Genomic DNA, 72,089 nt, shown 5'->3' with positions numbered 1-72,089 from the left:
ATGGCACCCAAGCAAAGCCATCGGCTCACACTTCCTAGCACCTCAAATCAGGCAGAGCCAAACCTTGAGCTCTTTAGTATAGAGAAGAGAGCACCAAAGCTACGAAGACCCTGGAAGTAATTCTTCAGTACAAAGAAGAGAGCGCCAAAGCAATGCACAAAGCAAGACATGCTTCAAGTTTTGGAAGATGATTAGTATTCCAAAGAGGAAGCTACTATGGCTGTGTATGGCCAATCTTTAGCAGAATGCCTTTGGGATACGCCCTTAGCAAGAGGAGACTCTGTTAGCTACCCCGGTAGATCCCAAGTCTTCCAAGAAGATTAAATTAAATCCTCAAGAAAAATCCATGCTTCAAACTCGAGGGGGGGTCACTATGTATAAACTCTCTATATCACATGCATTCAAGGCTTATTTGTAAAATCCCTTATCTATAGATTTTTCATTAATAAAATGTACCCTTTTTCTATACAAATATGTAATTTTTTTTGAAAATCATTTTAAATACTCCCTTATGTAAGTTAAATTTTATAAATTTTAGAAATTAAAAATATCCTTCTGTTGAACTCACATGATAGGGTTACATAAGATGAGTGACCCCCATGAGGCTTCAAAGGATAGAGACCTAGGAAAAACCAGAGGAGAACATTGCTAGTATATTGCTTACAACACCTCCCAGAAGCTCCTTCGAAGCCTTCTCCCCTATCCACAACATGACAGACTTGCAGCAATCCCCAAAATGACATATGACCAGTCTGCCTACAGTAGGAATAGACTCCAGCAAGGAGCCGGAACATGCCCTCATAGTCTTGATGAAATATTTTGCTAAGCAGAGAAAGGTACAAATGCAGCTAGAAAAGCAAGTGCGGGAACTAACAGAAGATAAGAATTGGGACATGAATATATGCTTAAGCAGTCGGAAATGCAGAAGAAGTTCCATGCCACTCAGTTGGAACTTGAGGCAATCCAAAAAGAATATGCCCAATATAGAGATGTGCAGGATGAGCAAATCTCAAAGCTCGCTGCCCAAGTGAGAGTATAGAAGGAATGCATGCCAACTGTAACAAATTGGCTAGAGGAAATGAAAGTAGATTTTTTTTTGCAATTAGATCGAATGGGTGCAGCCCACACAGACTTAAATATTGAGATTATTATACTAAAGGAATAGACCCATGCATTGGAAGAAGTTGAACAACAGCTCAAGGACATGGCAGAAGAGGTAGAAGTTTTCCTCAGCTCCTTTGAAATCACAGATATGAAGAATCAGCTGGTAAAGACGTCTCATGACCTATGGCCAAATATTTAAAAATCCATGTTCGTAATTGCTCAAAGACCTTATGATGCCTTTGTGTCTGCTGCATATGCATATATATCATGGAATAGGAATTAGAGACGTTTTGATCTAAAGCACATGGTGCAAAACAGAGGCAGATGTCCATGCATGATGACACATCATTGTTTGATTTGAAAGCAGAGCTTGAGCAGTAGAACCTATCAAAAGAATTGGATGCACAGCACACCACATTCATGGATGCCATGTTGAGATATCGAGCTCCACTGGTGATATGCCAGGGTGACCGTTGTGCATTTATGTCACCGACTTGTTAGCTGCAGATGCAGTTGGTACATTGCCCACGAATAATAGCTGGATGACAGCTATCTTTATCTACTCTAGTTTGTGGCTCAGTTAGTATGCCACCTTAGTTAGTTGAGTTTGGTTTGAGACCCACATATGGGGTTCTTCTATTTCTTTGTACTTGAGTTCTTTTGGCTTACACAACTAAGAAGAGAAAAATTGTTTTCAGCCTCCACCTGTGTGTGTATTCCCCCATTGTGCATATGAGAAAGCCGCAAGTGAGACTCCTTCCCTCTCTCCCACTATCTTCACATGGTATCAGAGCCTTGTTCGGTAAGGAGCTCAAGAAGCAAACCAAGTTCGTGGTGTCCTGGTAAGAGGACCAGTGTTGCTTTCCTATTTCGAGTTTGGGAGCAAATCTCTGCAAGTAGCACAGCCAGAAGTGCAAGAGTGCACTGTCTCAGATTGAGACGCCCTTCGTGGTGTGGCGAGAGGGCAGTATATGCTATGGGCAAGGGCTAAGCCCTCGGTGACTTTATTTTTCTAATTTGAGGCCATTTTGGGGCCCTTTTTGAAGGCGGAAGTTCTTCGCAGGCACTCAGAAAAAGGCCCTATTTTTGCTGTGCGACCACTGCTCGGCTGGTCGGTGAAAAGTTGCCACTGAAATTGCATTGTATGCCTGTGTGCAAAGATATTGGGAGTTGCAGAATCATGCTTGTTGCCTATTGATGCAAAATCGTCACTAGGAAGTGACTGTGTGGTCACATACCACTTTCATTAGTTTTGCAGATCTGCCCGTGTGAGGCAAAAGCTGTATTTTTCGCAGTGACAGAATATTTTGCAGTGTTCTGTAATGGCATCTGATTCTCTTTCACAGATTGTCACAGAAAAGCTTGACAAGAATAACTTCCAGGCATGGAAGTTTACAATGATGAATTTCCTTATGGGAAAAGGCTATTGGGAGTTCATTACAGGAAATGAAGAAGAACCAGTTCTTCCTAATGTTCCCAATCAACAGGAAATGTAGGCATTTAAAGGATGGCATGAGAGAGCCAGAAAAATTATGTACTGGCTGTCTATCAGTATTTCGGATTCTATGATTGTGCATATTCAGGATGCAAGTATGCCAAAGGAGGCATGGGATACTTTGGCAAAAATGTACAGCACAAATACGCAAGCCAGGAAAATGCAGCTCAAACAGGAGTTGCACATGTGTAGAGAGAAAATTTGAGCATAAATGACTATCACATGAAGGTGAAGAAAATTGCAGATGCACTTGCTTCCATTGGGTCGCCAGTGGAAGATGATGATCTAGTTTCTGTGACCTTGAATGGTCTAAGAAAGGATTATGCACAGTTCCGAACATCCATTGCCATCCGTGAAAAATTTCCTGATTTTGAAGAGTTGTTTGCTCTTCTAATTTCTGAAGAGCAGAGAAATGGGGGTGCATCTTCTTCAGGAGGAACTTCAAAAGAAATTGTCTTCTACTCAAATGCTGGAAGAGGTAGAGGCAGAGGTAGAGGAGGCCGATATGCAGGTCATGGTAGAAATCAGAATATGCACCAAACTCAAGAAAACCAGTCCTATGGAGGAGGACGTGGTAACTCTAGAGGCAGGGGGAGCCAAAGAGGCCGTGGTGGATGGCAGAGAGGCCAAAATGCAAACAACAATGTTGAATGCTACAACTGTGCTAAAATGGGTCATATGGCTAAGGACTGCTACAAAAAGCAGAATGACATTATGAATGGAAAATTGCAGCAAGGTAATTATGCATCTTCTAGTAGACAAGGTGATGACAGAAATGAGCATCTATTTATGGTGCAGCACATGACCAATTCTGTGACAAGTGCAGAAGAACGAAATGATGTGTGGTATGTTGACTCAAGTGCATCAAACCACATGACAGGTCATGCAGAGTGGATGCAGGACGCAAGGAAAATGGAAAAACCAGGATTTGTGGAGACTGGTGATGATACTACACATCCTATTGTGCAGATTGGTAAAATTCCTTTGTCTATGCAGGATGGGAAAAAGAAATACCTGTCTGATGTATTTCATGTCCTGAACATCACCAAGAACTTGGTTTCTGTTGGTCAAATGGTTGAGCAGGGCTTGTAGGTCAGATTTAATTCTCATGGATGCTTTGTTGAGGATATGAAAAATAACGGTCACTTGATAGTAAAAGGAAAGAAGAAGGGCAGGATGTTTACGTTGGATGCAGACATGCCTAAATTGAGTGCAGCAATGTTTGCACATGGGACCGATGTAGTTGTAGATATTGATATCTGGCATAAACGCATTGGTCATGTTAATATACAGCGACTTAAATCAATGCAAGCCCAAAATATTGTTGCAGGATTGCCTAAATTCAAGGTTACAGAAATGCATAAGGTTTGTGAAGCCTGTCAATTTGGAAAACAGGCAAGGAAACCATTTCCTAGGCATGTTCAAGAGAGTAAAAAGCCATTGGGATTAATCCACTCTCATGTGTGGACTACTAAAGCTGCATCTATTGGAGGCTGTCACTATTTTGTCACTTTTATTGATGACTTCAGCAAAAAAGTTTGGGTGTATTTTATGAAAAAGAAAAGTGAAGTGTTTGGGCACTTCAAAGCTTTTAAAGCTATGGTTGAAAAAGAAATAGGCCTGCAAATAAAATGCCTAAGGTCAGATGGAGGGGGAGAGTACCTCTCAAATGAGTTTGCAAGGTTCCTACAGGAGCATGGCATAAAGTAGCAATATTCATGCAGTCATACCCCACAGCAAAATGGACTTGCAGAAAGGAAAAACAGGCATATTGGAGAGGTATCTCGGGCCATGCTAAATGAGAAAGATCTACCAGATTATTATTGGGCTGAAGCAGTTGCTACAGTAGTTTACATAATGAATAGGACTCCCACTGCAGCAATACATGGCATGACGCTAGAGGAGATGTTTACTGGTAGGAAACCAGACATTTCTCATTTGAAAATTTTTGGTTGCATTGCCTATGTTCATGTGCCAAATGAGTTGAGGTCCAAGTTGGATCCAAAAGCTGAGAAGTGCGTCTTTATTGGTTATTCTCTGCAGTAGAAAGGGTATAGATGCTATAACCCTTCTACTCGTTAGTTTACAGTGAGTAGAGATGTTTTTTATGAGATGAGCAGCTGGTATAAACCAGTAAATGTGATGATTGATGTAGATGCACAAAATGGCAATGTTGCACAGAATTCAATGTAGCAGTCACAAAATATCTATGGACCTGCAGTGTCCTCTAGTAGTGGTTCACATATTTCACCATGGACAGGCAGATTGAGATCAGGAGAATCTCCTCAAAGCAATGCAGATAGTGGTACACAGGTATCACGAAAAGGAAAAGAGAAGGTAGATCAGCCCATGTTTATGTGAATGCAGGTCACTCTTATGTGGATGGTGAATCCAGTGGCTCAGAACAGAGCATTGATGATGAGTTGAGTACTCCTTCTATTGTTACACCTGGAGTAAGGAAGACCAGGGATGTTTTGAGAGCACCTGGAAGTGAACCTATTTTGCGCACGTCTACCAGAGCTAGGTATCCTATGGATAGGCTGAAATATAATGGATTTACATCCATTCACTATGCCTATATGGTCAAAGTGATACAGGAACCAGAACCCACTTCTTTTGAGCAAGCCATGGGAAATGAAAAATGGGAGAAAGCCATGGATGAAGAAATGGATGCCTTGGAAGCAAATGCTACATGGGAATTGGTGCCTTTGCCTAAAAACAAGAATGCCATTGGTTGTAAGTGGGTTTATAAGATCAAGCACAATGCAGATGGTTCTGTGAATAGATACAAGGCAAGATTAGTTGTCAAGGGGTATGCACAGACATATGGCATTGATTATGAAGAAACATTCAGTGCAGTTGCAAGGATGGTAACTGTAAGAGTAGTCATCGCTATGGCTACATCAAAGGGATGGTCTTTACATCAGATGGATGTAAAGAATGCCTTCTTGCATGGTGATTTGCAAGAAGAGGTCTTTATGGAGCAGCCAGTAGGTTATGTTCATGCTATTCATCTTGAGTTTGTTTGCAGGTTGAAGAAAGCCTTGTATGGCTTGAAGCAAGCACCTAGAGCATGGTCTGATAAGATAGGACAGTATCTTGTCACTATTGGCTTTCAGATTTCCAAGGCAGATTTCTCACTCTATGTGAGAAAAACAGAGAAAGGGATTATGCTGCTTGTCATTTATGTTGATGATTTGATCATCACAGGTGATAGTGATGAAGATATCCTTCATGTGAAAATGCTATTGAAGCAGAAGTTTGAGATGAAGGATTTGGGAGAGCTGCGTTATTTCTTGGGCATTAAGGTGATTAGATCACCAAGTGGGATACAGCTCTTGCAGAGGCAGTATGGATTGGACATGCTGTCCAAATATGGGATGACAGGCTGTAAGCCTATTTCAGTTCCTTTGGAGTAGAATGTGAAGCTGAGCACAGATGCAGGTGAGCTTCTGGAAGACCCTACTATGTACAGACGCATAGTAGGAAGTTTGATTTATATGAATATTACCAGGCCAAATTTAAGCTATGCTATTGGATTGGTAAGTCAGTTTATGCAGGCTCCAAGGAAACCGCATTTGGATGCGGCTAGACGCATACTCAGGTATGTGAAGTCCACATTGCAGTATGGACTATTTTATGAGGCTGGGGTTCAGATACAGTTGCATGGATACACTGATGCTGATTGGGCTGGTAGTACTTCTGATAGACGATCTACCAGTGGATATGTGTTCTCTTTTGGGAGTGCTACAGTCACCTGGAGCAGCAAGAAACAGCCTACAGTTGCCTTGCCGAGCACAGAGGCTGAGTACAGGGGTGCAGCAATGGCTGCATGTGAGGTAGCTTGGTTGCATAAGCTACTTTATGATATGCATCAGTCTACAGATGGGCCAGTGTCATTTATTGTGACAACATGAGCAGTATACACTTGGTAAATAACCCAATCTATCATGCTAGAACAAAGCACATTGAGGTGCATTATCACTATGTGTGGGAGAAGGTTTTACTAGGTCTTATTGATCTAGTTTATGTCAACACAGAGGATCAGGTAGCTGACATATTCACGAAGGCATTGGGCGTAGAGAAGCTGCACAAGTTCAGAGACTTGCTTGGTGTGCAAGAATTGGGATTGAGCTCGAGGGGGAGTGTTGAGATATCAAGCTCCACTCGTGATATGCCAGGGTGACCATTGTGCATTTATGTCACCGACTTGTTAGCTGCAGATGCGGTTGGTACACCACCCACGAATAATAGCTGGATGACAGCTATTCTTATCTACTCTAGTTTGTGGCTCAGTTAGTATGCCACCTTAGTTAGTTGAGTTTGGTTTGAGACCCACATATGGGGTTCTTCTATTTCTTTGTACTTGAGTTCTTTTGGCTTACACAACTAAGAAGAGGAAAACTATTTTCAGCCTCCACCTGTGTGTGTATTCCCCCATTGTGCATATGAGAAAGCCGCAAGTGAAACTCCTTCCCTCTCTCCCACTATCTTCACATGCCATGCCTTATCCCCCAGTGCAAATATTGCAGAAGAACAGACAAAATTTGAGGAGGAATCAGAACTGAACGATACCTACAAAGAAGATGCAGATGAGGTAGACCCAATTGTTGCTAAGGGAGTAGCCATAAATGTGAAATCCACCCACACTATCAAAGTTTAGCTGATGGATTACTTCTAGTGAAGAGTTCGAGTCCTCCACTTTTTTTGCAAAAATGTTTTACCACCGGCGGGTGCCAGGTGTTGAGGATGATTCCTCCACCCATGTGGACCTCAACCAAAGAGGGTTAGTAGACCTCTAGTAAAGGAGGGTAGCACTTTATACTTTTGTAACTATAGGGACATTTATAACTGTCCCTAATAGCATGTAGTAGTGGCCTTATCCACCACATCATTTTTTGGACTATGTCTGTTTTCTAACTGTTATCTGATTGAGTTTGGAATACCATTGGATGTTGTTAAAAGCGGGTCATCACCTCCTTCACGGGGGTTGTTATTGCTATTTGCTGTAATACAAACTATGCGTAATATTTCTACTCTATAAACAATTATCTTGGCTATTTGTATGCTTTACACTATCTCTTTCTTTTTCGACATTCGTCAGATTTAAGTCTGCCCTTAGCATTCCCATTGCCAGGCATGGATATGTATAGGTGTTTTTCAATCTTTTAGAGACACCACTAACAAAGATGGTGAAAGTGATTTGGATTGATCAAAGTATCAAATGGTTGCCAAAGGCCATGGGCCATATTGTAAAGATATGAATAGTAAGCCATGGGCTAATTTATTTTATTGATTGTGGATGAGGGCATATTAAGTCTTGTGATATTTTGAGCTCATGGAGCTATGTTGAGCAATCCCTCTAATTGTGGACAAGGGATGCTTTTGGATGTACTGTTATTGGATCTTTGCTTTTTGGCATTACAATTATAAATATTCTAGATGGAAGCAAGAGCCACCATCTAGAGGGGGCAAATTGGACCTCGTGCAGTGTCGCACTTTCTTCTCTTCTCTCTCCCACTTGTTTTCTTGTTCTTGGTAAATCATGAATTTTTGTTCGTGTTTAATTTCAAGTTTCATACCACCAGGTGATTGGCCGCTCCCACAAAAGATTAGCAGCTCCCACAAAGGCACCTTCCCATGAAACGACAATTCAACCAAATGATTAGTAGCCATTTTTAATGTCATTCTAAGAGTCCAAAGCCATTCTAAGAGTCCAACACGTGGTGGCTTTAGTATTTAGGATACTGGACCAATATCACACTAACACTTGGAAAACACTCTTATCTGAGTCCCCTTGAGGACTCTACTCTCGCTCGGGGTGCATTATAAAGAAATTCTAGGTATCACGTGCATTCAAGTGGTATTTAAAAAACCCCTCAACTAAATTTTTTTTTCCAATAAGACTACCCCTCTTTACTTATGAATTAACGATTTTTTTTCTAAATGTGAATTTAAAAACCGCTCATGTTATTGTAATCCTATTAAAATTTTCCCAAAAGTGGGATTAAAATACCCCTCCTTTTTAATGCACATGATACACTAAACTTTTTTGAGGTGAATCCCCCGAGTACTCCCGCAGGTTTCAACTTTGAGTTTTTTGGAGGCCTACTCTAGTCTGCACCCTTATAGTATGCCTTTCAAGCAGCCCTTACACACGACCAACAAACCTCACATAAACAAGAACACAATAACCCAATCAAATTAGTAGCAAGGCTTCATGGGTGTGAGCCAACAATAGTGACTACCAAGGAGCATCAAAAGTGACAGTGGGAGCATTGTGGCATTGGACATCTTTTTGCCAGCCCAAAACAAAGCATGGACTAGTGGGTGAAGGAACAAGAGCAACATTCTATCCCTTAGACTTTTCCAAAGACCATCGAGGAATTAAGGCCACAACTACACCAAGCATTGTTCGTGGTGCTCTTGAGAAGGAATCGGAGATCACATACTTTGTTTGACTGAATATGTTCCTAGCAGGCTAACTTCTTGCACTTATGTTGTCAGCTACAAAGCGGTGGAGATGCTTATAGCAGCAGGGGGAGGCCAAGACAACACCTTGCAAATAGTGCTATGGTGAAGCAATAGAATTTCTAGTCATCTCACCAACAATTGCAGCTATGACCAATCTTCGAGGAAGGAATACCAACTACTAAAGAAATCAGGTCAATGTTTGCTTGGGTGTAGCCAATAACAGAACTATTTTTGGGGCCATTTTGGGGCCGCGACGCGATGCACTTCTAGGTGAATATTTGAATTTTGTGCAGACCTATGCTGTCGCCAAAAATTTTCGCGACATCACGAAGGCACAGTGGCATAATAATGAGATGCAATCTTATCATGGTCAATAGCACAAAGGTTGACACATGGCACTATATGCATTTACTCATGAGCATAGAGATTATTGCTCTACTGACTACATCACACCGCCTTTGCCTTGCGATGTTTGCTTGCGCAGCTTTGCCATTTGTCATTGTGTAACACAATCTTTTGTTGCGCTAACCACTATGCTGGTTTGATCACAACCATGTTGGCCTGACTACAGCACCAAACTTTTGCCTTACCACATGTTAGTGCGCAGCTTCGCCATCTATCGCTGCACAACACAATCTTTTGCTGCGGTGACCACCATGCTAGTTCAAGCAATGATGTTGGCATGGAGAGACCACCACATTGGCATGAAGACCACTGTGGCATGTCAATCTCTAAAGGGGACCCCTCAAGGTCCATATCCGCAACCACTGCGCTAGATGTTGGAGCTATTTCAATTCTAAACCAAGGAAAATAGTGTTATTTTGGAGATATTTTAGTCGTATTACTCCTTGTGTAATAATTTCTCAACCACCACACACGTTCTTGGAGCTACTTTAGTTCCAAGCTAAGGAAAATGTAGACATTTGCAATTTATTATAGTTTCCTTGCAACCACCACGCTAGTTATTGGAGTTATTATAGCTCTAAACTACCATGCTAGTTATTGGAACCATTTTCACTATAGTAATAATAATTTTTTCAAAAATTTCTTGTGCAATGATCCCTATGGTTGCAGTAAAATGTAAAGAGGGCAGAAATATGCCAGTTGTTCTTCTTTAGAGCCACTTTCACTACCAAAGTAATAGCAACAATAGTTTTGGCAATAATGGTACTACATTGAAATCAAAACAAAAGAAATTACATCCAATAGTTTTTACATCGAAATTGAAACAAAATAAATTACATCTGAAGCAAACATTTAACAAAATAGATTATATACAAAGATGGTAGCACTTTGTCTTTGTGACACTTCTTTAAACACTTTTAGCACTTGTCAACACCACCACTGTGGCAGGACCAAGTGTCACTTTTTGCCCTTGTTACCACTTTCCTACACTTTTAACCTAGTGCCTTGTATGTAGAGGACAATACGAGCACCTCGTAGTGCTATTGTAGGTAGGACTTTCTTACAATTTTGACCCAGGACTCCTCGTATGCATGGGACGATATGAGCACCTCGTAATCGACATAACCTTTTTCATAGCAACTTCTTTCAAGGCACTAGAAGAGGGAACTCATCTTGGAGGTGAGCTCAATCGAGCACAATATTCGACATAGCAAACAAAGAACTCAATATGGTGGTGAGCTCCAACACACTTACACATGCTCTCAGTGTGTTACAGCTGATCACCAAATTGAGTTCCTTCCCCAAGTGCCAAAGGTTGTGCACAATTACGAGAGCCTCATCTCCAAGTTTATTTCTATTTCAGTGTCTAATAGAATAATGACGACCCATTTCCCTTGGCTCCCCATCCTACAAACATGGTTGGTTATCAGGGAATTGCTTTCTTTATTGAAACAAGGCACTATGGCAGTGAGCTCAATTGAGCACAACATTCGACAGTGGAAAGGGAACTCAATCTGGTGGTGAGCTCTAGCACACTGATGCATGATCTCAGTGTGTTATAGCTTATCACCAAGTTAAGCTCTCCATTCCCAGTGCCAAAGGTTGTGCTCAATTATGAGAGTCTCATCACCAAGTTGAGTTCTCTGCCAGTGCCTGACAAAAGATGTCCTGTTTCCCTTGGCTACCCATCCTATAACCCCCTTGGTCATGGCTATGGCTGGTGGAGTGTTGCAGGATGGAGAGCCAAGGCAAAAAATGGATCCCATGACTTGGGAAGCATTATGAAGGGGCATCGAGGTTGCAGCAGAAGATTCATCATAGGGGTAGAAGGGGGCTTGGAGAGAGCATGCAAGGGGGTAGGAGAGAAATTTTCCTAGGTGTGGTGAATTGTTTCTCTGCCCTTAAGGGCTTTCTATAGCTATACTTGCCACCCTCCCACTCTTTTCACCTTCATTTCTTATGTCAGTTGCATGACTCTGCGTGTCACTGCTACTAAGAGAACACAATCCACCTGCTGGATTTTGCTGGTAGGCAGTCATCTACATCTTTCTTGGTCATCGGAGCTAAGATCATGATAATTCAAATAGATGAGGTGGGAGGAGTAGTGGCACATGCACCCAGCTTGTTGGTAGCCTAGCCTAGCCTAGGCAGTCATCGACGGACTCGATTACTTCAAAAATATCCATTGAAATGAGAGGAGGAAGGTAATGAGAGCGAGGAAGGTAACTAGAGGAGGTAAGGCAAGATGGAAGGAGTATGCTTGAGGAGAGGAGGTAAGGTTGCAGGCAAGATGGAAGGAGTAAGCTTGAGGAGAGGAGTAAGGTAAGAAGAGCAAAGTGGACGAAATGTTTACTGCGGGCAAGATATAGAAGACGAACGACTACTAAGGGATTTATAGAACTATAGACTCATAATGTGAGATGAAAGATTTAGAATAAAAAATTGGTAGAGGCTGAGATGACTAGATTATTTGAAGTAACAAATGCAAGACTGTAATGCGAGACATGTGAGACAATGAGTACATTGAAATCTATAAAATAAAATGATGGAACACAAGAAGGATATAATTATTAGAATCTCATCATGAGATTTTTTTTTAATATAATAAGTTAGACTTGCTGATGCAAGACCGTAATGCGAGACATGTGAGATGATAGATTTTGAGTACATTGAAATCTATAAAATAAAGTGATGGAACACAAGAATGATATAATTATTAGATTCTCATCATAAGATATTTATTGTATATAATAAGTTAGACTTTGAAAAAAGTAAAACCGATTTAATAAATTTAGAGAGGTGAGTTGTCCATTAAGTAAAGTACAAAATGAAAGACCGTAAATGTGAGAGACACATGAGATGATAGATTTTGAATCGGTTTAAATCTATGAAATAAAGTCATTGAAGACAAGAATAATATAATTAGACTCCCTTCTTTCGTCCATCCTAGTCCTTCTACAAGCACATTCTTCGTTTATCACTCTTAATTTATCATTGCTCCACCCACCATGGATGTCCTTGGCATCATCAAAGACATGGAGTCTAGAATCGACAGTCTCAAACAATGGGTTGTTGACCAAGGAGCAAGGAGAGATGTAAGAGTTTGACAAGGCTCTCCACTGACACGGATGGAGAGAGAGGAATTTGATGCACAGAGGCAGATAGAGAGGGAGGAGACTCAGAAGATAGCAGAGGGCAAAAGACTTTTACAATGCATTATAAAAGCATGATAAGGTCTCTTGGACTTCTTAAGCAACCTACGTTATCGAAGCACTCAATATGGCCGATTTGATCGGGATGCTGAAAGAACAATAAAGGCCTCCCGAAGAGATTATAAAGAAACAATCTGTGACGGCTTGAATTTCTTCTCTCATTGTAATTATGTTAAGGATATGGAAGTGGAGTCCATGGAAGATTGGATTGTTGAGAAGATAAGAGATACTAATGATGAGATCCTCTAGTGTGATCTTGGCCTCTGTGGCCTGTCCATCATGACTGCTTGAATTTCTTCCTTCATTGTAATTATGTTGAGGATACGAACGTGGAGTCTGTGGACGATTGGATTGTTAAAAAGATAAGAGATACTAATGATGAGATCTTCTAGTGTGATCTCAGCCTCTGTGGCTTGTAATAGTTTTGTATTCTCTACAACAAGCCTAATAGGGATGAGCATATCATATTAGAATTGCTAATACAATAATAATACAAATTGAATAAATATCATAAGTAAATATCCTAATGTATTGTAGCATTTAACATAAGTTTAAAAAACACTATCATTAGTCAAGACAAACAAGATAAAAATATTCAAGGACTCATGTTTCTTTCTACATGCTTTACTGAATGGAGTCTGATGAGTCCTCTTGAGGCTATGATGCTCTAAGATTACATTGAGTCTCTACTTCTTGTGTGGATGGTGTACATTCAGTTTCTACTTCTGGTGCAATTGGGATAGACTCAATCTCTTCCTCCTTTGCAAGATGTGATGTTGTAGATGCACATTGAGTCTCTACTTCTTGTGTAGGAAGAATGCATTGAGTCTCTAATTCAAGTGGAGATTCAAGTGGAGACTGTAATGCTTCTGCTTGAGGCTGTGATGTAGAAGGAGACTGAATTATCTCTTGTTTTTCTTTGGCTCCCTCAGGTTCTTCACTGAGTCCATCATGTTGTTTCCCAATGGTAGTAGTTAGGTAGTGAACAGTCTTAGCCATAAAATCATGTAGTTCGAGCTTTCCATATGCTTCTATTGAGACGTGTTCAAAAATTTCATTAAGGAACAACATGAAGCTATAGGCAACTCTCCACCCACTACTAAACTTGTTTTTCTGCTCCACTGTGAGGCGTGTCTGGAAATTTGATTTGTCTTGATGCTCCTTGATTTTCATAATCGCAGATACTAACTTGTTTGCAAACCTGTCCATCATGACATATGATAAAGTGAATTTGTGTAGTAAATAGTAAGATGCATGTTCATAATGATATGATAAAAGAACACTTACTTGAACACCCCGTGAAAGCCTGTAAATGCCTATAAATGAATTGACAAACCAACAATGGTTGTCATCAACATCCCATACTATCAGGCTCCAATGTGAGCTACAACACCAATAAAGAGTGATGAGATTTATCACAATATTAAGTATTAATTGACACAATATTACAAATAAAAGAGTAAAAGAAAGATTGAGATGATACTTCTCATAATATGGCATAAAGATGACTATCATGCCATCCAAGTCTAAAGGTTGTAGCATTGAACAAATATTATCTACCCTCTTCTTGGTATCACTAAGTACAGGTGAAAGGAGAGAATCGAGCATACACACACAATTCTAGGAAAGTGAGATATAGCCGTACTGCAGCAATAAATAAACAAATGTTAGGAGTAGATTGAATCAAATGATTAAAGTATCAAGCCAAGAGATGTTCATATCAAACCTGAGGATGGCCATCATGACTTTGTCATTAGCCTCTTTCAAAGGGTTGGAGGGGATCGTAACTTCCTTGCAACCAAATGTCAGTACATGAGGTCGCTTGCTAATGATAACCTTGACCTCAAAAGAGCTCCTCATTTCATCCAATATAGCGGTTACATTAGGACAACTTATGGGCTTAGCAACCAATGTTTCTTCTGTATGCTCCACCATGTTATCAATAAATGCCTTAATGATAGATGACATAAATGCGTGTAGCTGCAAGTTTGTATATGTCGACAATGAGGTTTCACCGCCGCTCAATTAAAAATTTGATCAAGGAGAAAAAAGCAGTTATATCCGACTCTACACCCACAACTATGGTCATCATTTTGCTTCGCTGCGGGGCATGTTACATACTCTATTTGATCTTCTAAGTCACCTTCCATTTGCATAAGTGCATCTATAGCACCTACCAACTTCTAAGCTGATTGACACATCAAAATAGATAACATAAATGAATGTGCGCATTGCATAGGATGCATCTCATTGAGGTAATTGTGACACAGGTAGGTTATACTTACTCTGACACACTTCCATGGATAGATGTTATTGAATTGACAAAGAAACATTGCTTGGCTAAGATGTCCACAGTCACCAAGCTCCAATGTGAGCTGCATTATCAATTAAAAATAATTATTATTTGACATAATCCTCCACAATGTAAGAGATAAGCTCAAAATTTCCCAAAGTTGTAAGTGGTGACCTCCACTCAATACATCATGATGGGTAAATTTACAACAAGATGGTCACATCCACACAAAGATGGCCTAATAGGTGGTGTATCAATACACCATTTGATTGCATAATATATTGTGGATGCACATGTGTTCTACCTAGATGCCACATAAGATACACGATATTTCTTATGCCAATGCCACATAACATACACCATTTGTTTGGAACAAGGCATATAATATGTTATCTTATGTTGTGTTGTCTATTGGGGGGAGCAAGAGGTTAGGAGGTGGAGCAACAAGCAGTGGAAGGGGGGAGGAGGGCGGAGCTAGAGGGGTGGAGGGGGCGAAGGGAGGAGGAGAGGAGGGAGGGAGTATGGGGGAGGGGGGAGCAGGGGGAGAGTGGGAGAGTGTTGAGATATGGTGCCATGAGCACATAGATTAAAGGGCTAAGGTATGGTATAGGAAAGAATTAAAGTAGCCACCCTAGGATGTGGACTACATGATGTGGAGATGTGGATTGAGGATATCCACAAGGAGAGATGTGGATGAGAGGATCCCACATGGTTTGACTATTCAAAGGGCACTCTCTATATAAGAGGCCTATCATGTATTGTTGAACAAGCACATTGTAAGAGATATAGATTTGCTATCTCCCTCTCATGTCTTATTCAGTGTGCTTTGAGCCTCCTTAGTTCTTCCGCTAATCTTGTGTGCACTAGGCTAGTACGATCCGCACTTTGTCATGGTATCAGAGCTTAGGTCCTAGCTCTCCTAGATTAGATGTAGATTTCTTTGTAAGAAAATTTCTGTCCATTCCATTCATCTCTATGACATAGAGAGATCTTGTTTCTTTATTGTGAGTGAGTTGCTCATTCTTCCAAAGAGATAGATAGACTGAAAGATTTGTGAAATAGAGTAACAGATAGATCTAAGTTTGAGAGAGCTCAGAGAGAGAGGATTCAAGAGTTTATTTTGGCTGCAAGCTCCATCAATGTGTTGCACACGGCCTTCCCTAGCGGCTTCTACCACCATCAACTGAGGTTGGAGTGGCTCAATGACTCTTCCTTGCAGCAAGAAGCCTCGCCAATGAAAGAGGTCCTCTTGCAAGGCTCAACGACAGCTCCAGGCCCCTATCTACAAGAATCCTTGACCAATAGCAGTGCATCCAACTCCTCGACTCTGCAATGGACGAGCTCCATGCAACTGTGCCCAGCAACTAAGCTCTCCCTACACAACCTTGCTACTCCAACATACGCTAGCTCCACGGCAGACGCCACGCACAGCGCAACTTCCTCACGGGCGACCTCCTAAGCTGCAGCACAGTTTAGAGATGAGGCTTCATCTACAAGAGCACTCTGCCCAAGCTTTGGAATAGCAGCCAGGCAAGTCCACAATGGCCCTACAAAATCCTTGCTATGTAGCGCCAATTTCTCCAAGCAACGCCTCAGCCGCCTCATACATCCTTGTGAGCTCCAGTGCAGCAGCGTCTACCAAAAGCACAACACCACGAGCTCCTGCCAACTACGACCAAGATCCTCCATCGACGGCTGTCTCTACAATGAAAAGACTTCCGAAAGCTCACTCCAACACAATGACCTCTCTATGCAAAAAGCAGAGCAGTGACCTCTTCGCATGCTATCATCCTCACCGCATTGCGTCATCGCAGAAGCCTCAGAGTTTGTTTCTCTTCTTCTCTAAGGTTTAGAACCTTAAGACACGTGGCAAAGATAAAACTTAACCACAGTTATGTGTGGTTCAATTAGTGAGGTTAAGTTCAGTTACTTAGACCATAGTTAGGTTTGTCTGAACTCTGGGTTAAGTCAGTTTAGTTAAAAGTGTGCCACATGGCATAGGGCCACCTCAGCACAGTAACCTCTTGCTAAGCACAGCATGGAATTCAGCATGTGAATCCCTGTGCCACATCATCAAATGCCCCTCTTCTTCACAAAAGCTTCAACAAGCCATAACTTGCAATCCAGGAAGAATTTGCACACGCTCTAAAAAGAAAAAGTGATCATCTTTTCAAGCTCTACGCACTTGTCAGATTAGAATCATTGTATGCAATTAGAAACTACCAGATTTGAAAGTATCATCAACTGGTAAGACCTTTGCAATGGCAATCCGCACACCAACTGTTGAGAAGTTCACCGGGGAAGGATTTCACACATGGTCTACACAAATGAGATATCTCCTGATGCACCAAAAGCTTTGGAAGACTGTAAAAGAAGACATACCCACTGCACAAAATGATGCTTGGAAGGAAAAAGATGAAGCAGCACTATCACTCATTGGATTGCACTTAGGTCCAAACATAATTCTTCATATAGACTCTAAATATCATGCCAAGGATGCATGGGATGAGTTGAACACAGTGTTTGGTGCAAAAGCCAAAAACCAAGAAATCCATCTTAAAATTGAATTCTATGGTATGCACATGGGCTTCAATGAATCCATGGCACAATTTGTCAACAAAATCAAAAGCATTATGACTCAACTAGAGGGCATAAATGCAAAAGTAGGAGAGAAAGATGCACTTGCAATTCTCCTTAAAAGCATGCCTATAGAGTATAGTGCATTGACAACCACTTTGAAGAATTTGCCAGATCCAAAGTTTGAAGAATGTGTATCCTCTCTTCTCGAAAAAGAAAGAGAGTTGAAGGCATCAACATTGACATCGACATCAACATCAACATGCAATAGCTATAATGAAGAACAAGCACTATTCAGTAAAACATCAACAAAGCGCTACCATTGCGGAAGGATGGGTCACTATCAAAGTGACTGCAGATTGAAGAACAAACCAAAGTGTCACCATTGCAAGAAGCTGGGACACAAGGAAGAAGATTGCAGATTGAAGAACCAACAAGTCAACTACGTGGAGTCGTCATCAAGCCATGAGCCAAAAGGTGACATCAATGGAATGTATTAAGAAACCAAAACCTTGCCAACCTTGCCTATATTTTGTAATCAAACCTGACCACCTGAGAGTAGCTATGAAAGCACCCAGGGGAGGTATTGACATGTAAAAGCCACACTTGACCACCTTAAGTAGCAATGCATGCACTAAGGGGAGGTGATGGAATGTAACTCACATCTAACCACCTTGCAGTAGCCAAAGGATCATGGCACCAAGGGGAGGTGTTGAGATATGGTGCCATGAGCACATAGATTAAAGGGCTAAGGTATGGTATAGGAAAGAATTAAAGTAGCCACCCTAGGATGTGGACTACATGATGTGGAGATGTGAATTGAGGATATCCACAAGGAGAGATGTGGATGAGAGGATCCCACATGGTTTGACTATTCAAAGGGCACTCTCTATATAAGAGGCCTATCATGTATTGTTGAACAAGCACATTGTAAGAGATATAGATTTGCTATCTCCCTCTCATGTCTTATTCAGTGTGCTTTGAGCCTCCTTAGTTCTTCCGCTAATCTTGTGTGCACTAGGCTAGTACGATCCGCACTTTGTCAGAGGCGGGGACGGATTTTTATTGGGAGAAAAAATTTAGTTGAGAGGTTTTTTTAATACCCCTTGAACGCACATGATACCTAGGAATTTTTAGTGGTGCACCCACCAAGTGTGCACCTCCAACCTATTGCACATGCAACAAGTTGGGGGTGTACACTCAACCTATTGCACATGCGACAGGTTCGGGGTGCACACAACCTATTGCATAAATCATCAAATTTTCTTAATTTTTGCAATAGGTTATATGCACCCCCAACCTGTTGCACAGTGCACACAACATCTTGCATAAATCATCAAATTTTCTTGATTTTTGCAATAGGTTATATGCACCCCCAACCTATTGCACAATGCACACAACCTGTTGCATAAATCATCAAATTTACTTGATTTTTGCAATAGGTTATATGCACCCCCAACCTATTGCACATGCAACAGGTTGGAGGTGCATGCAACCTATTCCACAAATCAATATATTTTATAAATTATTGATTGTAATCTAGCAATTTAGCTAGGGTGTAGGATCTATAGTCTAGGGTTTAAGGTTAAGAACCTAAGGCCTAGGGTCTAGGTTCTAAGGTCTAAGATCTATGTTTTAGGGTCTAGGATGTAAGGGCAAGCATCCAAGGTCATGAGTCTAGGGTTTAAAGTTTAGGGTTTGGGATTTGGGGCTTATATGTTAGTGTATAAGGTTAAGATTTTAGAGTCTAGAATGTAGGGTCTAGGGTCTAGGGTCTAAGGTCTAGGGTTTAGGGCTTAGTGTTTAGAAATTTGGTTTTAGGGTTTAGGGTTTAGGGCTTAGGTCTTATTGGTTAGTGTATAAGGCTAAAAGTTTAGAGTCTAAAATATGGGGTGTAGGGTGTAGGGTTTAGGGTCTAAGGTATGGGGTTTAGGGTATAGGGCCTAGGACCTAGTGTTTAGGGTTTACGGCCTAGGGCCTAGTGTGTAGGGTTTAAGGCTTAGGGCTTATAAATTAGTGTATAAGGTTAAGAGTTCAGAGTCTAGGGTCTAGGGTCTAGGGTCTGGACTTTAGGGTCTAGGGTCTAGGATTTAGGGTTTAGAATTTAGGGCCTAGGGTTTAGGGTTCAAGGTCTAGTAAAAAATATGTAAAATGCATTCCACACTATGAAATTGATATCTAATGGAGCATTTCCATTAACTTTATAGTTGGCCTCCCTACGACACAATACGGATATGATTCTATCATTGCCGTGGTTGGACGTCTTACCAAGATGGCTCACTTCATTCCAGCTAGGGAGTTTGTTAGTGCCCCGCAAGTAGCGGATTTGCTTATTAAACACATATTTCGTGTGCATGGACTATCCAGGTCCATAATGTTGGACAGGGATGTTGAATTTACTAATCATTTCATATTTCATGTGCATGGACTATCCAAATCCAGAATGTTGGACAGGGATGTTAAATTTACTAGATATTTCTTAGTGTTTGAGGCGCTAAGAACTAAGTTGGGAATGAGTAGTGGGGATCATCTTGAAACGGATGGTCAGATAGAGACAGTCAACCAAACTTTAGAGGATATGCTTTGAGCATATTTTTTATTGAGGCAACATATGTGGGACGATTGGTTGCCATTGTTAGAGTTTGCTTAGAATGATAAAAAACATTCCTATACCAGGATGAGCCCATTCGAGTTGAACCATGGTTATAGACCAGTAAATCCAACTACAATTGTAATACCTCCGAAATTGCCTAGTGATGCTAACTATGTTGTTCAGACGTGAGAGATGCTAGCACTTGCAAGAGCTAATATCAAGCTAAAAGATATGCAGATGAAAATAGATCTTTCGGAGAATTAAGGAAGGAGAAAAAGTTTTCTGAGAGTTCCTTCACACTCCAAGTCTCTAATTGCCTTGTAGTGTGCTAAATTATCACCTCGATATTGTGGGCCGTGGTTAATTCTTAAAAGAATAGGCAAGGTGGCCTATGAATTGGAATTACCATAGGGTTGTAAGGTGCAGCTAGTATTTCATGTTTCTCGTTTAAATAAGTTTTTGCACCCAAGTGACTCACTAATCAAGGGTGTTGTTTTGTTTTAGGAGATGGAGAATAATGCAAGCGCAAACCAATAAGAATCCTAGACCGAGGAACAATGCAAGTACACAATTAGAAGATACCCACAGTGTTGGTTGCAAGCATGGTTTACCTCTATTTGAGGCTACCTAGGAATCCGTATACCAAATGCAAAGAGTATTCCTAGATTTCATCATCAAGAATTATAAATCTTGAAGAAGGAAGGAATGTTATAGATACATGAGCATGGAAGGGTCAGTTGGCATTTCCTTTTAGAGGACCGACAATTGTATTTGCACTTTTATGTATATAGTCAAATGGATTTAATGTCAAGGTCATCGATGAGGGTGATTTGCATGACTAGATGAATCTAAAGGCCAAAGGCTTAAGTGTTCTTATTCACATATATTTTCCTAGGGGCAAAAAATTTTAAGGAATCCTAAGAGGGGGTAAAAGAGGCATCTAGAAGAGCCTTAATTAAAGGACATGTAGCAATCTAGATTCATCTAGGGAGATTGGGGGCTCTACAAAGAAAAACATACATGAAATGGCTTTGAGTATCAAGAACCAACATTTCAACAAACATTATTATGATTTAAGCTAGCATCTCATAATTCTATGTATAAGCAACCTATCTTTCTAAAAAGGGAAAGATAGTCATGTGTTCATAGGTGCACAACCCTAAATAAATATGAATGCTCTAGCATAACACCATAGCATGTGATGGATCATGGCAAACCCATACCACCATAATACGCCACACCCACGTGCTATGATTACTACAACACTAAAGAAGCTCTTCTGGGTTGAACTGGTGGTAGGTAAAGTACCTTGCCAAGTGAGGAAGCAACCATGATGAGCTCAAGCAGAAGTAGCTCGTTGAGCCCAGGGAAGTGTACCCACATAGAGCATTCGTACTGTGTAACTTCTTCTGGAGTGAACGAAGCACTCCATGGGATGGCGTAAATCACCAAGTTTGTAGGAGAAGGAGACCTAGTCTCCCAGGTTGAGAGATTTGAACAAATATGTGAGACTTTGGTGATGTCGGGGATCTAGACAAGGTCAATGCTTTTAGCTTGAGTCTTGATGGCAAGGCTGGACAATGGTTTAGAGACTTAAACCCTAAGGAGAAAATAAATTGGGACACATTGCGTAAATCTTTCATCGAGGGTTTTCCCCCTAGTGGTCCCAAGTGGAGCCCAATTAACCAGCTTTATGAGGTGAAGCAGAAGGACAATGAAGAGAATATATTGCTAGGATTAAACATCTGAACTCATGATGTGAACCCCACGAGAGGATGAGTGATGTACAGCTTCTGCCATGCTTCCTCATAGGGCTACGAGATGCTAAGCTGCATGATCATCTATTTGCTATGAATCCCACAGCGTTTGATCTATGCAGCAAGATGACGATACGCTTAGGGGATAACATGAGGGAGAAGCCCTAATAGGATAAATCCTTAGGTTCCTCTGATATGTTCCGAATAACACATTCTTCAACCATAGAAGCAAATAGGGATGCAAGCATGACTCCCAAGGTGCTCAACTTGGAAGAGTTGGCCAAACATCTATTTAACAAGTTGAGCCAACAATGGGAGATAGAAGCACCAAAAGGTGCCCCTAGCAACTCCCATCTATTTCCACAAAGAGATAACATATGGTGTGGGGTATGCAATAATCATCCCACTAAGGAATGCCCTCGTCTTAGAGCCAAAGGCCAACAGTCTATTGTGCCCACTGTGTTCGTAAATCATGACACATCCCAAAGTCATTATCCTAGGGTGATTCTTCAACCCATTTATTAACAAAGTCCACATCTCCCATTGCTTGCACTACCCAATCCATCCAATTAGGCACAACTGGCAATACAAGGAGCCACATCAGCCAATCAAGGGCAATTTAGGGCTCAAAGTATTCCATTACCCTTGCCAGTAGTGGGACCTCAACCACCACCACCACGAATTACTCCCGTGAATCAAGTATTGGTGGAAGAGCTACCTTGTGATTGGGGAGACCCCATACGATTGTCAATCTATCCCTGTCTAGAAAGAGGTATAGGTTCACATCGATGGACTTCGAGATAACCCAATCTCATTAAAGAAGACATCGATACATTGGCGCCATGCCTTGGGGCCTTGTTTCAGCCTGTTTAAATATTTTCTTAGTCTGAACAGCTTTTCACCTAAAACTAGAACATGAAATCCATCCAACTACTCATGTAGACTTCTTTTTTTAGATCCCTATTTGAAACTGTACTTGATATCCATCTAGAAAATCAACTATTCAACTATGACTGTCCATATGGTTGCCATCTATGCTGTTGGGGAAAAAGTCTCATTGAAATCAAAACCCTCCACATGAGCTTAATGTTTGACTACCAGCCTCACCTTGTGCTTATCCAAATTGCCATCAGAGTTGTACATTGCCTTGTACACCCACTTGGTACCTATTACCTGAGAGTTAGTTCCACCAAGTCTCAGGTGTGGTTCTTCAAAATGTCTCTAATCTCCTCCTTCATAGCAACCCACCATTCTAGTCTCCTTTGCCTCCTTATAAGACTTGGCCTCCTTCATGTGAGCCACTAGAGCAAAGTTCACAATGGGGTGCTCTTGCATTCGACAGAATCTCCTCACCTCTGAACTTGTCTCTGTCTGTCTGTCACGCTAGAATCTTGCAAAATCTTAGATCCATCATTGCCTCTTCTTGTTTATTGGAGTCCACTTTGGTGGTTCTTTAATGTACCTTACGAATATGCACTTTCTAATCCTAGGAGCTTCCTCTCTACCATTTATGAAAATGTATAAATGCTTTAGAGCCAAACATCTTCAAATGAGAGATGCTAGTCTTTTTGCCATAATAGGGCCCCCCAGCGAGAAAAACTCGCAATTAATTAATTTCTCTGTGTTCTGGGGGTGTGCACCAAAAATTAAGCAAAGGTAAGGCAACGCGATGGTCAATTAAGGTAAGGCGATGCGATGCGATGGGGAGGACACGACACGATGGGGAGGAGGCAGCCGAATGGTGGTGTAGCAGGCTTTCCAAGATAGTATAAAAGGAGGAGGGGGGCAGTAAAGTACAGGCAGGGGGGCTATGAAGGCCTCTCCAAGATAAGGAGGAAGAGAAGGGGAGGAAGGGGAAGAGAGGAGTGGAAGGTAGGGGGAAGGGAGAGGAGTGGGAGGAGAGAGGAGGAGGGAGTGAGAGGGAGGAGGGAGGCAGCGAGGAAAGGTGAAGGGAGGGCAATGAATGTGAGTCGAGCAAAGGCGAAGAGAAGAGAAGAGGTTTGCAGCGATTAGGAGAGAAAGGTGAGTAGGAGCAGGATGCAAATTAACAAAGCGAGGGGGGAGGGAAATGTGATCTAAAGCTTATGTTAACTATGCCAGAGAAAACTGTGACTAATTAATAAATAGGTTTGCAGTGCAGATGCGAATAGGATTGTCACTGTCGATGGGGTCTTCTCCTCGATTACCTCTATCCTATTCAAGGTGTGCATGGTTGTATCACACAATTCTTTTTTTCAGCCACCCCATTCTACTGAGATATGTGGATTGTAGTGAGTTGCCTCTCAATCCCATTCTTCTTACAATAAGTGACTTCTAGTGCTAGCATCTTTCATGGCCAAGTTTGCACTCCTTTGCAGACCAAAACCTTGGTTTGTATTAGCTTTTGTTTGTCAATACCTGCACGTAGCTTTGAGAAAATTAAGCATGTCATTGGTGTCATGAAGTTGGACCAGAATAGTTGCAAGGTGATGACGTGTGGTCGAGATACGTATCTTATTTAAGTGAACAATCTATATATGCTAGCAATCACATAATCACGTAAGAAGCCTCATGCCTAAAGTAGAATTCATTGCACCTGCAAAGCAATAAGGAAACACTCCTAGAGGCAATCGACAAAGTCTGAGGAATCACTCTACATGAGACTCTCCTATCAAAGATCTTTCAAAATATTTATAGAGACAAATAGACAAGGCAAGTGATCTGAAAATAGGAATGCTATTAACTTGCTTTAGAGGAAGAGTTTGGGCATATTCCTAAATTCACCTAGTAATATGCTTATGTCGTATTAGCGGACATACAAATTTCACCTTGTGAAGTTTTTGCCCATGTTGTGGCTTGCAAGTATTGCAATAAATCTATCCATCTTAGGTGGTGTGTTCCCCTATCTTCTAGATTTAGATGCTCGTTTGGGAGACTCAAAATGAAATTGTTTAGTCTTCATAAGCATTGGTAGCTTGAATGAAGAGATTTCGGACTACGTTTTTATTAGCTTTATCATTTAGTGCTAGCCTTCGTCATGGTGGTTGAGTCTACCCTTCACCTCCGGAGTGCTGAGACAGAAACTCAGTACGAAGACTAAGCTTCTGAAGTAGATTTTCCCCCACTATCGGTATCGAATTTCTTCAATTCTTTTCTCGACTCCTCTCAACCTTTGCCCTCCATTCCTTGAACTTTTCTTAAAAGCCTGTGATTTATTTGCATAAGCAATATTCCTAGATCATACGGCTAAAGTCGTCAATAATATAATGAACTTATGGATGATTAAGTTGACTTCATCACACATATGTCAAAAGTACACCAACTCTAGTTGACGCTTTGGCCATGAACGTGGCCCCCTTTGGGAAAGGTTCCCAACATTCCATGCAAGCTTCATAAAGGCCTTCAATGCCTATTATTGGTGGAAATCCATCCAACATTCCAACCTTTTTGCATTTCTAAAAGAGTACCATAGTTGACATGACCGAACCCTTCATGCCACAATCTTCAGCTATCCAACTTTCCTTTAATAATCAATGCATTGATCTAGTACTAACCGTTCTCTACCATTCCATATGCTACCGGTCTCCCTTGACTTGACCAAGACTCCTTGATTGTCAAACTCAACCTTTATCTTATTTTTCATCATCTGACTAACAAAAAGTAATTTCTTACAAAGATCAAGCACATAAAGGAGAATACCTTCTCGACTCCTAAGTTCGCTCACTCTCTCCTGTTGAATACTAACTGCAACTGCAAGATGATCCATTAAATACACAAAGTGAGCTGTGGATGTGAGTGAGAGAATCAGAGGGAGAGAATGTAGTGGACCTCCAAAGAGGAAATAGATACAACTAAATAATGAATGCCCAAAGAGCTGAATACAACTTTATGAAGAAGCTGAAACCCTCACTGCAAAACTGGAAGACTAGGCTACCTAGAGGAGGTGAATCCTCACTAGATCCCTGAAGAGGTTGAGGCTACTCTGCTGGTATGCCGCGGGGAGGCCTGACTCTGCTGCTTTGAAGGCTTGAAGGCCTGAGGAGTGGATGAAGAATGAGGGCCAAAGGCTGCTCTTTTATACGCTGATAGGTTAGCCTAGTCGACTTGGTCAACACAAACCGTTGACCTTGGTTGACTGGTCAACGCCAACCGCCGTCGACCTGGTCGAGCAAAAAATTCAATGTTGACTAGAAAGTCAACGTGTTGACTTTCGAGCAAAAAGTCAACTCTACATTTTTTACCTATGATGACATGGCGTTGACTATCCATTAACTGTGTGCTGATTGTTGATTACGCAAGGCTACTTGAATGGATGTACGAATGCCTACGTGACCGTTGACCTGGCTACTTGCGCTAGCACTAGCTAGCATGGCCACGGGCATGCCCTTCTATTGAAACTCGAACTAGGGTATAAAAGGGGCTTCCCATCGTGTTGACGGAGCTAACTCTTCGTGGTATACGTGGATGATAAATTATGATCCGAATGCCTGAATCTGGTGCTAACTTCCGCCAAGGATATGTGTTGTGGGTTGATGCTCCAGGATGATGCTCCCTGTGGTTTTCCTCAGTGCATATAGGTGATAGGGATGGAGGAAGACTGCTGTAATACTATATCCTGCTGTAACAATGTATTCTAGTGTAATACTATGTCTTGTTGGCGCCAACCCCGAACCCCTTGAATGACTGATATCAAAGGTCGGGTGGAACACTCTTACTCCAATAGATGAACTTCGACCCATGGCTTGGGATTTTGACATCCAAGCCTTGGTGTTGATAATCTGGACAGACTTCGAACTGGTGCCACCATCGTGCTCCCAAGATGACGTCCGCTGCTTGAGTAAGTGCCACCCTGAGTGGCCGACTCTGTACCCACCCTGACATGTTGCACTCTATCTGCTACCTTGGAAATGCACCATTCAAGGTCATTGGTTCCGTTGGCATAAGAGGCAACTAAGTCTTTTGAGCTGCTTTGGTGGAGATGATGTCCTTGGAACTGCTTGGGTCTACCAGGATAAGGACCTTCTGGCCATCGACCTGTCCATAAAAGTGAAACATATTGGGAAACTAATGAGGCTCCCCCTTCTGCTAAGCTTCAAACTCCTGGATGACTACGGAGGTTGTCCCTGTAGTCTGTTGTTCATCAAGCTCCTTAATGAGCTCAAAATTGGATCCTTGACTGTTACCCATGGGACTTCTTACTATTGACCTGCTTGGATCCTTGACCCTTGTGCATGAGCTCAAAATTTTGAGCAAGCTCATATGCACTCATAATCCCGTGGCCTAAAACTTCTGACATACCATTGGATGTCTGTATGCAGCCCATGGAGAAATTTGCTCAGCTTTTGACTCTCCTCCAACTGCAACTGTATAAACACCTGAGTGAACTTATCGGTATAATGATTCACCGTCTCGGTGTCTCCCTGGCGTAGCTCGTAGAACTGACTCTGGAGCTTGTCCAGGTACTGCGGTGGCAGGAACCGTGATCAAAGATTTTTCACGAATTCCGTCCAACTATAGACAGCTGTGTCCTCGTCCGCATCATAGTGGTCCTTCTGCCACTTGAGCCACCAGGTGACTTCCTCGCATGTGAGGTGCATAGATGCTAGGATGCACCGCTCGTCATCCTTCGTAGGCATCACTGAAAAATAACGTTTGAACTGATTGAGCCATGAAGTCAACACTAAATCGTATCGTGTGAAGTTGAGCTTCTCCGGAAAGGAAGGCTTGGCTGGAGGTGGAAGTCTCTCCTTTTCTCCCCCCTCTGGACGGTTTAGAGAAATGAGAAACTGCCGATCCCGTTCTTCCTTCCCTTCTCAAGCAGTACGTTCTCGGAGCTCCTTGGCCTCCTAAGCCTCGCGGCCCCGGAGTTCCTTGGCTTCTCGAGCCTCTCAATCGTGTTCTTCTTTGGCCTCCCGAGCTAGCTTCACGCTCTCTAGTGGCTTGCTCACGATCTTCTCGCATCTCATGAAGCTAGGTCATGTGGGTGAAGAGAGCCTTGGACTACTTTTGTTGCATCTGCATCATAGTCTACAACATGGCTGTCATGGCAAACATGGAAGTGTTTGCACGGTTCTGTGGTGGGGGTGGTGGTAGTGGTGGCGGTTGAGGCATTGAATCCTCACCCCCCCCCCCCCCCCCGGTGTTGGACTGCTCACTAGTGCTCATGGTATCCTTGCCGGATCTTGTCTGGACCATAAACCAATAGAGCTGCCCCTAAATTGACCCTCCCTATCTCAGGAAAGAAAACTGAAGCTCCAATACCAATGTAGCGGGAGATAGACTATCCTCACTCTCTCTCCTACTCAATACTAACTGCAACTACAAGATGATGCACTCAATACACAGAAAAAGGGAGAGAATGTAGTGGACCTCCGAAGAGAAAATAGATACAACTGAATAATGATACAACTGTATGAAGGGGCTGAAACCCTCACTGAAAAACTGGAAGACTAGACTACCTAGAGGAGGTGAATCCTCACTAGATCCCTGAAGAGGCTGAGGCTACCCTGCTGGTCTCCTGCGGGGAGGCCTGACTTTGCTGCTCTGAAGGCTTGAAGGCCTAAGGAGTGGATGAAGAATGAGGGCCAAAGGCTGCCCTTTTATAGGCTGATAGGTCAGCCTGGCCGACTTGATCAACGCCAACCGTTGACCCTGGTCGGCTGGTCAACACCGACCGTCTACCAGGTCGAGCAAAAAAGGCAACGTGTTGACTCTTGACCAAAAAGTCAACTCTGCATTTTTTGACCGTGGCGTTGACTGTTCATTGACTATGTGCTTATTGCTGATTGCGCAGGGCTGCCTGAATGGCTGTACGAATGCCTACGTGGCTGCCTGCACTGGCACTAGCTAGCATGGCCACGGGCGTGTGGATGCCCGTGACAAAATCTGAAGCGAGACTAAGACCTCTCTCTCTCTCTCTGTCTTCATGCGCTGCCAGAGTTGGCTTCTCTGGGATAACTGGAGAGAGAGGAAATGACTATTTATAGGGAGGAGGCTAGATTGCCTCCTCCATGTGCTACTAGCCAACCCACTAGTCTGTGGGGCTGACCAGACAGTCTGCGGACCTCACCAGACAACCAGTAGCCAACCAGATGGCCGACTTAGGGTCAGTTTGATCCGATCAGACTGCCGACTAGCAGTCTGCCTTCTGCTGACCAAAACAGTCCCCACTGGTCTGGGGATACCTGGCCCATAAAGAGGCTCTACTGCTCCCCGTTTCTGTGCTGCCTACAGCAGCCTCTCTACCTATTTGTACCCCGCGTCTACCCAGGTCTACTGCACCCGTCCTCATTTTGGGGGGGTGCACAGGCGAGGTAGTGACCTCTTCTAACATTACGGAGGGACGAAGAGGCTTCCACACAGACAGCACACAGACTACCATGTGGGCAGCAAACAGAGTTCCTCTGGGTTTGATGGAGACGCACTCTTCAGGGCAGGTCTGTCCTTCATGGCACAGCCATGGTTTTGGACATCCCTTGGGCCACACTTCAGGCACGCAGGGTGGCAGGATATAGCCCCATTGGAGGAACATGGAGGGCTGCGACAGGCCTGCAAATAGGCAGGGCATATTGCCCCATTTTATGGACAGAAGTGCTGGGGAAAAGCCCAGCCAAATGAAGCAATGGGTGAGAGGGTTAGAGGCCTCAATCTAGAGCTGGTCAGACGGTCTACAGACTGGGTCGACCAGCTAACCACCTCAGTCGGCCTAATCCTAATTCGGTCAGCTGAATAGGGGCCCATTCAGTCAGAATTGGAGGCATCCAGCCCTCTATATAAAGCCCCCAGTGGGGAGCCTTAGAGCAGTGTATGTGCAGCCAGGCACAGCGAGCAGAAGTGCGTTGCAAAGTGCAGCAGAAAACAGCATTACAGCCAGCATTCCAGCCTCCAGATGTGCATTGAAATTTGAGGCACTAGAGAAGGTGCACCAAAGGCATCAGCAGGGTGCAGCAAAGGCGCCAGCAGAAAATCAAGCAGACCCTATCACTTGTGACGAGCAGATCACAGAATTGCTGGAGGGGAGCTGACATACAGGTACTCCTTCCTAAGCCACTGAAGAACTCATTTCAAAGGCATGCAGCAAGAGGGGCAAGCAGGAGACTGAGCTAGAATTCATGGCCTCAGATCTAGCACCAATGGAGCAGCATCCCGATGACCACTTGGTGTAGGTTGTGAGGCACTCTTGTATGTGTTTTGGTTGTTCTGATTCATCTATTGGTTGCTATATCTCGCTGTCTACTTCAGATCTGAGCATGGAGTTTATATATACATGTATGCACATATTGAGTAGGATCTAGATCTCAGGTGTGATCTCATGTTTGTTTTTCACCGCATGTTGTAGTTTGGGCATGACCTTCAAGCAAGGCCCTTTCACATTTATGTTTTAACATGGTTACAGAGTCGGAGAGATCCCACTGCTGTGACAAGTTTAGACTCTCCAACAAGGCGCCAGCTAGGGCTGCCATGTGGGCACATGTAGAGGACACCACATGGCCAGACCTGAGAGGCCAAGGGATGCCATGTGGATAGCATGATGGCTACCACTTAGGCACTATGAAGGGCTGCATGAGGGCGGCACATAAGACTGCATATGAGAGGCAGATTAACATGAAGATCTGGCTGCCACATGAGCAGCCTCATAGGCTCAGCCACATGGGCTTGGATGCCCAGTATAAGGGCTGGAATGCAGGACTAAAGGCACATTTGTAGGACTGGATGGGCCCGACACACCCGACTAGGATCACAGGTCAAAAAGGGCCTGGTTGGCCAACTAAGAGCGTGGGTACAATTAGTTAGCAAATTGGGGAAGATGGTTGGCCTCCTGGACCCCTTGGTCAGGCAGCCTAATGGCCAGTCAGCCTGCTTCAAGAAGGGCAAGAGGGCAGCGGCACTCTTCTATATCGAGAGGCCTTAGATAACCACCAGCAACCTCTCGGTTGCCACTGAAGCTCATACAGTTAGGGCACATGGCAAAGGAGCTTGCAGCTGTAGGAGGGCGGCATATGAGTCTCTCTTTGGTACTAAATCTCAGCAGCAGTTGGCTGCAGATGTGAGGTACACTGAGGTGCACGATTTGTCCTTGATCATTTGCAGCATGATATGTACATCAGTTTTGGGCTGTCTACTTGGCTATGCAATTCTCCATATCTGTGTGCCCCAATATACTTGAAGACTGTCCAGTCTTGCAGGAGCCTTTGTAGGTAGGTACGTGCATCCTATGCCTCTGTGGATAACTGCAAACTCAACCTTCTTCAACGGCTTGATTACCTCTAGGACATGCCTTGCTCTCTTGGAGTAGCCATGGCAACCGAATGGCATTGATGGGATGAATAATGAGCAGTTACTTCGAAGATCTGAAAAATAGCAGGACCTTACGTTGGTAGAGAGGTAACTGCTTAAACCGTTACCATATAGCCTACTCGTAAGCAGCTCTCATCCAAAACCTCATTGTAGGGCTTCCTCTTATATCAGAAATTTACCAGTGCAAGATGCTCGGCTTGCGCAAGATGATCAGCATAGGCTGCTTAAAAAGTATCATGGAAATTGCGCAATTGAGTACCTATCAAAAATGTTGGATTGACAACCAAGAAGAGAACGAGAAAGCATGAATGTTCGTGGGAACCCCCTCCTTTTATTTTGGAGTGTGTGTGTGCCCCCCCCCGCCCCGGCCCCCCCCTTCTCTCTCTCTCTCTCTCTCTCTTCGTCAGAAATCCTCTACTCTCTAGTAGGTAAAGGCGGCATTTGGGGACAAGGCTTTCTGGCTCTAGTTATGGCATGGGATCCCTGATTCGACCCGCCAAGGAATATATGTCATATTGTTCGGTATGGGTTACTCTGACCGATTCATTTCTTTCCACCTATTCACGCCCAAGCAGCTTTGTTTGGGCAAGTCCTTCATGCTTCGCAACAAAAAACATTTATGCCAGACAGAGATCTCGGGTGTGCCTTCTTTGAGATATGCAATTGCCTATCCTTGCATGTCTGGATATTAGCTTTGGATATGTCCTCTTGATATCGTATTTCCATAAAGTTTTCATCTTTTCCCAATGCTTGTTATAAATGTCGAAAGCTTGGTCCCTGTGCTCAACAGTGTTCTCTACGAGGAAACCGAGCTTTTCTCCTCCTCCGTTGCAAACTACAATACCTCCCACAGTTTTAGTGGAGAAGTTGCCTTTCCAAGTTACCAAGAAGCAATCTACGAAGGTCGAAAGAAAGCGTCCCTCTGCTCTGATATCACTCCCAACCCTTTCCAAGTACTAAGCTTGCAATCTGCTAGTAATACGATAATCAGAGATCCTTCTCTCAGAGGTCCCTCTCTTTAAGTACCACGGGAGGTTTTCAGAGACGATACTTGCAGTGCAGAGGCTGTGGGCTTCAATACAACTCCTCAGCCACATTTTGCTCCTCCACATAATGCTGTTTCTACTGGTTCCAATGTTATAGATATGCCCATTGATATTCATGCAGCTATGCCCATAGATGCAGTTGGCACAGATGTTGTTCAATAGCCGCATGATATGCATTTACATGATCAAGGTTTGTGTTTGAATGCCCACAGTCTCATGTTTTCATCAATGCAAGAAGCAACTCTAATACTTCCTTGATTTGGAGCTCTTTCACCCTGTATGAAGTCAAAGTTTGATCCGCTGCTTCAAAAAATTCAATCATCTTTCACCCCGTATGAAGTCAAAGTTTGATCCGCTGCTTCAAAAAATTCAATCATCTTTCACCCCGTATGAAGTCAAAGTTTGATCCGCTGCTTCAAAAAATTCAAAATACCCACCTTCATTCACAAGGATCGCAAGGGGATTAATGTCTTCATTTCGACACTAGAGAAATTGTTCCTTTCCATACTTTTCTGTAAAATCAAAGACTCACTTTGGATTATGTAATCCTTGTGCCTCACTCTAGTTCTTCCTGAGGTTTGAGTTTATTATGGCCTCCTAACTCTTTTGCCGAGAGCTCCTAGGGTAAAGGGCTAGTAAAGAAGTGGGTGTCTTTAAAATGTTAGCAACCCCACTCCTCATAGAAAAAGATGATGTGTCAAGCTCTCCTTTCACCATTTTTTTGGCCAAATGATATTGGTCCTCACCTGACCTAAGCATTGGCTCTCACAGTTTTTTATACTCCACAAACTCTTTAGAAAGTTAAAAAACAAGACACATGGGTACATGCAAGCACTGCCCTTGAAGATCCATTTATGAATGTGAGTATATCAAACACATGGCAATTGATTGCTTTTGAAAAACATCCCATGAGAAAATGTCTCCCCTTTGTTTGCATCAAAGTGGGTCATTGGAAAGATTTTAATTAAAGGACTCAAGTGAAACCGTTCCATGTTTGTCACTATCCATGCAACTTCAGAGAATTGAAGATGCAACCAATTCCATGGCTGCCATGTGGTTCAAAGGCGTGACTAAACTGTTGCTATAGCCTACCCGTTTCAGGGGCAGTGCTAATAAATATTAGCTCCCTATTACTACACCTCGATATCTTGAATCCCGAATTCATGAAAGCCATTTCCTCCATTCATTAGTTCTAAAAAGTTATCCCTCCATAGTAACGACCCCTTACCCTAGTTGTGATTTTTAGCTTTTGTACTTCATGCTGGTTTTCACCTCGTGAGCTTTCCCACACAATAACAAAAAGCATTACCAAAAAAGTGACAGTGTGTGTGAGAGTTCCAAAAAAAATAAAAACTGTGTGTGTGTGTGTGTGTGTGTGTGTGTGTCAGAGAGAGAGAGAGAGAGAGAGAGAGAGAGAGAGATCATAGAGTTTGCCTGCTTCTCTTCTCATTTGAGGAGAGAAGTTTCCTAAAACACGTAGAAATTTTCCAAAACTAGTTTTTGAAAAGTACAAAAACATGTGGAAATTTCCCAAAATCACCATCGAAATCTCCCATAGCACTTCTCTGTCGAGAAAAAGACGAAAGTCTCAACTGCTTCACCGATATACTGAGACAATGTACTTGCAACCAGTGCCTACGAAAGCGATAAGGAACAAATGCCGCCATTACAAGTTGTAACATGACGGAGAATTCCTTTGGCACACAAATGATTTAACGTGAACAACGCAGACAGGCACTCTGTCCGAGCCACAAGCTTAGAAACAAAGCCATGTCTTACGCGATGTCAATAAAGAAGGGATTCTTGATGCGTCTGGAGAACTAAGTCGGATAAAGGGTATGCGACGCAAGTGAGGACAAATCCTTGCTCCAGCTGATTCTCGTCCAGGAAGGACTGATCACTCTGGTCAACGCTGCCGGACTTGAGGAGAGCAGCGCAGGAGGAGCAGGCACCAGAGCGGCAGGAGAGCGGGATGGGGATGCCCATTTGCTCGGCAGCGTCGGCGATGTAGGAGTCTTGAGGAACATCGATGATCTTCTCGCCGGAGGGGGTGAGAAGAGTGACCTTGAAAGAGGCAGAAGCAGCCATAACTAAACGAGGAGTAGATGTGGGTTTGAATGGCAGGCCCGAATTGAGAGCCAAGAGGCGTGAGGAGGTGGGTGTTGGCCGAAGAAGGGAGCCTGCCATCGCCATGGCCGGAGCTTCAACTGAGCTCCCACTCAAGCTTGAGTGAGGTCAAGGCCACCAAAATGCCCACTTCGTTCGTTCCAATTTCTGGGTTCTAAGGGTCTATTTTTGCTAATACTTGCTAACAATGAAAATGAACGAGTGACTACACGTACTCTTGAGCACTCCCTTCAATTGGTTCTTTAGCACTCCCTTCAATTGGTTCTCTCAAAGGAGATGAATGAATGATTAATTTGCAACACCTCTGATGGAAGCCCATGTATAGAAAAGTTTGGATGCTTTGCAAACTCCGTGAGAGAAAGAACCAAAATATAGTAGGGGGCCATGTGGCGAAAAATGGTGTGGGCACTTTTTTAAGAAAAGTGTAACGATAGCTCTGCTTGGAAGGCAGTGCTTCTTGGCTCCAACTTGTGGGTTTTACGGTCTTTAGACACTCTCTATTGTTTAGTAAGAAATAATAAAAAAGAAATACTTTGAGGACTCGACAAAATCCATTAGGCTTTGCCAAGGTTCTATAGTTATTTGCATGCTCTCACACTAACTGCAAAGCCACTATCTTTTTATTAAAACAACTATAATTTAAAACTGAAACGTAAATCGGCGTTATTTTTCCTTGAAGGTTTTACGAATGACACCTGCAAAGTTTTGATGTCAACTTTTTGCGGTTTTTTTAACTTTATTTTTATAAATAGATCCAATAGACGACCATCTCTTCACCGATAGGCATAAAGCCCTTTCAACAAAAAACTGGTTTTTTTAACAGGCGAATAGGCTTTAGCGCCTTGCTCACAAATGAACACGTGAGACCTGGATGAGCGATTGGAAAGCTTGAAGTGACTTGAAGACTTGTAGTTGGAGGAAGCCAAGGCAATCGTTCTAGGGAGAGCTCAAGCATGGAGCTCGAGTGGAGCCCCTGAATTGATTTATAGCCATGTTGGAGGGGGGTAAAAAACTAAAAATCCAACAACCATCTAAAAGTAGAGGTTAAGAATTTTAGAGATTCCTAATCAAATTTCTTAAAAAAACTAAGAATAATCACAAATCTCCCACTCAACTCAATCCTAAAGCATTGTCTCTAGGAGAGCCAGTGCTAATAAAAGGAATGGCGCGCACATGTCATACAAGGCTTTAGGTCGAATTCGCATCCCACTCTGCAACACGCACACATGCATTGACCTGGCCAATATTGATTGGAGCTTTTGCATGTCACGGAAGGAGGGTTCATCCATCCATTCGTCCATCCGTCTGCCCCCCATTCCCAAGCATCGCTCAGCTTGGAAGCAGGAACATGCAAATGCGATGACAGTCCACCAAAATGCATGCATTCTAATTGTAAGAACGTGCAAGTGCCACGGCAGTCCACCAAAAATACAAGCAAATTGGTGTGAGCCTAGTCTTAGAGCAAGTCTGCATGGAGCATTCGATAACCGGTTGGAGTGGATCCTCCCCCTTCCCCTTTAAGCAGCACAACTGAATACTTCAGTTACTAAGGGGCACTCCAACCCACTCCCTAGAATGAGTAGGTTGGTAGGTTTCACAATCTCACTCCATGGGGGCCCGCTTGGAGACTCAAATTTCACTCCATGGGGATCTACTCTTACGCACTGCCCGTCCACCTGGAGCTGATGTGGCTACCACGTCAAAGCCCTCCATGTGTCCATCCATGGTTGGCTTCCCATGGGATGGGCATCGAATAAACAAGCTACTATTTTTCTTTCCCGCCATCAAAATGCTTTGCATTGCTGCTTTTCTTTCGTTCTGCATTCGCCATGGCTACTACCTTCATCCCTACGGTTTGTTGTAACTACCTTTTTTGTCACCTTCAGATAGGCACTATGTGTCTATAAGTGCCTCAACTATGGGCACCTTTTAGCGGTCTATAAAGGCCTTCACATGATTGAGTCGCCAAATAAAGCAATGCAACCTTTACGGATCGAGGGTTTTGTTACTTGCCAAGCTCTTCTATGGAGCTGGCCTACCACATGTAAACACATGATTGAGTCCACCATTTACGCGGCCTAGACAAACATGGGCAGGCAAGGTTCCCTGCCCAATCGTATGGGCACACAATGCAACTGGTGAGGCTTGATCCCGACACCTCATGACATGGAAGCAGAAGCTTTACAAAACTAGGCTACTATTAGGCACGTGTGTAAAGTTCCCTGCCAACCAAAAGGGAGAGGCTTGTTGTACCGACCTTAATAGCACATTCCTACATGGCCATGGAGATAGAGGAATTCAAGACTGCAAAATAGTAACAATGAATTCCCATGTCTCAAAAGCATGGGGGCTATCTAGACGGGCTTCTATTTAGAATACATTCCCACATAGATTACCTGAAATTTAGCCACAAAGAACAGAGGGGTTCAAGAGATGTTAAGCTGATTTTTCAGCATCCCCTAAACTGTGAAGGCTTGGATGTGTAGAATCCAATACATTGCCAGAATTCCATCTCCCACCTTTTCACTCTCAATGCTGGTGTTTTGATATTGAGTATCCTTCCTCATCGGCTCAACCTTAGAAAGGAGGAAGGTTGGGCCCCATTGGGACCCCTCAGTTGGGAAAAGTAATTGCCATTTCAATATGCAAAGGAAAGTAACTGGCCCTTTGCAATGGCAATAACTGCATTGCTATGGTAAGGCCTCCTTCAACTCGGGTTGTCTAGATAACCAAAGGATCCCGGTGCACTAAGCAATCTACAAGTGCATGTTAAGGCCTGCTATAACAAAATAACACATTAGATTCTTGCCAAATGTTTTGCAGAATAGAAATGAGATCTTCAAATAAACTTTTTAACTTTCTATGATCTCACCAAGAAGATGCCAATCTATGTGCTTGACAGCCCATTGATTTAAATGTAACTTTACAATCCACATAGTTCACACAAAAAATGTAACAATCAACTCTAGTTAGCATGCCAACTTGTTCCAAAGCATTTTGTGATAGTCCATTAAAGGACATGAGATATAACTAAAACATCCAAACTCATTGCAACCATCCATCTAGGGCCATCAACTAGCTTCATTCATTAGTATGTATCATCAAGTGAAAGGGCTAAGGATAATAAGCCCTGTCAATTGAAAAGGAACCAATTAGTAGCATTTACATCCAAGACTACATCTTTAGCTAAATTCATTATGGCAAATAATCTATCTCTAGTTCTATGCCCACCTAGGACTTGATTCTCTAATTCGCCCTCTTATATAATATCAGGTGATACATGATCCCCATTTGTTTCCCAATGTCATGATCTCCACTTTCCTGTATTATGATGTCATTATTTCCACCTTCTTCTCCCATATCACGATTATCATCTCTTCCCTAGATCCATCCACATCAACTGGATCCATTTGCATCTTCGTATTTATATCATGATCTTCAAAATTCATCTTACTCCAAGCATCAACTTGGACCACATACAAAGACCTTGGATCAAAACAATTTGGATGAAATACCACTTGTGCTCAAGGTCAAAATGCCTGTAATTATATTAGCTATGCTTAAGGATGAAAAAACAAAGGCATCAAAAGAGGTTGCTCGGCTATCTTGTATGAAGTTAGCCATAACTCCACAATCAAATTTGGCTCTCTTGGAATCAATGCATTCCACCTGAAAATGTTGTCCATATAACCAGAATGCACTATACTTTTTTAACTACAAAGGAAAATCATTAAAACAATGAGGATGTATTATTTTATAGCAATTTTGTGTTATGCCTCCAAACGATCACTGCAATAGGACAAGCATGGTACCCATTTATCTAAAGACTCACATGCAAAAAAAGGTCATTAGGCATGCAAAGATCACACCACAAAGTGCGTGTCTTAGGGAGTGCACTACTAAGAAACCCTATGTATCACATGTGTTCATCAAGGGGTATTTAAAAAACCCCCTCAACTAAAATTTCCCCCCCAATAAAACACCCCTCCCACAAAGCGCGTGTCTTAGGGGGTGCACTACTAAGAAACCCTATGTATCACATGTGTTCATCAAGGGGTATTTAAAAAACCCCCTCAACTAAAATTTCCCCCCCAATCAAACACCCCTCTTTATGTATGAACAAACAGATTTCTTTGTCAAGTTAAAAAACCCCACTTGTTATTGTAATCCTATGAATTTTTTCCCAAATTTTAAATTATAATACCCCTCCTTTTGAATGCACATGGTACACTAAAGTTTTGTGAGGTGAACACCCGAAGCACGTGTACTTAATTCTATGTCAAACCTATAACGCATGTATCTGAGCACTTCCCATATCTTGGAAAGTCATGCATGGTCCACATCAAAATTCCCCTAAACAAATGTCATCGGTATTCCTCGAAGTTATACCATTATTAAAGACACGTATGCCTCTCCATAGGATCTATAGCTCCTCTATCGATAGTGCCATGTAAATATTCATATTTTTTGTCTTGTACTTCCCTAGCACAACGAGGGTAAGCATGAGGTATTCCTTCTTTATTGTCAACCAGAGTTGGATGTTGTAATTCACCAAAACTATATGCCATGTCAATCAAGACATCGAATGTAACCTGAAATAATTTACTACCATCCATCACAAGCCTAAGATGTAAGTGTTGACTGCCATTGGTTAACATGAGACTCAGACGTGGTGAACTTGGCACACAAAATGCGGATCATCAAGTTGAGGTGGTAGACAACGTGGAAGTGGCAAAGGTCTAAGTGGCGCTAATAAGAAAGAGCCCTATAGATTCCGAGAGAAGATGAGAATCTGGCAATGTCAACCAATCTTGGAGTGCAGTCCACCAACTTAGCTACGATAGTTTTAGAAGTTGTTGAATTCACCTTAGGTATTCAAAAAACTCCTATGTAGATAGGGAGTTCAAAGGTAAAAACGAGAGAGACTATTGTGTGACTAAGGAGTAGACTGTTGAGAGACTTTCCAGAGACTAAGCTAGTGAGTCTAGGTCATAGTTCAAAGGCTCATAACGCTTCTAGCCCAATCAAGGCATAGAGAAGGTGAGTCTAGGTTGATATCTAAGTGGATTTGTTGTGGGATGCATAGACACGAATAGTTGTAAACAGAGAACCACTTGACAATATAATTGGCATTGGGTTTCTTTAACTATCTGTCTCTTTCTCCTCAAGCACTCTATGCCTATCTTCATACAATTTGCATTCTTGGCATGTCACCCCGTGTTAGTATTTCAACATCTTGCTCTTTGTTTGCTTCCATATTGATTCACAATCCTACATAACAACCCATGGGCTACAAGAGCAAGCATCTTTGTCTATGAACTCGCGTGTATTGGATTCGGCTAGAGGTAACTAGTTAGTCAACTCCAAAATAGAGAAAAAGACAATCAACATTTGGTGATCCTGCTAGGGAATGACATGTTGAAAGTGTTAAGTGGGAAATTGAGTGGAGTGAGTTAAGACATACATAGGATTGAGTCCACAATTTCCACCAACAACAGTCTATGCTGACCCATGTTGAGTTACAACATTCCTCGATTTAGCAAACTATTACAATCAGGAAAATCTCAGTTATCAACATCTTGTAGGTTTGTTTGACAACCGATAATTGACCTAAGTAGTGCCCTCATGTGGCTCTTCATAGCGTTTAGTCGTTGCAAGAATGTCTAGCACACGCTTAGTGAACAGAGAAAGATATGCAGTAAGATGAGAGGATTACCTGCGAAGAAGCCATAGAGGTTGGCAGAATATGAAACACCAAGAAGCTTCCATGAATTTGGAGCTAGTGCGAGATGACCAATGGAATTGGAAAGAGGATCTTTAGAATCTTTGGCAACAATGAGCTCAACAAAGAGAAAGGCTCGACTGCATGCATAGGAGAGTTGTTCCAAGAGACCATACCAACACTAAAAGTGAGCTGATTCTGAGTGTACATACACAACGACCTGAATCTTTCAATAGGAGGGAAGTGTTCATATGGAGGAAAGAAGATTCTGAGCAATCGTCCATAGAAAGTCTCCATTCTAAAGAGTCTCACAGGCCACGATGTAGGTCGAGCTATGAGCATGGTTCTCCAAGCTGACACCATAAATCTAGTTTTGAGGATGAACAAACTTCTGGCAGGAAACAACAACAAAGGTCTACACAAGTTTTAGAAGTGGAAGAACAACAAACTCCACATAGTCATAGCCAAGCTTCTGACCAGGATTCCAAGTGGAGTCATAAAAGTGGGCATCTGTCATTGTTGGGACGGACACTTAGTCCTATTCCACCATTAAGGAGCCAAAACCCGAGTTTTTCCCCACCATTAAGGAGTCCAATACAAAGTTTTTTTCCCACCATCAAGGAATCGGACACCAAGTCGTGCACTAGTTTAGGAATGTAGCCATACATGTCATCAGAGACCTAGGCCGACAATCCCAAAGGCTCAAGTACTTGTAGGTAGATGACAAAGGGACACGATGAATCACATTGTCTCGAACGAAGGAAATACTCCCTTCAAAAGGCTCGCCCTTGATGACTGTCGTTGTTTCGTCGACACATAGAGAGTATGATGAAGTCCCTCCTCTAGGTGCACACTTTGTTATTGTAGGTCCCTTGACTCGGTAGAGCTCGTCCACTTGGAAGACCTCTTTGAAGTCTAGCACATAGGCAGGGGGGAATGCAAAGTGATTGTCTTTGAGCATGCACTCTCTGTGAAGTTGATGCGCATGTAAACAGGATAGGGCACATCCTTTGCTTTGAATGTGCTGTACTTCGCAAGTGCTTTGCCTTCAAAAGCAAAGAGATAAGACACAAACTAAGGCAGTGTGCTTATTGGAAGCACAGGGAGAGCCATCATGTTTATTGCATGCGTGGATGCGAGCATATCATCCGTGCCAAGACACCTTCCATCAATGAGCACAGTTTCAAATTGGGGCACATTTGAGGGGCTCAAAGTTTCTTTAGGTATTGTTGTTGGAATGCACGCGACAATGGTTGAGCTTGCTGGAAAAAAATGGTTAACACTGCTGGTGAGCAACATGACGTTGGGAGAAGTTTAATGTCTGTATCTGCTCTTTGCGAGTTTGTGACAAAGCGTTGCTATTTTGTTCATATTGGGTTTTACGCTCTACTAGATTTGTAATGCCAAAACAAGCTCCGTATGTCAAAGTAAACGTAGTGTTAAAACAAATGCGGGTACAGGAACTCATCTCAGCAAGCATAAATAAAAGCCAAAGAAAAACACTCAGCTCTACATAGCATTTAGCTTAAGGGTGTCATTCGATTGCATCTACAAAGTAGTCGCTTAAAGCACTGCTAATAGTGAACGTGGACATTAAAGTGAGATGCGTTGTTGCAATTCTTTTTCCATAGAAAGAGAAAAGTCATAGGGTTCAGTTTGGGTGTATTTGAGCATTAGATATTATTTTGACTGCGGCAATTAGAAATTCCAACCACATGAGATTAAATCAATTGCATTCATGGGTCGCAAATGATGTCGTTCATGTGGAAAGCATTGGAAGAAGGAGCCATTGTTCTATTACTTCTAGTAAGCAATAATTAACTTTAATATGCTTGTAAAAGTAAAGTATTGAAGCTCTCCAACATTAAACGTGAAAGGCCTAACAACTTATTTGGAGATGCATATGAAGGAAAACACAATTGTAAGTATGTCAATCATCTAAAACTTCCGAGGCACTTTCTTCCTCGATGATGGGTGGCTTGACGTCTATAATTATTACGCACTTTAGTTTTGTGTCGAAGCCTTTGTCGCGTGTTATTTGGTGAACTAGACTAGCAATAAAGTAATAAGAAAAACCATGGGGGGGAAACTAAGGTGGTGGAAAAAAAGATAGCAGTAAAAGTTTACCCTCGACACACACTTGCTTTGCTTATAGCTTGGAAGGCGGTCTTCAATGTAGGCTTTGGGTGCTTTCGGATACCACCCTCCTTCCTTGGGGTGAGGTTCAAAGGCAAGCTAGTAATGGATGACGACGGCTTTGGAAATGAAGTCTTTATGAGGCAAGTGCCCGATGCAAAAACCAAACCTTGTTTTGCCAGAGCACGGACAACATCTCTCATTGGGGGAGAAAGGCCTATGTATAAGGAGGGATTCAAAATCTAGAAAAGTCGACGCAACCATTGTTCTATGCAGGAGGCTTGGAACAACATATTCCACCAGTATAATGGCCTGCACCCCGAATGCCAACTTGAATGGTGTTAGGTTGGTGGAGACTTTGGAAAGGAGCTTCTCATCCCAATCTGTGCGATGACTATTCACCAAGTAATGTGGTAATCCACTTGAACTGCTTATTGGAAGACTCCGCGTGACCATTCGCTTGAGGATAATAAGACGATGATAAGTTTATGAATGACCATGTAGAAAGTCATCATTTTCTTCACCACTTGTGCCACAAAATGCTTCCCTCTGTCACTCACCAGCTCAATTGGACAGCCGAATTGACATAACACATCCTTGTATAAACATTGTGTGTGGTGTTGTCCCTAGTGGCCAGGCTTCCACCCACTTGGTGCAATAATTTGTGGCTGTTAGCACATAGCAATTCTGAGTTCGTGTAGTTGCAGGCTTGAAAGGGTCCATGAAGTCCAAACCCCATTTCTGGAAAGGGCCCAAAGGAAGCAGTGGTTGCATCGGCATGCGGTCCCGGTTGAAGGTTGTCAGCTCCCATGGGCGCCTAGGAACACCGTCTCCAGGGTGTCTTTTTGCATGTGTGCTAGCTACATCATTCGCTCCTCAAATTCACTCTCCTGTTCCAAGACAGATTTCATATCCAGATCCGTAGACAATAGGTCCTCCATAGGTTGTAGTTGCGATTGCAGTGATACCATACCGATCCCTCGTTTTGGACAACAATATTGTGCTAAAATTTCCATGATATCGACTGTAAACAATGGCACCAAGTCTATGTTGTTGCGTAGAAACTCCCATTCTTCATCGGCCTTGAGGCCATCCGCCATATTCATTGTCTTGGCCATGATTGGTCACATTGCCCCCTCAAGCGCGTTGACCACTCCCATTGGCATGCGGACCTTATGTCTACCCCATCGCACCAACAGTGTATTGAGGGCCCAATTCTGCTTCACCTTTGCCTGCCGTAACCAGGGTCATCCCAAAAGGAAACTATACTCTTCGCTGATCAGCCATTCGGACAAAAAATGGTGTTGGCTCCCAGTCATTCCAGCCCAATTCTTTGCATGTCTGTAGGGTGATGATGTTAACTCCAGAGTCCACCACCAGCTACAACAATCATCCCAACGAGATATGAATGGGTGCCTCCAGAAGGTCTTCCACCCCATCTTTGTTCATTTGGGCTAGAACCCGCCGTTCTTCTTGTTGCATGTTTACCCTTGTGGTTCCTTTGGAGCTTGGTTCCAAAATTGCCTTGGAACTCTTGGTTTGACCTTCAGAGTGGCTTGATTCCTACATGACCACCGGATGTGGCACCTCTTCAAATTAGACTTTGCGAACTTTCCCTTCTCTCGAAGTAGCTGTCGGCTTATCTTCCGTTGGGGTGGCTTCTCTTGGACCCACTTGAGCACCCGCTGACGCACCGCCTCTTGTACATGCCACTGAAGTACCACGGGTTTCTCCCTGACTTTGTTTCGCACCATTCTGACTAATCGAGTTACCACATTCACCTCTGGTTCAAATGTTGGGTGGTCCTCCCACAATTTGTACCATAAATGTGTTGGGCATCTTCCCCGCCATCTTCTGACGTTCCTGCTTCTGGCGATCCCATTCTTGAGCGTTAGGGCACTCATTCCTCCAATGATCTGGACAGAAGAAGCACGTCTTCGCTTGTGGACCACCTCGTCCACAACCACGCCCTCCTCCAACGCTATAGCTGCAATCCTTCGTTGTGTGTGTATTAGTCTAGCAAATTGCACACCACTGCTGATTCATCGCGCACACCATTACAAAATGCCGCGTATTCCTACAGTGTACACACCAAAGATCCGCATTTGGATGCCCCGCTGAGTGACTTGCAGATGCTGCGGAGTTCCCCTTCCCTCCTTTCGAGGTTTTTTTAGGCTTCTTAAGCTCCTCCGCTTCCGATTCATCCACTGCTTTCTTCCGATGAACTTTTCGCCCAACGTTCCTCGATCGTGGGCGTGTCACATGTTGTCCCTCCTAGCAATGTTGACACGAATGGTGCACCATAAGGCTTGATGCACACCCCACATGTAAAAAAAATTTTGAGTTAATCGTGATCGCCAATTTGTCCCTAAGCCGAAGGCACTACGGAAATTAGATAATGTGCATACTCACACACACACACACGACACAAAGTATGCGGAAAAGAATGAAGACATAGTGTATCTGAATCCGTGAAATGCATAATGATCAAGAGACACTTGGTCCTATGGATATACAATGTATGCGGTTGCAATTGCTGGACTGAAGGGTTGCAGCCACTTGTGCCCCTTGGGATCTGCGCTAGCTCCACAAGGTATTAATGCCTTAACATGTATTGTGTTTTGTAAGAAGAAAGGAGGATAATACTTGGCTCTTTATTCTACCTCCTTTCTCTCCTCTAAGAGTTCAACTTTTGTCTTTGGAAACCCAATTGATTCTATCTCTTAGTCGTAATTGTCCCACAATTGGTTCTATCTCTTGGTTCTATCTCTTAGTTCTATCTCTTAGTTCTATCTCTTGGTTCTATCTTTTAGTCATAATATTGTTTCACATAGTTTCAACATTATTATCCATTTGAAATTATTAGTTTGTTGTGGCCAAATTTTAGTACGCCTTCGAAATCGGGCATAGTGGCACCTAAAGTGGAGTGTTTTTGTAGGTGTACATAGCACCTTGGCTCCATAGGTAACCCACTTGAAAACCATTGCACTTAATATTGTTGCAAGGGTAAACTAGATCTCCTATTTAGGAATGATTTAACCATGTAGATATACTCCCTAAGAGATTCATTGACCCTCATGATCATACTTGGAAAACCCCACTAAAACTATAGGGTTCGGATCCTCTTCAACTAGTTTAGTGGGCTCTAATTCTACCATGCTAACCCCTTTGTCCCCTTTAATAGGTATTTAATCTACTACAAAAACCTTGAGCTCTCTAATATTTTTGGGTAGTATAGAGCTCTCTAATATTTTTGGGTAGTATAGACTTGCTTGCATCCATGAAAAATTTGGTTTCACAAATCTTTTCAGGCATTTTAATTTTAGGATAATTCTCTAAGACGTTGATGGGCCCAAACGTTGGCATTGTCATGGGACACATGGTAATATACAAGCCATTTCAACCCTTGTGTATCTAAGATTTGAGTTGTGAGGTCTTTGTTATCAAGCTAGTACCAGAATGTGTAGCACTAGGGACTTTTCAAAGAATATACCACATCTCTATTCACCTTCAAATTTCATATTAAAGTCATGGTCACTAAATTCTGACATGCCAATATTGCAAGTATGTTTCCAACATGGCTTGCCCATTAAGAGAGGGTAAACACTTACCACTACTAACATGCATGGGACCACATAATCAATCAAAAAGAACAAGCCTACTATAATAGTTCTCAATACTCAAACAACACCTATTGGTCTACCAAATGTATGATAGAGAGTAGGTTCTAATCCTATTAGGCATCTACATAGTTTAATAGGTCATAATATTGACCCTAGAGCCTCCACCAAGGAGTACTCTTTTGATAGGATATTCTTCAAATTTTGCCTCTGTTATAGGAGCCCCTATATCAAATGCATGATGCAATATAGTCACAGTACCTGAGGCTCAATTACCATTTTCTTAACCAAGGATGAAGCTAGAACTTGTTGACATTCAAGAGGAAGGCTTAACAATTTCCATTTTCTTGAAGCTAACACTTGTTGACATTCAAGAGGAAGGGTTAACAATTACAGCCAATTGATATTTGACTTCATCTTCTCTAGATCATCCAAAATATCATAAGGCTTCAGATTCTTATTTTTTTAGCACAATACCATTTATAATTTTTGATGAGGGTAAAAGCATCTTAGCCAGCTTGGGTTTGTCTTTATCTTTTACTACATTCTTCTCCATATCTTACACTTGAGGGTCCTTGGAGTTTTCTCTAACCTCTTGAACGTGAACCCTCTTTTGCAAATAGGTGGTGGAACAGATGTCATATGCATATTGAAGAACCGTTTTAATACGTTGCCATCATTTGATTCTTTGAGTAGGGAAATTTTCTCAAAAGTTTAGCCTCCTCTTTAGGTTTTGCCTATATTGACACCTTGTTTCTAAGCAAGAAACCACTCCTACTAAGGGGAAATCTGCATCCATAATGCTGGGCCATCTTATTTCAATCACATGGACTTGTTTAGAATTGGAGGTCTCTTGTACTCTTGATTTTTGCATCATCCTCTAGAGACAATCTTTTGTGACATGCCATTGACCATGGCAATCTTCACATAGTGAAATATATTCTACTAGCCTTTTGGCATTAGGACAAGTTTAAAGCATATGATGTGGATCCTTGACAAAAATAACAAATAATAGGCTTACATGGACCTATAGGTTGTTGCAATCTCACACCTAATTAGTTGATGGATTAACAATATAAGTACATGATACTCATTATCAGGATAGTCATTAGCCATCACTTGTATATGCAAAGTTTGAAAGGCCTAGCCATATATTAGGTAGGTTTTTGAGGAATGTAACACTGGCTTTAATCCTTCAACAATTTTTTTTGATATAAAAAATGATACATATCCTCTAATTTCCTTACTTGACTATCCATTCTGGTAATACCCATAATCTTTCATTAAGTATATCAAAAATTACTGTGCTCTACCTTAAAAGAATTATGATGATCTTTCCTCTTTATTGAATTCAGTTGCATGTCATCATAGCATCAAGCGTGCCCTTAGAATGACCATGATGGCCTTTGCATGTCATTCATACCTAATCGTACTAGCAAAGCAACTCCTCTTTTGTGTCATTAGATGGTAGAGAATTGGGAACTACATTACCCTCCATAGCCTAGTTAACAAGAGTCAAGGCTCACATAGGAGGTTTACCCATTGGCGATGTTGTCAAATATTTTTGAGCATAAGTTAAAGTATTTTGGTGTCACATAGGACTTGTTATTATAACATCCACAAATCATTGAAAATGGAGATACATAAGGACTTTACTTACTCAATTGGATACGTAAGGCCTTGTACTCAATCAGTACTATTGGATTTACGTTGCTTCCCATGAATGGGAGCTAATGGAGACACTTTTGCCATAGGAGGCAATATAGCCCTATCATGTATAACCACATATTAGGATTTTGGATAGCTCATACTATTCCATAAAGATCTTTGGCCATGGATGTAGATACCCTCGCCCATAGGTAACCAAGGAGTCCACCTAGGATTTTGGGTCATTACCATGTGAGGCATATTGGTAGTACTATACTGGAGTCCCATTTTAGCTATCTCCCAATTACTTGATATTAGTATAGGAGCACATAAGGTGGATGTTTATGGAATTCTTACGTGGAAATCCACATCCATTGGTAGACCTTTCAAACCAATTCACTTGCTCATCCTGAGCTAATGTGTCAGCTTCTACATATTATCAGCATAGATCTATATAAATTCATAACGCATCTTGGTAAGGCCGAATAACTCTTCCTTGACTCAGTCAACATTTACAAGTGGTCAAAAAGATTCTAAAATATCTATTCTTAGAGCATCCAAGGTGGCAAAGTGACGTGCTGCAAGCTAGGCATACTAATCACACAAGCAAAACCATCCAAAGTAGATGGGATAATCCTAAGCTTCTCAGCATCTATACCCTCATTATTGGCCAAAGCCACTAAATTAAACCTATTGATGGACATCACATCATGGTCATCCCTATGCCCATAATAAATTACTATAATGAACATTAGAGTGATTATTAGCCATGATTGGTCGAAAAGGTGGCCATACAAGTTAAGGGATCTTAGTAGCTATAACAACTACTTTTGCTTATGGGTTTGGAACTGAAATGTCAACAACTACTTCATCTAGTTGTAAGCCAAATTTGGTGAGTCGTGACTTTACTCACTTGGGTATGACTTTTACGAGTACAAGATATATGGCATCCTCCTACCTCAACTCTTTCTAAATGATGTCTTCTCTCTTTTTCTTCTCTAGAGGTAACTTAATCCTCACCAAGTAGGTTACTGCAAAGAAAACTCATAATGCATAAACATAGCTAGCTATCACTAGATCCGGCGGGCTTAAGTGAATAGTGTAAATGTATATGTATAATGTTAGGTCCTAACTACAAAAAACAAAAAAACTCTTTATTCCTCTCATAACCTCAATCTATTGAACCCTACAACTAACATGCAAGAGAACCTTTTATTGTTGTCAACCTCTCCATTCAAATGAATCATTCACTTTCACTTTTGTCTCATGTTTCTATATATTCCTTTAGACTTTTGCACCATGTTTAAGTATGAAAGTTTTCTTACCCACAATGCACAAGTGAGCATCACAACTTTTGGAATGCGTCCACTAACCAATACATGCACATAGAAATAATATCCACTACCTTTTGTGCCCCTATCTAGAACCTCTACCTTGATAAAGATATTTCTAACCTTTTTTGTCCTTGTTTGATTTCCCTTATATTCAAGTGAATTTTGAATAAGGGATTTGACATGTCGATTAAATAGTAATGTTACAATAATAAATTTAAGCTAACAACATTGTATACTTTGCTCCCCATCCCTTCAATCCCTTTACTTTCAAATAGGTTTCAAATATCTCTAAATCTGAAAGAGTTTAAGGGCCCTATGTAACTGTAATGGATAGAAAACTAAGAATATTAATTATTTTGCAAGACCTTTCAGTTGGTTGTACCTTCAGCGAGGACAGTGGTTTAGCTTCCCATATATTTTTTGCATGTTTGTGTATAAGGCTTTTAATGTGGCAATAGTACTTTGCAAATAGACCTACCAATAGGGAAGTACACAAAGGGAAATTTTACATTATGTACTTGCATCTCCATTATGCATGGTAATATTTCATTTTGCAATCTTATATTCATTTATACTCTCACTATGGTAACAAATGGACACTTTAATGGACAACATTTCTTTGATTCTTATCGTTTATATTCAATTATAAGGGAGGATGAATAAATGAAGGGGCCCTCATAACACTTTGTGTACTCAAATGGATTGCTAAACCTGGAGTTCCCAATAATTTGGTTCCATGCTTGTATATGGGAGTTTTCTTGTGCCAACAAATGGCATATGTACACTTATATGTTTACGTAGGTCCATGGACAAGCAACAACACATTATACCTCACTCAATCCTTCTTTCTGTAGAAATATAATTTTGTTTGGGTGTCTAAAGTCCTGAGTTGTCACTTGTCTCCTTTGTCAAAATGTGATTCTAGTAGGTAGGATATATTGCTCAATAGTCTTTGGTTTCCATTTCAAAAGATTCCACCTTTTCGTGTGTGTGTGTGTGTGTGTGTGTGTGTACACATGTATGTGTATAGAAGACAACTTTAAACAAGGGAGAGGCATCCAGAAAGTGGTAGATATTGGGATATCGTGAGTGGGAAGGAGAGTATGATGGGATGGTGAGTAGTTTGCCTATATTTGTCACACGAGCTACCTCAATCTTCTACACCAATTGATAGTGCCTCGACTCGACCCAAAAAATTGTTCTTCGTCTGATCATCTCATCTTACTGTGTCTCTTCATCAGTTTTGTGCTCGTTATAACTTGTCACCATGGCTGATGGCCCCAAATACGCTTACCCCTACCCTGCCCAAGGCTACCCTTCCCAACAGTCATACGGTTACCCTCCTCAAGGTTCTCAAATTCCTCTCTTTCTTTATCTAGTTTCCTGCAAAACCTTGACCCTCCTTATTGCTCTTAGCTAACAGAAGCTTGTGCAGGTTATTATCAACAACCCCCTCCTGTTGTACCACCTCCTCGGTACTATCAAGGCTCCCAAACCAGTAATACTGGTTTTCTTGAAGGCTGGTACATCCCGTCGATCTCTCTACAGTCTCTTGTTTCGTCGATTGTTACGTAGTACTGATTTTCGGATTTGTTGCAGTTTGGCTGCCCTTTGCTGCTGCTGCCTTCTGGACGAATGTTGCTGTGATCCGACCGTGTTTATCAATTGAATCAAACTGTTGGCAGTTGCACAATAGCGGTCCTTGTATATTGGGCGATCCGATTCTGTAATTTCGACTTCTCTCACGACGTGGGTGCGAAAGATCTACCCTGATTACCAAAGCTGTAGTTTCTAAGACGCAGATACCTTCGCGAGGCAAAGTTCGTTTCGTAAAAGCGTGCGGCAAAGCGCGTATGTTAAAAAAATTGGACGCTTTGGCTTCGACTCTGCGTAAATGCGCCGAATGAAAGATTATAACCAACGCTTGGTCAGAGTCTTTCTAATTCCTTGGTCCTGACCATTTTAAGCAGTAAAGTCTGCCTTTCCTTGTCTTTGCACTCTCCTGCACTGGTAATGAGGTTTTAGAGCTTCGTGTTCATACGAGCTCCCATGTCCTTTCGCGTTTTCCTGTTTTGAACAACTGTACAAATCTGGTAACAGAAAAATTTGAAGCTGAGCCCAGTTGTAGACTTATCGAGTGAATTCTCATGTTTTCAGGGTACGCTTTGCAATAATAATAGTAAGCATACATGTCCGCGACCTTGGATCCAAATAGACCTCCAAATTTTTTTAACTGCTCGACTATCTGATAAGAATGGATCGCGTTTGGAAAGTAATTCCAAATACACATTCCCAATTGGTCACAACAGACGGAAGTACTTGGAACTGTAGCGTTAATTGAGAGACATTGTAAGCAATGTGGAAATTTAATTTTGCTGGCCATAGACTTTGTTGTAAAACATGATGGAATTTAGCCAAAAATGATCAAAGATAGGGAAAGATTAATCAGTATTTTAATGTCTTGAGATGATTTGGGACCAGCCAATCCATGTAATGCTAAAATTGCATTTTTAGACATTGACAGCCCTGCCAACGTTGTCTTCTACGCATAACTTTTGCTGTTGCTTCCAGATTAAACCGATGAAACGTAAAGAATATTTTGTTGCCCAGTCGGTATAGAAGCATTTTGGCTTGGCTTCAATTTCTTTGGTTACATCCGAGTGAATAGCTCTAACGTCTAGACTTCTTGCAAGCCAGAGATGATCACGCCAAAGCAATTTAGATGCTGCAATGCAGACCAATGAAATTTCAAAGACCCAATCAATGCACTGCGATTTCATTAGAATATTTCCGAAGAACACATTGAATTGATTATCCGTAGCCACCAATTACTTTGAACCTCCGGGAGAGCGCATAACTTCTGAAATATCACGGCTGTGGGAAGATGAAATTGTGCTCAAGAAACCGCATCGTAGACAAGAGCTTACATTAAACCAATACATAGCGTCCTACAGGGTCACGACACTTTTCTGTAAGTCTTTTCTTCCTAGAATTCTTAAGACCTCGAAAGTCTTTTAGAGGTATCGTCTAGATTAAGACCATGTAGTACTGCGAGGGCCGTTGTGAGGGAGGGAGCTCTTCAGGCAAGCCACGTAGAGTAGTAATGCCGAAATATGAGGTAATTGGGAAGACTGCCAAGCGTCGTAGTTGTTCATCTACTTCGACTTTTATTCAGATTTTTGTGATGTGAGGAAAACGATCATGAGTGAGGAGAGGAACGAAGGCTAACCAGAGCCCCTCTGATGCTGATGCTGTCGTTGGGAAAGCTTCTTGGAGGGTTTTCCCCGCTTACAGACAATGGAGCATGAGGTTGCATGGCGTGATTGAAGAAGCCGGGTCTGCTAGAGTTTGGAAAGAAGCATACAGTGGTATGCAAAATGCCTTTGGATGTTGTTAAGAGAAGTTAGCGAAAGTAGGCGTTCACCTTTTCTTCACAGGAAGAGTGCCCTCGATGGCTTGCTTATGAATGTTATATTCCTTCTACAAGCTTTGTGGCTAGGTTATTAGTAGGAGATTTTTGTCCTTCCCTCTATGGGTAAGCTATAGTGAAGACGTCTCCCTTTGGAAAATGAAAAATAAATTCTCGAGTATATTTTGTAGACTTATTGGTGATTGGTGGGAAGTGGGAGTTCATGCGACGTGGTAGTTTGTGGGAACTGGCAGTTCATCTACCTTTCTTGATTGGAGGTTTGCAGCAAAGTACGTGTGCACCATACTGGCCATACTGTGAAGGTATCCGCGTCGTCCTGAGGGATGGGCTTCTTGAGGTTGTGGTGTAGCAAGATATGGGTTTCTTGCTGCGGTGTCACGCTTGCTGTCACCCATCGATATGGAAAGGTGTACGGGAGAGAGACTATATAAGAGAGCATGTGATTGTTAGTCCGAATGTGCTCTCTTTGCTTTTGTGATTTGCGAATTGCTTGTGATGGGTGCATCAAAATGTGGAGAGTTCCTCTTTCAAAGAAGGTGAACCATACCAATGACTTCCTTTCATTTCTTTTCTTCGCTTTAGTGCTTACGCTCGAGTGGTTGTTGTTGCAAATAGAATTTTTCGAGTCTGTTGCTGAGGAGTTTGAATACTTGCACAATGAAGCTATTTCAGACTATAAAGGTACGACGCTTTCTCCACAACATGACTCCGATAGAAGCTCTAAATCCTAATATGCAGGCATCCAGCCCTATTTGATTGAAATAAGGAAAAAAAGCTGCTGTGCTAGGAGATCTTTCCTCGTTGTTGCACAAACAACGCGAGGACATCCCCACCTCCTCCACCTGTGCCGCCTCCATCCCCATCTCTATTAGTCTCCTCGCCTCCTTCAATTTCCTTTGAGGTTGCAAAAACAAGAACGGCAAGATCAGGCGGAGTGATACCAGGAAGATTTAACAGAAGAAATTTGGCCATATAGATCTCGTGTCGGGGAAATAATGGATTGATGTAGTGTTTGTTCATAGGCTCCAACCCCGCAATGGATAGTATTGCGTCCCTATGGAAAAGGCCACGGTAGATCCTTTCATTATTGGATCGCCCATTTGTACTTAACTCACTGTAAAGGCATAAATAAATTATTGAAAAGGCCACGGCAGATCCTTTGTACAAAGACTCATCCAGAGCAATATTTCTTGTAAACTTATGATAATGTAAAATTGCAAGCATAGCTATTGCTATTTTTTATAGTACAAAAGAGGCTTCCATCATGTCCCATGTATATAAACCTTTTAATTTCTTGAATATTCAAGAGTAGCAAAAAAAACTACAAGACTTCCTCGAAGGACAAGGGATGATACAACTAATTCAAGATGCAACGACAATAAACAGAACATGTATCGACCACATTTGGGCTAACAAGTCAATGGCAAATCCAATGGCCAACACAAACTACGTGTACTAGTTCGGCGACTCCACGTACGCTATCATCAACACATAGCAAACTCCAAACACAAACCCAAACAGGCAGGCCACTTGAATGAAATTCACCTTGTTTCTTTGGTGTGCGTCTCACGCTATTCATCACAATGAGTTAGTGGGGAGGTACTTTTTCTTTTCACGTGAAGTTATGTTGGGGCTACCGTGGAATCCATTCTTTAGTGTTGATGAGTTCATCTATCACGATTGCCTAGTGTGGGTTGAATTTCCAAGTTTATCATGGTAGAGGGGGGTATTGAGAGACCTACCTCAGCTCTGGGAAAAATCATGCTCATTCTCCCTTGCGAGGAAAGATTTTGGCCTTGAAAAGGCCTAGATCCTATGGGATCACAGCCAGGATATCCTTGATCTGGTTTAGATTGTGTTTCTGGATCTCGATGTTTCGATGCAGCTTGTGAGTTTTGTCCCCTTTCCTACATCATCTTCTTCTTCTTCATCTTCTTCTTGTCCATTTTCCTCTTTCTTCCCAAAATCTTTGAGAGCTTGGTTCTCCACCTACAAACGACCATTGCCCAAAACCTCTGAGCTGGAAACGCCTCTAGTATGGGTAAACTTCCACCTGCAAGCAATTGAAGAAAAAACGTCTGTGGTGGCTGCCATTCTCCAAACAGTGAATTTCTTCTGTTGCTCAATACTCCCTACTTGCTCCGCCATTGCCTGAGCCCTCTTAGGAGTAGATGGGCGACCTCAAGACGAAGATTTTGAGCCATTTTTCAGGTCATTTGGTTCAGTAACGAGGGAGAAATCATCAAAACTCAGGTTCATACTGTAGCAACTCTCCCGGACAAAAGTGCGCACCATTTTGTCCAACCTCTGTGCTGGACCCTCTCTGGTATATGAGCTTTCTTTTGCTTCAGAAAGCCCTCTTTTCCTTGCTTTGAAGAGTGAGCTACAAGCCCTCCAAGTTGTTTCCATTGCGTTTTGCTCCCTTTCTCGACTCATATTTCCATTGTAAAAAGTTTGGCCCCTTTGCTACTAGAGAATGTCTTAAGAAGAACAAAACACAAAACTAGCTTGATGTGACTCTCATTCTCGGCCTTAGTAGGCTCCCTTGTTTCATACAAAGCCCATATAAGATGCTGCATGTTGCATGCAACTAGTCCAGGTAGCTCGTGAGAAGCAAGATCCGATGGTGGATCTTGAGGGAAAGGGTGGTCGAAATCTCTTCATGGGGGTGAGATGATCGATTCTAAGGATGCTCATTTGATGCAACATTCTAATAAATTTGATCAAGGCAAAGATTTGGTCCTGGAGTCTCCTAAGCATCCCTGTACATCTAAAGAACGTGAAAGGGTCTCTTTGTTAAGGCTTGGAAATCATGTAGGGGTTGGATGTGCTCGGATTGATTTTGGAATGGAAAATGCAAAACTATTGATACGATCCTTTCTGTTACTAATGCAGAAAGAAGTCTATATTCATTTATATTTAAGACCACTCAATACAACAATGCATCATCAATGCTTCGGAAAGACAAAGTACGTGAATAGTTCACAAAAGTATTAATTCATTCATCACAAAAGTCTGGATTCTAAAAAGACATGCGCATTGTATTACAAGAGATAATGACGATCTCAAAATAGTCCAGATCTTCAAATTATACAAGTGAGAATCCAAAACGTGCACCTCCTGATGAGTGACTCTTCATATCCCATCGGATATATCCCACGAATTAGAGCTTTTGGCTTGGCTGTTTGCTATGGGTAGTACGGAGTGGATTTTCTATGGTCTGAACTCTCCCTCATTAGGATGTGAATCGTTTCATTGATAACGTGAGTCCCTCAATCACTTATAATTTCTAGTGGGAGGCCGATGCGTGATATGACATTCTCATAAAGAAATTTGGCCGTTGCTCGACCATCATCCCTCTTAGTTGCCTTGGCCTCTGCGAAGTAGTTGATTGCCACAATAATGTATCAGGCTTGTGTCCCTTTCGTTGCTGGACTGATAGGTTCTATGAAATCGATGCTCCATTTTTCAAAGGGTTGGTCTATAAGGACTCCTATAAAGGGCATATAGTCTTTCTTGTGGGGTATGGAAGTTATTTGGCAGGGGTCACACCACTTGGCGAATTTGGCTGCATTTGCAAAGACAGTGGACCACCATAATCCAACTCGTAGTAGCTTACGGGCCGGGAGCGCTCCTGCAAAGTGTTCTCCTGCAATGCCCAAGTGGGCCTCTTCCAACACCTTGATGAATCCATCTTTACAGACAAAGTGGCACGCATTATGCCTTCCTTACCCCTTTTGTATAATTGGCTAGCTATTAACTGATAAGGTGTTACGTCCTAGATAAGTTTTTTGGCCCTATCTTTGTTAAGGGTCCCATCCTGCGAAAACATGTTGGCCAAAAAATGACCAATTTCTTGAGCCCATTACGGTATTAGGTCTACAAGGAATAGTGGGGCATCCATGATATCATCATTAACACCAGCTGCATGCTCTCTATTGGGGATCCGAAACATATGGTCCACCATAAAGTGGGTGCGTCCCTTGCTGACTGCCACGATGAAATAAAATTCTAGTAGGATAAGAGTCCAGTCATGCATGGCTTGTTCACTAGATAGAGAAGCACCTCATGGTCCACAAAGAATGCAAACTTGTTTGACAACAAGTAGTGGTGGAATTTCTTAACATTGTAGACCATCTTGAGACCCTCCCTTTTTTTGGTGGTATAGTTCATTTCTACATCATTTAGTTGGTGACTTGCAAAATATATGAGGTAATCCAAGTTATATTCATCTGATGGACCAACACATACCCTTGTGAACTTCAAAGCATCAATATGCACATGGAATATTAGATCCTAGTCTGATGCTCGTAAGATAGGAAAAAAATCTAAGACGAGTTTAAGAGTCTCATAGGAGGTTTGGCAGGCCTCCATCCAGTTGAATACGATCAACAACTTGTATAAGGGGCAAGAAATCTTAGCATTGCCATAAATAAACCTTTGATAATAGCCTATATGCCCGGTATATCGTTGCACACTCTTCGTGTTTATAGGGATGGTATGAGCTTGATCTTGTTGTAATTCATGTAAATCCCATTTTTTATTATAACATGGCCTAAGATCACCCCGTTTTTAATGCAAAATTGGCTCTTAGGAGGATTGAGGAAAATCCTATAGGCTCTGAGGCGGCACCTCTTAAAGACTAATTTGTTTGAGGTGGTCATCCCATGTAGAATGTACACATAGGTCATCCAAGAATACCTCTAGGAAATCCCTCAAATATTCCTTGAAGGCCATGATCATTAATCTTTGGAATGTGGCAGGAGCACTAGTGAGACCAAAGGGCATCACTCTGGAAGCATGGACTCCCCATTCCGTGGTGAATTCTATCTTATGCTAATCCGTGAGTGCTATGGATACTTGGTTGTACCCAGAGAATCATCCAGGAAGCTATAAGCTACCTTTCCTGTGACCCTCTCTAACACATGCTCCGTGAAGGGTAGCATATAGTAGTCCTTATGTATGGCAACATTGACCTTTTTTCGATTGACACATACTCTAATTATGACATTCTTTTTTAGCAAAATGAATATGGGAGACACCCAGTCCGTATGTTCAATCTCGTAGATGAATCCCGCGTCGATGAGTTTTTATATTTCTTCCCTCACAATTGTCGCGTACTTGGGATTCATGAGATAGGATCTTTTCCATATCGATCGAATATCATCCATCATTGGGATGGTATGTTGAATGACCTCAGGAGCCACACCCTTCATTTATCTATACTTCTAAGAAAAGCAATCCTCATATTCTCGGAGGAGGGCAATCAAGACCTCTTCTTGCTTGATTGTGAAGTTATCGGCTATATAGACCGGTTTAGGGTCTTCATCCTTAGACGCAAGGTCTAGGGTCTTCATCCTTAGATGCAAGGTCTACTTTCTTAACCTTAGTTGGACCATCATGACCGTATGGGTTTCCCTCTTCAACAGTTTTCTTGGCTTGCTCGAGAAGTATCTTGTGATCTTGGACCATGTAGGATTTAAAGTCTTGGGAACTTGGCATAGATCAACCTCTTCTTCTTTGTCATCCTCCAAGACTTTTGGTTTGGGTTGCTTCTCCTTAGGAGAAGAATTATTGTTTTTAGCCTCGGGGACCTTGTCCTCGAGCACGTAGCTCCTGATGAGGCTGTAGCCTGTGGTGATGAAAGGGTGTCCTCTCCCTTTAGACACCCTAATGGGGCCTTTATCCTATCCAACCTGACTCCCCAATTGGAGGAGAGCTCACGGTGTTCCGTAATAGCACTGACATACCTTAGCTAGTGGAGGTTAGTCTTAACCTTCCTTACCCCCTTTCCTTCTTCAAGTACCCTTAATTCAAGGAGACGATAGCCCTTGGTACCTTAGAGTCATAAGCCTCCATTTATGTCCTTGTCTTTTTGAATGAGTCTATGGGCAAGGATGTACATCCAATTATGGCCTCGCACACGTTTTTTGAAGGGAAGGCCAACCCTATTCCTCCTATCACTCCCTCTTTTTACACATTGCTTGGGCCCATCCGACTCTAAGGCATGATGCTACTCCCTTTCTTTGTGTCGACTTCTTGCGACAACTCCAAGAGGCCACATGCCAAGCGTGTGGAAGACATGTGGAGGAGTGTGGACTCAAGAGGAATCCTTCTAGAATTCCTATGTTGTCATAGGCTCATCAACCACATTCTACATAGTATGAACAAGTGAGGCTCCTATATTTTAGAATATACCTTTGTAAGACTAGAAAATGTCCAATCAAACAAATTTAGATATTTGAAAGTTCTCCTCCTTGAAGCTCATTCCATTACTAGTGCAATGTTTCTTCCAAGTATTGATGGTCCTCTTGTTGCACTTTGAATACCTACCCATGTATTTCTTATCTCCAGGCTTGCAATTTTTTAAATAAAATGCACAAAATCGTAGAGATGAATATATACATTGATAAATGTATATATACATATGCATTTATCAATGTATGGGGAAACATACTCACTCAACTTTATTATATTCCTATTTGTTTTGGACCATAGAGGTTATAACCCACAATGTTGTCTTTCCCACATGTGAGCCCTACCACTAAGCTATCGAGTGGAAGAGCATACCTAGTGCTAACTAAAATATTATAAATGGTCCCTCTTCCCCCTCCCCCTTTAGTAAGTGCCTTCTTCTTTAAATCCCCCTTCAAATGGTGCCTTTTCCTCCTCCCCCTTTAGCACGTGCCTTCTTCTTTAATGCCCCCTTCTTAACTGGTCCCCTCCTCCCTCCCCCCTTCATCCCTTAGTTTAATCATGCCCTTTCCCTCTTTCTTTTCACCCCTCTTCTCTTCCCAACAACTAATTAATGGGAATTTCCATTTTTCAATGTACGGGGGGACATACTAATCCAATCTCTCTACATGCTACTGGCACCTTACATATTGTGACCAAGATACTCCACCCTTGCCTTAGTAAAGAGCTAGTGTAGTACTACCTTGCATGCAATGGGTGCTCTTCTTTGGACTGGCTAATGTAGCAAGCAAGGCAACTAGCTCACTCACTCTCTAGCATGTTATCTAATTGTACATGCGGAAGTGTGTACTAAAATGAAAGGCACACAAATTCATGTGCTGTGTCTGTGAGTGTATGTGAGAGAATGCAAGATTCAGTTGCAATTAGGCTACTGTTAGAGGGCTGTACAGAAGCTGTTAATAGTGCATGGAGCAGTTACACGACGGCTGCACGGCAACAGCAGCTACTAGGGGGTTGGTGGGCTTGCTCCAGGGCAGCAACACCCTGCAGACAGAATCAGCTCGACAGAAAGGCATCAGGTTGGGGCAATATAGACAATCCTGGCAATGCAACATGTCGTGATAGAAGTCCAGTCTGCAGATCGCCAAGGTGAAGAGCAGTACACTGCATAGGGTTTACAGATCTTCATCAGGAAGAGCAGCAAGCGAGTTTCCGAGGGGCAATCACTATGCAGCTCACTGAAGCTCTAGGAGAGCATGCAGGCTCACAGAGATTGAAGGTGCCAAGAGGATAGAGAAGACATTTTTGGGTGGCCGGGGGTCCACATCTAGGCAGTACCTTATCTGCTAAATAGTGGCATACTGAGCATACCCTTTCGTATCAGGTTTTGTCCATTTGTTGCAGCAATCTTTAATACATGATCTACTGTTCTACCCCACTGTTAAACTGTTCAAGGATCTCAGCCTGTGTCTATCTCTCTATATTCACTTTACACATCAAGAAGAGTGAGATTTGAGTTAGCACTTTGTGGTTTTACAAGAGTGTCGGGTGTAGCAAGCAACCTCCACGCCTATTTTTTAACATGGTATCAGAGCCCTGAGGAAGACTCACAATTGCTGCAAGCTCAAAGGTGAGAACCTTTGAAGGAGATCTCAGTTCAGGCTTGTAGAAATCATCTCCTACGTCTGAAGGACAGGTACACTTGCAAGGAGGGTGATCAATTTTCAGATGTGTGTACTCCTCCTAAGCCCTTCACACCCTTGTCATGGCTAGTAGACTAGCCATCCCAAGATTTGGGGAGTCGGATAAGCTCGATGATCCAAACTATCCACTCTAGAAGATGAAAATCCGGATCCACCTTGTGGTACAGAGATCTAGGAAATTACAACAAGAGTGGGGCTAAGGCCTCAGGACATCAAGAATGCTGCTAAGGTAGTAGAGAGACTAGCAGATCACAATGCAATCAGAGATTTGGTATTGCGTGATGTAAATGCCTTGGCAATAATTATTAATAGGACTGCAAACTCCGTCGTCCATTTTTCAGCTGGCTGAAATGGCACGGAACCCTCCTACATATGAAAAAGGGAGACACAGTGGAGGATCAAAGGTAGTGAGGGTTGGTCAGCAAACGTATTCGGCTCGGATAGCCAGGCTTTAGTTTGGCATGCTCCCCAAGAGTTATAAAGGGTTTGTAAAAAACCATGATGCAGGGCAATGGTCAGCACAGTTCCATTCGAGGCTAGTGCCTCTACTTCTGCAGGAAGGAGCTAGAGAAAGGAAGTTCGACAGATCCAATGACAAAGCCTATGTTGCACATGATAAGAGCAAGGGTACCCTGGCAACCACAAGCCCAACAACAAGAGAAATGGCAAAACTAATGAGGAGGACTCTTCATCTAGTGGAAGCAAGAAAAAGAAGAAATGCTTCTTCTGTAACCAGCCAGGGTATTTTGCGAAGGACTGCAGAAATGTAGAAAAGAGATAGGGACAGATTTGGAGGGGATAAGAAGCAGAAGGGAGAGAGAGAGAGAGGGAAAAGGGGGGAAGAGGAGGGGCAGGAGTGAGAATGAGGTAGAAGAGAGAAAAAGAGAGAGAGAGAGAGAGAGAGAGAGAGTATGTGTGTAGGGAAGAGAGAGAGAGTGAGAGAGAGAAGGGAGCAGGAAGGAGGAAGGAGGTGGAAGAGTAGATAGGATTAGATGTCACATCAAAGTACATAGTAGGGGGTGGATGGGGACTTATATAGTCCCTCCGTATTTTCCACCTAAAAGGCCTCTAACTTGGCCCTTTTCCCCCTTCATTACAGTCATCCCTTCCCATAGAATTTTGCCCTCAAAATTTCACAGCATGGCTGTCCAAAAGTGCAACAAACAGCAACTACTAATCAATCAGGAGATAGGGGTGGTCCTAGACAATGTTTTTAGGCTGCCATGAATTTTCATCCTCAAGGAGTCCCCGCGCCACTTGATAAGATACTCTATGTAGGCCTTGTTTCGAAGTAAACCCACGACGCGCTCCGGAACATAGAGGATGTGGCTCTCTTCATCCATAGGTGGCAACTCTGGAAGAACATGAACATGCTGTCCAACATGTGGTTTCAGCAAAGACACATGGAAAACGTCATGGATCTTGGAGGTACTGGGTAGCTCCAACTGATATGCTACCTCCCCAACCTTGCGGATGATCCTGTAAGGACCGTAATACCCAAGAGCAAGCTTTTTGTTGGTATTACCTTTCAGTGAGGCATAACGGTTCTTACGGAGACGCAAATGCACAGAATCTCCCTCTTTGAAAGACAAATATCTCCTGCGTTCATCCACATATTTCTTCTATTTGGCTTGGGCATCCTACATATTCTTTTTTTCCAACTGTAGAAGGGCATCCATCCTCTCCAAGTCATTCCGTGCTTGCTGATTTTTCACAACCATGTCAGCAATTGAAAAAGGCATCCCCACCTTGCATCCGTACATTGCCTCAAACGGGCTCATGCCAATGGAGATGCTTGGTACTGTTGTGGCAAAATTCAGCAAATGACAACCATTTATCCCAAGACTTCTAAGTATCATGACAAAAATGCCTCAAATATTCCTCCACCCATTTGTTCACCCTTTCTGACTGTCCATCAGTCTCAAGATGGTAAGCAATGCTAGGTGTGACTAAAGTACCCACTGCTATAAATATCTCTTGCCAAAAGTGACCCATAAATTTTGCATCTCTGCCACTAGCGATTTCCGGAGGGAAACCATGATGCTTAAAGACATGCTCAATGAATTGCCAAGCAGCCTATGATGCTGAATACCGGTTCTTAGTGGGTATGAAATGGGCCTGTTTTGTCATTCTATCCACCACAACAAAGACGTTGTCCCATCCCCTCTCTGTAAAAGGCAATCCTGTGATGAAATCCATTGCTATGTGCGTCCATTTGCCCTCTAGAATGGATAATGGCTGCAAGAGACCTGCGGGTAATTTGCTGTCCACTTTATTATGTTGGCAAGGCAAGCATTCAGCTACGTATTTAACCACATGCCTTCCCAGGTAAAGCTCTGCTTGATTCTTTCATATGTTTTAGTGATATGTCCAACCATGGGAGAGGAGTGCATTTCTTGCAAAACCAACTAGCGGTATTTTGAGTCTGGCACTAAATAAATCCTGTCTTGGTACACAACAGCCCATTATGCAATTTGAAATCCGGATGACCCTGTCTAGAAGGCTTCTGCAAATCTGAAAATATGGGAGCTGCCTTAGAATTCTGCATATACTCTTCCTGAATGCCATGAATCCACTCTTGATATATGGTAGAGATAGCATACAAATTGCAAGCCACATTTTCCTTCCCTTTTCTGTACTCAATGTCAAAATCATAGGATTATATGACAAATTTGGCTGGGTGAGAAAGAATCTGAGTGCCCTATGATCTGTTTTCACCTTAATTTTACTTCCGTACAAATAGTGGTGCCATTTCTGAAAAGCATGCAAGATAGCGAGCATCTCCTCATCATAAACATGCAAATTGAGTTCTTTGGCATCAAACTTCTTGGTTTCAAAGGCTATTACCCCGTGTTCCTGCCTTAGAACAACCCCCAATCCTTTGCCACTGGCATCTGCCTATGACTTGCTGACAAGGTTCTTCAAAGCTTAGTTCCAAGATACTGGAAGTACAACAAGGTGAACCTGTTGAAGCCTTCATGGTGGAGATGAGGCGATCTACAAATCTAAAGAGTATATAGTTACTGGAGGATTACTCATCCATCTGGAGCCTATGGTCCAGAAATTCTGGAAATATTGTCCTTGGGGATCTATGTGGCTGAATCAGCTCAGCCACACGGGTTTTATGTTAAGGTGGAGCACTTGGTTGCACATGTTGCCAAAGTGGAGACGCGCTGAAACAGACCTTGGGAATATGGTGCTTGGCAGATCTAGGCTGTCCTTAGATTCTGAGGTTGACAGCTGGATAGGCCAGATGATGTGCCAGCATTGCTCGAGAATGCTGGTGGGTTCACGATCAAGACTAGTGGTGCCATACACCTTCGGTGCTACCTGGATTATACCTATGTTCCAGGATGGATTGCTTGCACCGGCCTGGACCTAGAGGAGCAGGAGCTGTGGGTTCAAGACCAATGATCGAGGATGTATCCAACTTGTTCCTGAGTGCTTCTCAGTGATGGAGCATTCGCATAGATGTGTGGGTGCTGGCCCAGGGTGGGTCGGTGAGAACAGGTATTGGGATTATCATGGTCACCTCTCCATCTGTGAGCCCCCATATGAGGAGCCCATGAGGGAGGTGTACCAGCAGAAGGAAAGGGGAGGGCAACATGCAGGCTGCCATGTGGACATCAAGAAAAGGCTGCTGTTGGAGGGCTGCATGGAGGCTGTACAGGTGCAAGACAGGAGGCTGGAGCAGGTACACGACTGCTGCTGGGCAGCAGCAGCTACTGGGGGACTGGAGCCATCTATAGGCTTGGCTCCAGGGCAGCTGCAGCCTGCAGACAGCATCAGGTCAGCAGAAAGGCATCAGGGTGGGGCAGTACAGACAGTCGATGCATGTCAAGACAGGACCAGAACAGGTCGCAGCAGTAAGCACCTGTAACTTGGCAATCAGGCAACACTTGTGGGGCCCATCTGAGTCATCGGGCCAGTCTGCAGATTGGTTGTGTTGGAAAGGTCACCTCCCCATCTGTATGTTGAAGAAGTGAAAGGAAAGCATGAAGCTGAACACGAAACAAGAGAATGCTTGCTTATAGAATGAAGAAGGTTGAGGTCCATATGTAGGCACCTCTACATGAGCCACCAAGCTCCACAATCATCTCCTCAATCAACTCCTAGAATCTGTCAATCAGTCTATGTGGCATCTACCACCACCTAACAGTGCTTATGGGCACCTAACTATGCCTCTAGCACACACATACATAGAACCCAAGGTGTGCTTGGGGCATACACCTTGAGATATCCCATCAAACCCCCCCTCAAGGGAATGCCTCAGGCTATGTCAAGGATACATCTAGCCACAGTGTCTCAAGCCATCTCATGGTGGTCAAGGATAAATCTATGGCTAGGATCTTATGCTAGCAAGGGTTCCCAAGGGTATGAAGTCAAACAAAGGGATACATAAGACTCCCCAATGGTTATCTCCCCGGCATGTACATGTACACAATGTCTGCAGGAGGTACCATGGAGCTAAACACATACACATGGCCTACATCATATGGTGACCAGAGGTGTTTACAAAGAACACAATAGTTTATTCCATTCATTTTGGAGGACTATCCAGGCAGAGTACCTTGACTCAACATAAAAGAGAGATCTGGAGCATATGTGGAGCTGGTTCAAAAAGCATAATCATCATAGGAGGCCTCATCTTGTGAAGACACATCAACTGAAAGTAAATTGGTAGTTTCTGGTTTTGTAGTTGCTTCCTTTTTGGCCTTACAAAACTTTTCATGGTGATTGTTTTTGCTACAATATTTGCGAGGATTGATCTTGAAGCAATCTTTTGAGAGGTGATTAGTCTTCCCGCAATGTTTGCAAGGTGGAAACTTGCCCATTTGAGTTTTTATGGCATAGGCTGTGTCATTGCCTCTCCGGAGTTCCTTGTGCCTTTCTTCTTCTTAAAGGGCAGTAATAAGACCTTCAAGAGTAGGATTAGGAAGATTTTTCAATGTGGTGACAACATGATCATAATCTTCAGGCATACTTTTGAGCAATACTGCCATTGCATCATCCGTAGTGATTGGAGAGTTGATAGAAGCAAGTTGAGTCATGAGACTCCGCATGTGATTGACATGGGCAGCCAAGGGAGTGCCCATCTTCAATTCAAAGAAAGCAATCTTAAGTGACAATTTTGAGATATCAGAGCTAGCACCAAAAAGAATATCAAGCTTTTGCCAAGCTTCAAAAGGAGACTCCATATCAGAAATGTGATGAATATAGTCATCTCCTAAGGCAAGAACAATAATGCCATAGGCTTTCTTCTCTCTAGCAGGATCTTGTGCCGGGGGTGTAGGAACTGAGGATTCTCCAGCATTAGAGGCTGTTGAAGAAGAAGTTGAAGCAGGTTTGACAAGCCCCCAGAGGTTTTCCCTCATCAATGCAAACTTAATTTTCATCTGCCATGTGTGAAATCCTTTACCATTGAACTTATCAATATTCAAGAAGGTAGCCATGAGAGGGTCTAACCCAAAATGGGCAGTGTCTACTCTCTTACAAGGCTAGAAAAAGTTGAAAAGCTTCAAAGTCCAAGCATTTGGTGTAGCAAAGACTTGTAACCAAATTCCATAATAAAAATCATAATGGAAATAATACTTCAACTTACATGCTTCATAAAGGTGGCTAAATGAAAGTATTCCAAGAAAATCCAGGTATAGCAACCTAAAGAAAAGTTATAGCCACAATTGTACTGATGCTATTCAACACTTTAAAGTATCAGAAATGCCAAAGTAGCATCTAATGTAGCACCAAATTCACAACACTGTCAAAACTGTCCAAAACAAAGGCCTGATCTTGGAGGGCTTGTATCTCACTCTTCAAGGCAAAGAAAAGAGGAGAAATAAAGCTGGTATACCAGAGAAGAGCCACTGAAGAGGAAAGTCGAAATGCCGCGTCACGTCGCCATAGCCAGGAGCTTGATTGTCGACTGGTTTTTTGTCTGTTTCTCCTTCAATACTTGACCAAACGGGCTCAAAGTTCACCAGTAGCTTTCTTGTAGCGTCGCCCAACTCGTGCTCAGAGGAATTTGGAAATGAGTGAACACAGAGGCGAAATTACACGATATATTGGCGGACTATTTTCTTGTTGGCACAGGCGATGGAGGCACAATTTCGCGACAAGCTTTGAGCTGAAGGTGCGCCCTACATAGATTGTTCTACAACACAAAGGGCTTGGAGAATGATGAAACGACGAGGGAGAACAAGCTCTCACAAATTTTGGGAAGAAATGGTGAAGATGAAGAAGATGACATGGCATAAATGGGCTCAAGGAGGATCATAGTGCTCTGATACCATGTTGAAGAAGTGAAAGGAAAGCATGAAGCTGAACACGAAACAAGAGAATGCTTGCTTATGGAATGAAGAAGGTTGAGGTCCATATGTAGGCACCTCTACATGAGCCACCAATCTCCACAATCATCTCCTCAATCAGCTCCTAGAATCTCTCAATCAATCTATGTGGCATCTACCACCACCTAATAGTGCTTATGGGCACCTAACTGTGCCTCTAGCACACACACACATAGAACCCAAGGTGTGCCTGGGGCATACACCTTGAGATATCCCATCACTGTAAGCCCCCAAATGAGGAGAGCATGGGGGAGGGAGACCTAGGGCAAGATGTGCCCAAGAGAGAAGGAAGAGAGGGGGCTGCCACATGGGCAGCACCTCACAGGATTGTGACCTGCAGATGGCGTCAGCATGGCGAGCCATATGGCGAGGGTAGTGGGCAGGCGAAGGGCCTGCAATAGACCCTGATAATGGCACATAGGTTGGCGCAACAGAAGCAGAGTGAACAACAGACAAAGGCGCCTATGTGGAAGGCATCTGTGTGCAGATGGACAGCCTGCAACAGAGCCTACAGGTGGCCAGATGGAGCAGCAAATGGGACTGCCACTGGGCAGTGGCATGCCTTATATAGGCTGGGCCCTTGCTTAGAGTGGAGGGCCAAAGGCCCTAGAAGTTTGGGCCATAGGGCCCCAGTTTTAGAGCCCTTAAAGGGCTGGACCAGCAGCAGCCTGGTCGGCCAGTATGAAGCTGGCTGGTCGGTTTTTTTTGACAGGCCCCTGGGGCCCTATAAAAGGAGAGGCTTGTTGCCTCATTTGATCATTACTTGCAGCAGCAGGAACCAGCAGATTGGAGCAGCCAAGGAACCCTCTCTTGGGCCTATATATCAGGAGGTGAAGAAGGTGACAAGGAGCTGCAGACTGAGAGCTGGGAGAGCTGCCCACCTAGGCTGGTGCAAAGACAGCAAGGTGGAAGGGATCTGGACAGAAAGTATACAGAAGCTCTAGGTGGAGCACGCGGGCTCGAGTCTAGAGATAGCCAGCAGATAGGAGAAGGACCTTGTGGTAAGATCAGAGGACCACATCATTGGTGGGACTTTGGATCTATTTCTTTTGTATTGTGTCCATAGTTTTGGACGGAAATATATATTTTGGTGGTCTCTCTATTTGGCTGGTTCATTGTCTATTGATGAGTCTGGACATCTATTGTATGCACATAAGTAAAGAAGTGTGATTCCACACCTACACCACACTGTGTGAGCTCCTGGGCATTACTATAAGTCTTCCGCTGTGTGTACCCTCTGTTGGGTTCATTTCTAACAGGTTGGCCAGTCTGCTCACGGGGTCAGCTATTTTTGGGGGCTCCAGCCCTATATAAAGGCCCCTAGAGGGGCAGTTCATTCATTCAGTGTTCAGACTTGAAGTGCAATGGCAACTGCTTCTCCCATTGGTCCCAGCAATTAGATCATGGCTGTGTCCACTCTAAAGAGCTTGCCAACATCATTACTTGATCTTTGTGGAAATCCACTTCCCAAAATGGAAGACAGTAGGATTATAGTAGCTCTGAAGCATATATACGATGTTATTCTTAAAAAAGTACCAATACATCCGGTTAGAGGGCTGTACGGAGGCTGTACAGGTGCATGACAGGAGCCTGGAGCAGGTACATGACTGCTGCAGGGAAGCAGCAGTTACTGGGGGGCTGGCACCATCTATAGGCTTGGCTTTACGGCAGCCTGCAGACAGCATCAGGTCGGCAAAAAGGCATCAGAAAATGGCAGTGCAGCATGTCAAGACACGACCAGAACAGGTCCCAGCAGTAAGCACCTGCCACTCGGGCGACATTTATGGGGCCCATCTGGATCAGCAGACCGAGTTGGGCCAGTCCGGCCAAGTCTGCTGACTGGGTCAGCTATTTTTGGGGGCCTCCAGCCCTATATAAAGACCCCTGGAGGGGCTGTTCATTCATTCAGTGTTTAGGTCATTTGGTGCCTCAGTTTGGGCTGCACATTCAGCAGCAGGGAGGTCCGGAGACACATTCACAAGAGCATCCACTACTGGCTGCTACCAGGGCAGCAGAGAGGCCAGGATTCACCACGAGACAGACAGTCGAGCCTGCAGATCACCTACAGGGTGAAGAGCAGCAAGATCTCAGGATTGGCTGCAGTTCCAGTAGCGGGCAGATCAAAGATTCAACGTTGATACATGAAGACCCTAGAGGACTCAAGGTTTACAGTACCCCTGACACACGTTCAGATGGAGAGAGGAGGTCTTGAAGGACCCAGAAGTGAACTATGCACTAACAGCTCAAATCAAGAATCATGATTCATGGGCCGAAGACCTTCAAAGAAATGAAGGATGTCCCTGAGTGGCAAACAGCAATGGAGATCAAGATGGCTGCCATTGAAAGAACCGCATGTGAGATCTAGTGTCTAGACCGGCCAAAGCGAAAGGTTATTGAAACTAACTGGATCTACAAAGCTAAGTACAAGTAAGTACAGGTTAGATGTTACTATCCGTAAATACAAAGCAAGATTAGTAGCCAAAGGATATTCATACGCAGAAGTGCTTGATTATGATGGCGTTCACTCACATAGAGACCACTCGGACAGTGATTGCAATGGCTACACATTATAAGTGGCCAATCTATCAAATGGATGTAGCATCTACTTTCCTCAATGGTGACTTGTAGCAGGAAGTCTATGTGGAGCAGCCACAGGGCTTTCAGACCAAGCTCTCAAGGCTCTCTATGAGTACAAGCCTCAATCTTGTAACCACCTTGAGCTTGAGCCATCATGTGTGCACTTAGGATCCATCCACCTTAGATTTGACTAGTCACACTTAGGGTCAAGCTTCACCATAGCTGTGCATGCTTGAGATACTCATCTTTTCACAATCCCTCTATCTAGAAAATTGTCATTAGGAATTTGAGATCGCTTTTAAGTCTCAAGAATAGCATCCGAAGTCATGTCTTTGCTTTGGATGTGATCCATGGAGTGTGTCCCATAGGTCCAAGCAATCAGATCATGGCTGTATCCACTCTAAAGAACTTGCCAACATACTTACATGAGCTTTGTGGAAATCCACTTCCCAACATGGAAGGCAGTAGGACTATATACAATGTTATCCTCAAAAAAATTTCCAATATACTGTAAACTTGCTAGCAAGCGCAAGGATAGCCATCTCTTGTGTTTAATATGGTTCCTGATTTCTGATTCATTTGATCGAGTTAGAAATTTTCCTTCACGTTGGAGACTTGTTGGAGGGCTACACGATCAAGCCCAATTTCCATTGATTTCAATCTTGCCTTAAGCTCATTATCTCAAGCACTAAGACAAAGATTTCTGAACTTCGTTGGACTCAATATCAAGTCTATAATATTGCAGAGGAGAAGAAGAGGCTAACGAAGGACAATCTCGACTTCTACGAGTTCTACCTTTCCAACCTTGTTTTGACCAAGACTTTTGAGAACATTTCCGTTTAACTCTCACTCCTTTCTAGTGAGAATAAAAGGGCAAGTGCAAATGAAGAAAAAGTTTATTACAAACCAGGCCTTTTACAAGATCGGAACCTTAGGAACAAGAAGGCTTGGACGGGAATGTCCTCACGTTTGTATGGAAGGAATAATCACATAACTCATTTCCCTTTTAGGATCAATCGTATCTCAAACTTGTTATGTTACCTAGCCCTAGCCCAATATATGCAACAAGAACCCATCCATTCCATCTGTAATGCTATATACCGTGGTTACCTAAAGCGGCATTTTATTCATAAAAAGAGACTGCATGTCGTATCTACTGTCTAATGCACCAAGAATCAATTGGAGTGAAGTGACGTTGCCAAGGATAATTGACATGGAGCCTCTAAACATAAAAGCAACAAATGGGGATCTGTCTTTCCAAAACGGAAGAAAGAGCACGCTCAAGTACAAGTAAACTAGTGTTGTTTCCTTTCAAAAGAAAGGGCAAGGAAAGTGCCCTCACGCATCACTTGACCTGGGAGTTTATGTCAAATGCCTACTACCTCCAGCCATGCTTTTGGGTAGAACATTCTGATTGATACGCTTAAAGGTCTGACTTTTCTTCTGCAGTGATTTTCCTTGTAAAGTGCATGATGCGAAAGTTATAATCACTATACTACCACTAACTTGTTGACATAGTAAAGTTCGTACTATAACTATAGTCCACAAATCTGTAATATTATGTGCAGTCCCTGCCTTGCTTTGTGAATACGTTATCGGGCACCTTTGGAAAAGATGTTGAGACAATGATAACGGTGGGCTCGCAGCAGCACTTATTACAGAGGCAGCAGCAACACAGCGCACCCTTACTGCATCACAATACGAAACGACGCATGGGAAAACAGCAAAAAGGACCGATCCGATGACGGACAAACATGTTCCGTCTTACCATACTCCCCAAAAGCCTAAACCTGCAGACGGACGAGTCTGATAGCTCTGTTGAGGAGGAGCCACGGAGAGGGGCGGATACCCTGCTTAAAACAGGAATCAAAGCATTGAAGAAAGGAATTGAAAAGCCATCTAATGCAGTGCACTGCTGAGAAAATGCACAGCTGTGTTGAAGTAAAGATCACCTGGCGGCGGATAACCGTAACCGTAGGAAGGTTGCTGCTGGAGCTTGCCACCCATGTGGGATTGTGAGGACTTCAAACAATTAACAACGTGAATGATATTTAATCATTCATAAGGCCTGCCCAAGATGAAAAAAGCGAAAAAGAATACCTTGGAGATGGTGTGTAGGAAGACTCCACCAGAAATGTGTGTGAGAGAGAAAGAGAGAGGTGGAGGATTCCAAGGGAAAGAAATAGAAAGGGGAGAACAAGATGGGGATCCCGCCTTTTGGAGTGACATTATAAGTCTAAGTGTAAGCTCCATAAATATTTCCATAATTTATAAAAGGAAAATGATGGGTGTAAATTGGAAGGAAAGAATAAAGAGACAAAGAAAGTGAAGGTGAAGGAATATGGGGAAAGGTGGATGAGTGAAAGAGAGAGAAAAGAGGTGAAAGAGGTGTGTGGTGGAAGGACCATTAAATAAAAGTGGGGACGTGTGCTTATTTTGGCAATAGTAATATAAAGGTGGTGTCATACAAGAGAAAACCATTTAGGATTTCCACAACAAAAGACAAGAATATTTCGGACCTCCACAAGCAAACAAAAACCTTAAACCTTAAATATATTAGAAGCTCTTAAACTACTACTAACACACACTTAAAGCTCATACTAACCACAATTTGGATGGTCAAATTGACCAAATGAACTAACTTCAAAACTATCGGCCTAAAAACCAAGCCATCCCTTAGTAGCCTTTGCAGGGCCCAAAAAGGTGGAGGATTCCAAGGGAAAGAAATAGAAAGTGGGGAGGTGGACCAATCGTAAAATTTAGACTTTCACAAAAAGAAATCTCTGAATTTTGGCTTTCATGGAACACACCGTGGCCACTATACCCTTCGCCCTAGGGCAGGCCAACAAGGACTCAAGAGCCCAAGGAATTTAGGTCTTGAGAAATTACACTCCGAAACGTTATCAACGTCTTTGCCTCGCCCGCCCTGCCCTTGCCTTTCTGGCCCGACCCATGGGAAGGTCTAATTGGAGGTTCCACTTTGAGAAGCTAAAAATGTTGATTTTAGAATTTCGCATTTGGA

The 72,089-nt window shown here is 42.7% G+C and overlaps 1 protein-coding gene, 1 long non-coding RNA gene and 1 pseudogene across 2 annotated transcripts; 1 reads left to right on the top strand and 2 right to left on the bottom strand.

Moving 5' to 3' along the window:
* Positions 1–33,758: 33,758 nt before the first annotated feature.
* Positions 33,759–34,480, bottom strand: LOC147886026 (ferredoxin pseudogene; annotated as a pseudogene).
* A 15,480-nt stretch (positions 34,481–49,960) lies between these two features.
* On the top strand, positions 49,961–50,974 carry LOC147886025 (uncharacterized). The gene is made up of 3 exons (XR_015543475.1): positions 49,961–50,167; positions 50,254–50,341; positions 50,418–50,974. It is a non-coding gene; the product is annotated as an uncharacterized LOC147886025 (long non-coding RNA).
* A 19,268-nt stretch (positions 50,975–70,242) lies between these two features.
* On the bottom strand, positions 70,243–71,355 carry LOC147886024 (uncharacterized). The gene is made up of 4 exons (XM_087396836.1): positions 71,020–71,355; positions 70,836–70,917; positions 70,643–70,755; positions 70,243–70,525 (listed from the first exon to the last, which is right to left on the bottom strand). The coding sequence occupies exons 1-4, from the start codon at positions 71,072–71,074 to the stop codon at positions 70,491–70,493; spliced, it is 285 nt and encodes a 94-aa protein (XP_087252962.1). The 5' UTR covers positions 71,075–71,355; the 3' UTR covers positions 70,243–70,490.
* Between the last annotated feature and the right edge of the window lie 734 nt (positions 71,356–72,089).

Source organism: Dipteris shenzhenensis, chromosome 25, assembly GCF_047967505.1.
Source record: "Dipteris shenzhenensis isolate YYH24624 ecotype China chromosome 25, Dip_SZ_1.0, whole genome shotgun sequence".
Lineage (NCBI taxonomy): Eukaryota > Viridiplantae > Streptophyta > Polypodiopsida > Gleicheniales > Dipteridaceae > Dipteris > Dipteris shenzhenensis.
Note: the sequence above shows the minus strand (reverse complement) of the source record. Positions and strands in the feature narration are given on the sequence as shown.

Coding starts and splice junctions, on each gene's coding strand:
- LOC147886024 (XM_087396836.1), bottom strand. CDS start 71,074: ATGGGTGGCAAGCTCCAGCAGCAACCTTCCTACGGTTACGGTTATCCG. Junction 70,918..71,019: donor TTACGGTTATCCGCCGCCAG/GTGATCTTTACT, acceptor TGTTTTAAGCAG/GGTATCCGCCCCTCTCCGTG. Junction 70,526..70,642: donor TAACGTATTCACAAAGCAAG/GCAGGGACTGCA, acceptor TGCACTTTACAA/GGAAAATCACTGCAGAAGAA.